This window comes from Coregonus lavaretus, assembly GCF_964263955.1.
Source record: "Coregonus lavaretus genome assembly, chromosome: 13".
Taxonomy (NCBI): Eukaryota; Metazoa; Chordata; class Actinopteri; order Salmoniformes; family Salmonidae; genus Coregonus; species Coregonus lavaretus.
Genome location: NC_140000.1, coordinates 47994072 through 48055019, shown reverse-complemented (window position 1 = coordinate 48055019; position 60948 = coordinate 47994072). Strand labels below are relative to the sequence as shown.

Genomic DNA, 60948 nt, shown 5'->3' with positions numbered 1-60948 from the left:
ATGTATTAAATTAAATCTAGTGAATGCAGTTATATTTAATGACATTGCAAGACTGGGGTCATGACTAACATTACCATTTCAGACTAATGCCACTCCCGTGTGGCTCAGTTGGTCGAGCATGGCGCTTGCAACGCCAGGGTTGTGGGTTTGATTTCCACGGGGGATCAGTACAAAAATGTATGTACTCACTACTGTAAGTTGCTCTGTATGAGAGTGTCTGGTAAACTATTAAAAGATGCAAGGTTCTCAGTTCAGTCTTGTTTGCTTTTCATTTCACATAGGTTGGAAGAGCTGTAAAAGCTTTTATTTTGCTGTAAGCTGTACCTCAGTGGCGTAGTGTCTGTTAATGAGAAGATGGTTTAGGAATTGAATTAGTATGCATTAACCCATTACGCCATGCCATCATATCTAACCATGCAAATGATCAGAGGCTTGAATATAATAATTGCAGGATTTGAAACCATGCCTCACATGTAGGAGACACCTGCATTAGCCCTTGTCCTGTTCTTCTGGCTTCCCCAATACTCCTGTTTATGTTCTCCTTTTCTCAGGGGAGCCAGTGCCCCCATCTACCCCTCCCCTATGGGGTGTCCCTGCCAGTACACCATCCTGGGCAACCCCAGCCCACATACCAGATCCTGAATCCAGCAACATCTCCTCCCATTCCACCGGAATGGACAACACATCGACCTGTGAAGGAGAGACAGACTGAGTGGGGCTTGAACCCACATTGCAAGGAATGTGATCTTCAAGTGCTGGGTGTGAAAACCCCAGCATATACCTCATGAGCCACTCCTGAGATCTGACAAGTGCTCATCCGTGATATTTAACCAGACAAGTCTAAAACACTTAAATACAAAGATCTTGGGAAAAGCTGGAATTCAAACCCATGTTGGAGTTGGCTGGTGGCTTGCAACTCCAGCACTAACCTGTTGAGCTATCGAGGAACTCAGGGGTTCAGAGTTTCAAATGAGTATTCATCCCTATGTTCTCTTCACCTGCATTCTCCACCAGCATGCTCCTAGGCAGTGTAAGTAAGAGGCCACTGAAGGCTCCAGTGTATCAGTAAGTGAAAAAGATCCCGTTCATGGCCAAGTTTCATTTTTTTGATTGATATCCCAACATGTTTTATTTTGGATCTTGCTGAGGACTTCAGCATATTCCGTTGGTTAGTTTACTGCTTGGGGTCGAGTGTTAGTTTGTGAAGATGGCCCCCTAATGTAGGAAGTAGGTTATAATGTTCATTCACAGCACCACAACTCAGGAGAGGGCCAGTATAGGTAATTAGACTGCTGCCCAGGCGAGAGGTTAGAGGTTACAGGAGCAGCCTAGAGAGAGTCACTGTCCATCAGGTCTCTGCTCCTGTTTCACCATCCTCTCAATGTCCTTGCCCACATCTGGGTCCTCAATGGTAGGAGTGATCTGTGGAGACAAGAGGCTTCCACAGTAGCCTTTTTTATATCTTAAAATCAGCTTAAATTGGATTACATTGTGAGAGAATTTGATATTTTATATGATCCTCAAACTTTTATCCAATTTAGCAGTATGAATTCAATTTATCCAACACCCGGCTCACCAGAAAACTAAATTGGCAGCTGTACAGGAATCTCAGTGAATAATTCCACCTTTGTTGTCCAGAAACAACCATTATTCATTTCTATGCAACCATCCCTCAAAGTGTGCCTGAATGGCTCACGTTTTTCAATGTGATTCAAAGGGCTTGTTGAATTCAACCTAAGTTTAGTTTAGGTGAATGGCTGGTGAAGGGAGTTACATTATGGCTTCCCGTTGACCAGGTTGGCACGGATACCTTCCCACAGCAGGTCTTGGGGAGACCTCTGACAATCAGCACCTTCCTGAAAGCAGCCACTGGCCCGATCTCTCTGACCAGGCTCACCATCTCCTTCACCACATCTTCCTGGCTCTTCTGTAAGACAGACAGACCACAGGTCTGCAACTGGACACGGACATTTATAAGATTCACTTTTCTTCCGATTCGAAAACGAAGAAAATATTGCCAAGAACAGATTAGTTGAAAAATGGGTGCTGGCGCTTTCCATTAGCCAAGCTGTAACGCTGTATGGAGCCATCACATACCACGTTACAATTCTGTAGCTACCTCTTCTACTCTCCTCAGCACCTGACCTGTGGCTGTGGTCACAAAGGGAAATCTGTTTATAGGAAACCATTAGAAAAGCAGGGGTCACCACCATTATTTTGCATGTACTCCTAAACATCGCCATTTGAAAGTGAAATGTTATGTAAAAGGCATGCAGGAAATGTTCCCTGGCTGCACCAACCTGGGCCCAGTTTCCCAAAAGCATCTTAAGGCCAAGGTTACAGCAGGAACCAGGTGCTGCAAATCAACAGTAATCACTATTATATGATCAAATTGAACTCGGTGTGGATTGATACTATTTGCTGGAATTTTTACAGAGAACCTATACAGCTTCTCCTTGGTTAAAGGTGTAAAACATTGATAAATATTCAAACCTTAGCTATTTTGAAAATAAGTAGATTCCTTACCTGGTTATTCAAGTTCATGCCATTCCACTTTCATGCAAGGCTATAATTTTACTATGGAGAACCTCACACACACTCTTCCTTCTGAGTTGTTTCATTGGGCCACTAATTTAGTGCAGACCACAGGCGGCCGGTGGCACCTTAATTGGGGAGGATGGCTGTAAAGGAATAAATGGAATGGTATCAAACACACGTGTCTTTGATACCATTCCATTCACTCCATTCCAGCCATTGTTATGAGTAATCCTCCCCTCAGCAGCCTCCTATGATGCAAACTATTCATAAGGTATCTCTATCAGAACGTGGAGATGGGGTTTTTCTATGGAGATTGGTCTTTCCTCTATAAAACCACCAGGTGGCAGAAATAAAACTACAAATCAGGTGTTGCATACCCTTTAGATATTGTTGAATTCTGGGATTAAAAAACGTTTTAATTCATTCTATTTGTACTGTAACTTCTATGTTAACTGTAGGAGTAGGATACTAGAATCAAAGAATAAGGCAGTGGAATAAGAAATCACGTATCCTATAACAACCCTTATGGCTTGATGATGAAAATATATTATAACATCCTAGTAGCCTAAGAATCTGTATGAACCGTATGATATATCTCTAGAGGTCTCTCTTGGGGGTGGATAGCGTGTTTGCCTTGGTTTCCCTATAACGGTGTCAGAAGTAGGATAGTCCCTAAAATATTTTCTACACAGACAAGAAAACAGGACAGTACATTGTTTTCTCATGTGATATGAAATGTCACTTACAGTATTAGGCATTTCCAAAGACCACAATATATTGACTCAAAGGTCAGTCTGAAATTTTGACAGAAAAAAACTGAAACAGGAAGTATTCGTGTAGCCAGCTGGTGGCAATTGTAGTTGAATGAGCAGAGCTCACTGTGGCAGCGTGTGGAGACGGATGCGCTGAGAGAGAGAGATCAATTCGCCGTGGAACTGTTTTCATTTAAAACGAGTTATGCCACGACGCGAGAAATAGTTTACACTGACTGAAAGCATAGGACTATAGTGGATTGAAGAAGTACACTCCTGGTCCTTTTTTTATCTTAAAAAAAAAAGTGTCAATCCAAGCGACCCGATAGCTTTCACACAAGGGCGTGTGTGCGTCTCGGGGAGCAGCGGCTCGCTTTTTAACCCTTGCATGTTGGTACTGTATATATTTGATATTTTTGCATCACTTGGGTTCGGAGGATTTGTTTGAGGATGGGGTGTACCCTGAGCACGGACGATAAGGCGGCGGTGGAGCGTAGTAAAATGATCGACAGGAATTTGCGGGACGACGGGGAGAAAGCCGCAAGAGAGGTCAAGTTACTGCTCCTCGGTAAGGAGAGTGGTTGTCCTTGCTTCGTCCCGCAACGTGACACAGTGTGGGACGAAGCAATGGTTATCCGTGAACTTCACTAACTGTAATATTAGCTGCGATTGCGACATTGTAGCAAAATGTCAAACGCACTATTTACAGTGATAAAAAATTGGTCTGCATACATATGATGGCAACAATTTGAATTGATAATTCTAGCACGATTTCATACAATTCCGCATAGCACACAAGCTGTCGTCATCACGTTTAAAACATTGTCAACTTTTGCATAGACTACCTTGAAATCACAAAGCACATTGGACTGCCTAATAAACAAAAGTTTAAGAATAATTTCCGATTTAGCCTATAGGCAGAACAAAGGTCGTTGTCCACGCTGGCTCATCAGTTCCAGCCTTCGGTGTGTACAAAGTAGCCACCTTTGTTACTCTTGTCCAGCAACACAAATGGTTTCTATAGGCCATATTCATTGGCTTAATCCTCCCAGCATTTGACACCTTGTCGCCTGTCTGCAGCATTGTATTTGAATGCTATGTCCAGCTGATTCAGATTAACTATTCAACAAGTGCATATGATTTTTCCAAATTGGTAATTGGGCCAGAAACTGTATTGCATTTAAATTACATTTAAGGGATAAAGAATTGCAATAACTATACTACTATGTTCAAAACATTTTCGTTTGAGACTTCATCACCTTTTTTGCTACTTCAGGCATGGATGTAGGCGATTTATGATTCCGCCATTGCTTAGATAAACATAGGTCTAAATTAAACTTGAGGCTCTTTCTTACCGCTACTCTTTGGTTCGTGCAATAGTGGATGGATTTATCTCTGCGCTTAGCCTACTGCTCAATGTGTTTTACCTAAAATCCATTAAAACCGTGGACATTCCATTGACAAAGAAACGAGGCCATTCCCTGGACAGAAACTAGTGATTGTTTTGAAATACTGCTCTACCATCCACTCCGTAGGGGGAGAGATCTCTAGAGTTGACATGCACATCATAGAACATTTCCATGTTGAATATGGGTCACCAGGACAGGACGTGTCTTCTCTATAAATGTGGGTATTCTTCACTGATGCCATGAGCAAAAACGGCTGACCTGAAATACCTGTAAAACTGTAGGCCTGGCAGTGGATGGCTGTGAAAGCTTTTGGTGAGGACATTGTCCATGTGTTTCATTTTGTTTTCATGCATTTTTTATTGTTGTGTGAAGAGGATGATGGACCTGCTATTTTCCTCTAGTTGTTGATATTTACGGTTATATGATATCAACATGTAGGCTACAAGTTGCATGACTGTAAGTAGTGGATCACTTTTTAATTGATCATATTGCAGAATATTTACATTTACGTCATTTAGCAGACGCTCTTATCCAGAGCGACTTACAAATTGGTGCATTGACCTTATGATAGCCAGTGGGACAACCACTTTACCAAATAATTAAAATCTTGATCACACATTATCTGGTTGAACAAGTAGGCCTCTTCCTTGTTGTTGAGAGCCTGGGCTGCATTTCTCTGTCTTGCTATGACTGATTAAACAGATTAGAAACAAGTCGGATCATGTACTGTGGTCTTGCTACAGGCTGCAACTTATGTCATCAACTATTCCTTTGAGTGAAATTATAAGGTTTGTGTTCGGTCAATACCTGACCTCTGACGTCCAATATTTTGAAACCTCTTCTGAAAATGGTCTCTCCCAATATCATATACTGAACAAAAATATAAACGCAACATGTAAAGTGAAATTTTCCAGCTTTTCTCTAAAATGTTGTGCACACATTTGTTTACATCCCTGTTAGTGAGCATTTCTCCTTTGCCAAGATAATCCATCCATCTGACAGGTGTGGGATATCAGGGTGGCAGGTAGCTTAGTGGGTAAGAGCGTTGTGCCAGTAACCGAAAGGTCGCTGGTTCTAATCCCCGGGCCGACTAGGTGAAAAATCTTTCGATGTGCCCTTAAGCAAGGCCTTAACCCTAAATGCTCCTGTAAGTCGCTCTGGATAAGAGCGTCTGCAAAATGTAAATGTAATGTAATGTAATGAGGAAGCTGAATAAACAGCAGGATCATTACACAGATGCACCTTGTTCTGGGGACAATAAAAGGCCTCTCTAAAATATGTAGTTTTGTCACACAACACAATGCCACAGATGTCTCAAGTTTTGAGGGAGCGTGCAAGTGGCATGCCGACTGCAGGAATGTTCACCAGAGTTGTTGCCAGATAATTTAATGTTCATTTCTCTACCATAAGCTGCTTCCAACGTCGTTTTAGAGAATTTGGCAGTACGTCTAACCGGCCTCACAATCGCAGACCACGTTCTTCACCTGCAGGATCGTCTGAGTCCAGCCACCCGGACAACTGATGAAACTGTGGGTTTGTACAACCAAAGAATTTCTGCACAAACTGTCGGAAAACATCTCAGGGAAGCTCATCTGCGTACTCGTCATCCTCACCACTTGACCTGACTGCAGTTTGGCGTCGTAACCAACTTCATGCTGGAGAAGTGTGCTCTTCATGGATGAATCCTGGTTTCAACTGTTCCGGGCAGATGACAGACAACGTGTATGGCGTTGTGTGGGCGAGCGGTTTGCTGATGTCAACTTGTGAACAGAGTGCCCCATGGTGGCGGTGGGGTTATAGTATGGGCAGGCATAAGCTTACGGACAACGAACACAGTTGCCTTTTATCAATGACAATTTGAATGCGCAGAGAAACTGATGAGGTCCTGAGGCCCATTGTTGTGCCATTCATCCACCGCCATCAACTCATGTTTCAGCATGATAATGGGCGGCAGGTAGCTTAGTGCTTAAGAGCGTTGTGCCAGTAACCGAAAGGTCGTTGGTTCTAATCCTTGAGCCGACTAGGTGAAAAATCTGTCAGTGCCCTTGAGCAAGGCACTTAACCCTAATTGCTCCTGTAAGTCGCTCTGGATAAGAGCGTCTGCTAAATGACTAAAATGTAAATAAAGCATGGCCCCATGTTGCAAGGATCTGTACACAATTCCTGGAAGCTGAAAATGTCCCAGTTCTTCCATGGCCTGCATACTCACCAGACGTGTCACCCATTGAGCATGTTTGGGATACTCTGGATTGAAGTGAACGAACGACCGCATGTTCCAGTTCCCGCCAATATCCAGCAACTTCGCACAGCCATTGAAGAGGAGTGGGACAACATTCCACAGGCCACAATCAACAGCCTGATCAATTCTATGCAAAGGAGATGTCACGCGCTTCATGAGGCAAATGGTGGTACTGACTGGTTATCTGATCCACGCCCCTACTTTTTTTTTTAAAGGTGTCTGTGACCAACAGATGCATATCTTTATTCCCAGTCATGTGAAATCCATAGATTAGGGCCTAATGAATTTATTTCAATTGACATGATTTCCTTATGAACTGTAACTCAGTAAAATCTTAGAAATTGCTGCATGTTGCGTTATCTATTTATGTTCAGTGTATTAATAAAAAAATGAAACAAAGGTCTCTCCCAATATCATATATATATATATATATATATATATATATATATATATATATATATATATATATATATATATATATATATATATATACATACACACACTACCAGTCAAAAGTTTGGACACACCTACTCATTCAAGGGTTTCCTTTATTTTTATTATTTTTTACATTGTAGTATAATAGTGAAGACGTCAAACTATTAAATAACACATATGGAATCATGTAGTAACCAAAAAAGTGTTAAACAAATTTGCCTTGATGACAGCTTTGCACACTCTTGGCATTCTCTCAACCAGTTTCATGAGGTAGTCACCTGGTATGCATTTCAATTAACAGGTGTGCCTTCTTAAACGTTAATTTGTGTAATTTCTTTCCTCCTTAATGTGTTTGTGCCAATCAGTTGTGTTGTGACAAGGTAGGGGGGTATACAGAAGATAGCCCTATTTGGTAAAAGACCAAGTCCATATTATGGCAAGAACAGCTCAAATAAGCAAAGAGAAACGATAGTCCATCATTACTTTAAGACATGAAGGTCAGTCAATACGGAAAATGTAAAGAACTTTGGACGTTTCTTCAAGTGCAGTCGCAAAAACCATCAAGCGCTATGATGAAACTGGCTCTCATGAGGACCAGCACAGGAATGGAAGACCCAGAGTTACCTCTGCTGCAGAGGATAAGTTAATTAGAGTTACCAGCCTCAGAAATTGCAGCCCAAATAAATGCTTCACAGAGTTCAAGTCACTGACACTTCTCAACATCAACTGTTCAGAGGGGACTGTGTGAATCAGGCCTTCATAGTCGAATTGCTGTAAAGAAACCACTACCAAGGGAGAAGGGGAAGAGACCTGCTTGGGCCAAGAAACACGAGCAATAACCATTAGACCGGTTGAAATCTGTCCTTTGGCCTGGAGTCCAAATTGGAGATTTTTGGTTCCAACCGCCATGTCTTTGTGAGACGCGGTGTGGGTGAACGGATGATCTCCGCATGTGTAGTTCCCATCGTAAAGCATGGAGGAGAAGGTGTTATGGTGTGGGGGTGCTTTTGATGGTGACACTGTCTGTGATTTATTTATTTGCATTCTGCAGCGATTACGCCATCCCATCTGGTTTGGGCTTAGTGGGACTATCATTTGTTTTTCAACAGGACCATTAAAAAAAAAACATTTTAGTCATTTAGCAGACGCTCTTATCCAGAGCGACTTACAGTTAGTGAGTGCATACATTTTCATACTGCCCCCCCGTGGGAATCGAACCCACAACCCTGGCATTGCAAGCGCCATGCTCTACCAACTGAGCTACACAATGACCCAACACACCTCCAGGCTGTGTAAGGGCAATTTTACCAAGAAGGAGAGTGATGACCTGGCCTCCACAATCCCCCGATCTCAACCCAATTGAGATGGTTTGGGATGAGTCGGACAGCAGAGTGAAGGAAAAGCAGCCAACAAGTGCTCAGCATATGTGGGAACTCCTTCAAGAGTGTTGGAAAAGCATTCCAGGTGAAGCTGGTTGATAGAATGCCAAGAGTGTGCAAAGCTGTCATCAAGGCAAAGGGTGGCTATTTGAATAATCTCAAAAAGAAAATAAATGTTGATTTGTTTAACTCTTTTTTTGGTTACTACATGATTCCATATGTGTTCATAGTTTTGATGTCTTCACTATTATTCTACAATGTAGAAAATAGTAAAAATTAAGAAAAACCCTTGAATGAGTAGGTGTGTCCAAACTTTTGACTGGTACTGTATATACCCATATATATACCAATAGGTGCTATGTTACATACTGCTGCTTCGGTTGTTGATCTTGCTGTCCGAGGCCGACGTGAGTAAGGTCTTAATCAGGTCACAGTCGCAAGGCCGCGGGTCCGGACGGTATTCCAGGGCACGTTCTCAGAGAATGTGCAGACCAGCTGGCAGACATATTCACAGTAATTTTCAACCTCCCCTTGGCCCAGTCTGTAATCCCTACATTCTAAGATGACTGAAGTACTTCATGGTTACAGAATGATGGTAAAGGCTGGTTATGTCACACATCAACTCCATCATTCCAGACACCCTAGACCCACACCAATTTGCATACTACTCCAACAGATCCATAGACGACCCAATGTGAGAATACTGTTCATTGACTACAGCTCAGCATTCAACACCATTGTCCCCTCCAAGCTCGTCACCAAGCTTAGGACCCTGGCTCTGAACACCTCCCTCTGCTACTGGATCCTGGACTTCCTGATGGGCCAACCCCAGGCTGCCATGCTGACCCTCAACACGTGGGGTGTGTGCTTAGTCCCCTCCTGTACTCCGTGTTCACCCACGACTGCGTGACCACGCACGACTCCAACACCATCATCAAGTTTACTGACGAAACGACGGTGGTAGGCCTGATCACCGGCGATGAGGAGACAGCCTACAGGTAGGAGGTCAGTGACCTGGCCGTGTGGTGCAAGGACAACAACCTCTCCCTCAACGTCAGGAAGGTTTGGCATGGGCCCTCAAACCCTCACTGCTTGGTATAGCAATAGCACCGCCCTCGATCACATGGCGCTATAGAGAGTGGTGCGGACAGCCCAGTACATCACAGGGGCCGAGCTCCCTGCCATCCAGGACCTCCATAAAAGGCGGTGTGGAAGGAAGGCCCTGGAAAATCATTAGAGACTCCAGCCACCCAAGCCATAGACTGTTCTCATCAAGTCTGACACCAACAGACTCCTGAACAGCTTCTATCCCCAAGCCATAAGACTGCTAAATAGCTAACAAAATGGATACGCGGACTATCTGAGTTGACCCCTGTCTATGCACACTCACAGGACTCTGCAAACTCACGCAAACTAACACTCCAACACACACACACATTTATATGGACTCTACACACACGCACACACACTCGCATACAATCAAAATGTACACTGCTGCTACTCTGTTTATCATATATCCTGATGCCTAGTCACCTTACTCCTATAGTAGTAGTAGTAGTCGTCGTCTGTGGACTTTATGTCGGTTGGCAACCAACTTTAAGGTGCATTACCACTACTAACTGGACTGGAGTGTGGGCCGCAGTTCATCTTTCAATCACCCACGTGGGTATATGCTCCTAAAAACCAATGACAAGATGGGAGAGGTGGGACTTGCAGCGCGTCATAATAGAACCAACTTCTATTTTAGTGCCTGGCTATGCAGAGGCTTGTTGACGCGCGCGCGCGAGCAGTTTAGATGAAATGATTGAGTAACATTTATTTTGCAACGCAAGCATTGTGGGCCGCATGTTAGAGCTTGCAAGAAAGGCATTTCACTGTACTTGTGCGCGTGACATTTAAACTTGTTTACGCATTGGCACCCTGACCTGCTTCCTGTGTCAGCCATTCAGGTTGGTAAGCAGGTAACACACCTAGCCTCGTCAGATGACAGAGAGCCATGCTAATTGGGGAGCTAGGGGCAGGAGGAAGGAATGTTCTAGATCAGGTCTAAACCCTAACAACACTCATTATAAATTAAGGTGGTGTACTCATGGAGAGGAGTAAGATGATTGGTTGCTGTTTGTTTACCTATTAGTCTTTTCAATGACTATACTTCTATCACAAAAGTCTCAATTCCTCTCAAATCTGCCTCCTAGCCGCCCCACTAAAACATACTTTGTTGAATTACAGCCTGGTCAAGAGGTCACAACCATATCAGTGACGCTGATGATGTATACATCAGTACAGACAGCACCTCAGAAATGGTGGTGAATATTGACTATTAATCACTTCAAGGACACCAACCGTCAAACATCCATGTTTTACATTGGGTGGAGTTGACGGGATGACCCTGTCCATGTCTGTGCTGTGAGCTTGATGGGTGGTGGCATACTGTAGCACGCACACACATAAACATAAAACAATTGTTGTTTCATTAATTTGCATGAGGAGTGCTTTGAATATTTCTGGGTGTATGCTGTCAAGTCTGTACAAGCAACATCTTGTCTTGTCTATAGTAGGTCTACTAGAGCCAACCACATTGGTGTCGAGGATTCTGTAGGTGGTCTATGTTAAGTATTATGGGTAGTACTTTATTTTATGGTACTAATGCTTCCACTTGTATTTCCCAGATGTTTGATAGGACATTGTGTAAGGGTCTTTCTTGTACTTAGTTCAAATAGTTTAACACAAATGGTAAATACCTGGTACCAAATTTATAGTAATAACTCTCAAATCAACAAACAAGCAATACCTAGGTTATCACTAGTTGCTATTTTACCATGTCATTTCTCACATCTGGTGATCTATGTAGGTCTACTGTAAACTAAAGTGCTACTGAATTATGAGGAATTCAATAGCTTCCACTTCTCCAGCACCGTCCCATTACACCTACTACTGTTACTGGTATCTTCCAGGAAAGTATCGGCCTGCATGGAGATTTTGAGGGAACACTATTATCCATTGATCTGGATGTGGGCAGATGAATCCAGCTGATTTAACTACATGACTTCCTGATGGGTAATGCTACTGTAACTTCCTGGGTTCCCTTGTGAGTCACTCACAGGCTCAACAGCTCCCAGTGGGAACGAGAGGAAAAGAGAGGGATGGTGCCAGCTCATGCTCTGTGGCGTCACTAATGTGGTTCATGGAGAGTGAGCCAGGCCCGGCCGTAAGCCCTTTCAGCCCTGTCCCCCTGTCCCTCTCAGCCCTGTCCCCCTGTCCCTCTCTCCCTGCTTACCAGGACAGCCCAGCCTGGCCAGAGGACTGTATGCCCTGGCCAGCCTAACTGAATCCCAGGCAGGACAGGCCCTGGCCAGCCTAACTGAACCCCAGGCAGGACAGGCCCTGGTTCTTCTGGTGACCCAGACGGATAACCCCTTGGCTCATTAGATCTGAAAGCCCTCCTCAACTCCATGACAGGCGGAGAGACTGGGCTCTGAGAGAGGGAGGAACTCCAAAAGCTATTCTCCCCACCCTGGTATTATATAAAAGCTCCAACTAAATCATCATTAAGATTAAAATGTAACAGAGCTGTAATTTGGAATGAAGACTTGATTGTAGCCAATCCTACCACAGCACTTTGTAAAGCGTTCCCTCATTGTCGACATGCATTCCATCCATGTCCTATTTTACTCTCTGTGGAAAACCACCTTGGGGGAAGTTCTGGGAGAGATGGGTTGGATGGTTGGTGGGCTTTAGAAGTACTGTTCTATAAACGTCCATTATGTTTGCAGGCCTCTACCATTTTTCTTAAAATACAGTCGTTTCCCAACCGCCCGAAACCAGAAAGCAGCTGCCTCACTGTGGTTTTGGTCTGGCTCTTTGATGGGTGTATCAAATTGTGGGTGGGTAATGTGACTCTGTCTAGCCCAGGCCATGAGGTCCACTTTTCTGGTTTTGCTTTCTCTATTGGCCCATGTGTGTCAAATCAGGGCCATTCTCTCAGAGCAGAGGTTAGACTTTATAAAGTTACTGGGGTGGGGCCACACCCCTATGACATAATAATAATAATAATAATATGCCATTTAGCAGACGCTTTTATCCAAAGCGACTTACAGTCATGCGTGCATACATTTTTGTGTATGGGTGGTCCCGGGGATCGAACCCACTACCTTGGCGTTACAAGCGCCGTGCTCTACCAGTTGAGCTACAGAGGACCACACATCACTAGAGTTGAAGGACAGAGTAAGGTCAGTTAGGCAAACACTCTCCAGTCTGGACTGACTTAAAGAAATATAGTAAGGGAACAGTACCTTGGCGATATCATCCAATAATATCTTACTATGACTTGCTAGCATACATTTTGTTGACCCTATGCAGGGTTTTGTGTTCCATATTGAGAAATCAAGTGTGTCAGTCAGACAGTAAAACATATCTAGATGGAGGGCTCAGTGAACACACAACGGTCTGTCTGTAAGGAGGGTATATTTCTTCTAGATTGAGAGGCAAGCAGCCAGTGTGTGGTAGGGAGTGGAGTGCTGTGTAATGTCGCTGCCTTGGCACTGAGGCCCTTAGCAGAAGGAGGGAGGTGACTTTACCTGCTGCCAATGCAGTGTCTGTGTATGGGTTTGTGTGTGCACTCACATGTGTTTTTGTGTGTGTGTGTTACAGTGCACGTGTGTCTGCTGTCTCGCAGTCCCTCTGGGGTTCATAGTGGCGCGTGTGACTGTTTGGCTCCAGAGCAATGAGACGTGTTAGTCCTCTCCTCTCTGGGGCCGTGGCCACAGCGGTGACATGTAATTAAAACAATTTGTCCTCCGGTGAAAGCCATTCCAATTAGGCTGAACAGTAGGAGGTACCTGCCTGGCTTGCACACTGTTAAAACACACACACACACTGTATCAGCATGCTCTAAGGCTCTGGAGAAAGGCTTGTCCACAGGAATTCGCTTCTACATGTTGGTTTCAGGTTCTCTTCTGCTTTAGGGAAAGTTCCAGGCCCCTAAGTTTCACTTGCCACAGCGAGAAGCCCTAACGTAGTGTGTGGCGTGCATGTGCTCATTGTCTTGCTGTAATGCAATGCTAGCTGGGTCTTGTGAGATGGGAAGATTGGGTGTTACAGAACTAGCTTCCTCCTGCCAACTCAGATGGGTGTAAGTGCAGACTTTAATCACACTAGTAACAACAACATTGTATTAAAATGTTATATAATATTTTGGAAATTGTATTTTATTGCATAGCAATGACGTTTGTAATTACACAACATAAATTGGGACTTTCTCATTCCACGTGTACATTAACAAAAACGACTGAACTTCTATAGAATTACAAAGTAATACTAATGACTAAAGTATAGACTGTGACATGGCTACAGTTTCCCTTTTTTTGACTGTGTTTATGGTGTCCGAGCTGAGCAACCTCTGTGGGAAGGGTCTTAGCAAGCCCACGAAACAAGTGAAAAGAACATGAGTTTGTTTACAGGGACAACTCCGACTGTCCCTGAGTGGAAACGTCCACCGGTGGGTTTTACTTCAAGGAGGAGGGGCCTGTCTTAGTCAATCACCATGACACATCCTCTACTTATGCATTATGGGGAAATTGCGTGCATTATGAGGAAATGTTGTGCGTTGTGGGGACATTGCGTGCGTTGTGGGGACATTGCGTGCGTTGTGGGGACATTGCGTGCATTATGGGGACATTTGCATATCAATAATACATGCCCTGGCTATGGAGATGAGCCATCACTACACAATTGCCACCAACCCTCCTCAGGTGACCATGTGGCGAGCGCTGAGATGTCTTTGGTAATGGGCCCGGTTGCCATGGAAGTGTGACGTGTGTGTGATGGAAGCACGGAGCCCCTAGCAGCAGCTAGGCCCAAGCAATGCTTGTTCTGTGTTCCCTGCCTCTCTCATAGGAGTATTGCCATGTCAATCACCTCTCCGCCTCACACTCATTGGCTGCTAGCGTAGTGTCCACCCTCCCGGCTCTTGTCCTCGTGTGAGAGTTTTACACAGCCTATCGGTCAGTAATGTGTAATTCAATATAGAGGGCTTGTACCACCTTGAAGTAACACAATATGTGCTCAGAGGCCCTTTATGGCAAACCCTGGTTAGAACTGGTGATCGTTGTCTTTCTGGTGGTATATCAGAGCTGACAAACTAACTCATTAATGTACAAAGACCCAATGACCAGATATTGACTGGTTGATAGCAGTGTTGTGTTGATAGTGTGTTAGTGGTTGCTGGGGACTACTGCAGCTGCATGCTTTATTGCTGTTAATGAAGATGATGAGGACTGTACTGCCTGTGATTTGGCCTTTGCTATAATACTGAGGGCCACAATGTATTCACCTCTGTCCCTTCACTCTACTCCCATCCCAACACACTCACACACATCACTCTGCACTCTCTGAATGTCTACGGTGCTTTGCTATGGTGCTCTTCATTCAGTGAGTCTTGCGATGCTGCCTGGGATGGGGTCGTTGGTTCCACTGCAGTAGATGGTTCCATAATGCTGTGTAAGTGCTGCCGTTGAAATGTGCCGATAAAGGGAGTCATGGGGAGGGTCTGTATCGACCGAATGGCTGCAGAGCGATGCTGTGGCTCAAAGACGTCAATACAGAAACACAGGAAGGGACATGATCAGTGTTCTCCACTATGGTCCATTTCAAAAGGGGTTGGATAATGGCCTGTAATGAGTAGATCTTTACAATTGCCTTTTCTTTCTCAGTATGTTTGTCAGTGTAATCCCATACCAGGAAATATACATTATGGTCAGTGTTGGCTTGAAATTCCAATGCAGATTCGGAACACATCGCTCTTATCGCATAATTGCAATTAGCTAAATATAGGCTTTGACTGGTTTGATAAATGTGTTTCTCTCTTTCAGGTGCTGGTGAGTCGGGGAAGAGCACAATAGTCAAGCAGATGAAGTGAGTGTCTGTTCCTTCCATTCTTCCAAATGCCACACAATCAAAGCAAAGCATTGTTTTTGCCCTTCTGTGGGGACAGTTCTCAGAAATTAGTCATTGTTATTGTCCTAGTGCCCCATTCAATTCAGATGGTGTAAACATTGTTACCTGGGTAGTGTTGTTGTTATCAATGTTCATTTTTCCCCCTGTCATTTTATGAGGGAAGGGTTGCCATGGGGTTGGGGGTTATTGGTCTGGTATTTTTCTGTCTATATATTATGTTCTAAAAAACAGAAAGTGTTGTTGTGTTGCTCCATGTTCCTCATGGTGACTGACTGTGTTGTGTTGCTCCATGTCCTCATGGTGACTGTCTGTGGTGTTGCTCCATGTTCCTCATGGTGACTGTCTGTGGTGTTGCTCCATGTCCTCATGGTGACTGTCTGTGTTGTGTTGCTCCATGTTCCTCATGGTGACTGACTGTGTTGTGTTGCTCCATGTCCTCATGGTGACTGTCTGTGGTGTTGCTCCATGTTCCTCATGGTGACTGTCTGTGGTGTTGCTCCATGTCCTCATGGTGACTGACTGTGTTGTGTTGCTCCATGTTCCTCATGGTGACTGACTGTTGTGTTGCTCCATGTTCCTCATGGTGACTGACTGTGTTGTGTTGCTCCATGTCCTCATGGTGACTGTCTGTGGTGTTGCTCCATGTTCCTCATGGTGACTGTCTGTGGTGTTGCTCCATGTCCTCATGGTGACTGACTGTGTTGTGTTGCTCCATGTTCCTCATGGTGACTGACTGTTGTGTTGCTCCATGTTCCTCATGGTGACTGACTGTGTTGTGTTGCTCCATGTTCCTCATGGTGACTGACTGTGTAGTTGTCCTTCTTCCTGTGTGTCAGGATCATCCACGAGGCAGGCTACTCGGAGGAGGAGTGTAAACAGTACAGGGCTGTGGTCTACAGCAACACCATCCAGTCCATCATCGCCATCATCAGAGCCATGGGACGACTCAAGATCGACTTTGGAGATGCAGCCAGAGCCGTGAGTGGGCTAGAGTTGATGACGATGATGGATTGCATTTATCAAAGCCATCTGACTAAAACTATTATCACCTAACTCACCCGATCATGTTCAATACTATTGATGAAATGGCAGTATTATTAATGGTAATGATGGTAGGGATGATTTTGACAGTATAACTGAAATTGATGATTTGATGGTAATGGTGATGATTTCAATGATAGTAGTGATGGTAGTGCTGGCAGTGATGATTGTGATCATAGTGTTGATAGGGATGGTTGTACTGACAGACTGCTCTCTCCCAGGATGATGCGAGACAGCTGTTTGTGCTGGCAGGGTCGGCAGAGGAAGGCTTCATGACGGCAGAACTGGCCGGGGTCATCAAACGCCTGTGGAAGGACGGAGGGGTACAGGCCTGCTTCAGCCGCTCACGAGAGTACCAGCTCAACGACTCGGCAGCATAGTGAGTCACACACACACACACACACACACACACACACACACACCACCTTGTCCTGCTCACACAGTCTGCTCAGCTTGGTCTGAAACACATACAACCAGCTCCTGCGGTTCCTCTTCCTCCCTAATTCTCTTCTGCCTGAAGTAAATAAATTATCATTCCTATATCCGAAATAACCAAAGGCCTTGAGTAGTCCATTTATTACAGAGGCACCCACCCACTCTCTGGCAGACATGTCTCTACTCCCTACAGTCCAGTCCACTGACTGTTACAATACTTGGTGTTTGAACCTTGAGTGAGACTGTCAATATTTGTTTTGTGTGGGAGTGTCACCCCTGTAGCAAGACTGTAACACACAGGCTGCAGTGTGTCTGCCGAGTCTTTGACCTTAACCATTTAGTGCATGTAGCTGTCTAACAGCAGATTGCCCAGGGTTGTTGTGTTTACCGAACCCTGGTAGAAAAAAAACACTGACAGTAGCGCTAGAAAGCATATCCAAATCCCGTTCAGTCAGTGGGCAGTGTTTGAGCTCTAAACCACCTCGGTTCAGTTGTTTTTCCTGAAGTGGTTGTTCTTTTTTCGTATGCATTGTGCAAGAGCCTTTCCATTAGCCAGTGAAGTCACCAGAGGGGCAACCCCTGTGGTGTGTCATGAGAAACCCCTCCACCTTGTTTTGCAACAGAACAGACGTCACTGATTGGCTCTCTGGCCTCTGGTGCCGCAACTGCTGTCCATTTCCAAATAAAAACCCAGAATCCTTTAGGCCAAGTTTACCTCACACACACACACAGACCAGCGTCACATGGTCACGTAGCTTCCCGACGGGCCTCAACAGCTAGGCTGCTGACCCCGATTTCTGCTGTTTGTTTGGGTTGAAACACCAGTGCTGCTGAGTCGTGTGTAATTTCTGGTGCCGTAATCTTTTGGAAGATAAATACAGGGGGGGGGGGGGGGGTGCGTCCCCCCCACTCCGGACCCATGTCCCGGGTGTCTCTGTCTGTCTGGGTCCTGAGACTCCAAACAAGTCCAGAACTGAGCCCTATGTGGACAATTTGTGGACAGACTGGCTTAGTGGGACCTTACTTAGCTGGAAGAGACTGGGCAGGCTGGGATAGAGAAATGGATATAGCCCAGGTGGAGCGGATGATGGCTTTTCACCACGCTCATTTATGGCCTGTCTCCTTTTTATTAACACAGTCTCATAACCTGGACTGTCTGGGCATTCTGAGGCAACAACATGAGCACTGATAGTTGGGAGAGAGTGGAAATAATGTCACTTGTTGTTCTCAGTTCAAGAAGTAGAAGCAGACATGGTTCATGGCCAAACAAGATCTGTTTATTATTTGAATAGCTATTGTCCTATTGTTCCATTGAAATATGTGTATTGGATGCATTGACTCCCATCTGAACTCTCTCTCTCCCCATTCTCCAGTTACTTAAACGATTTGGACAGGATATCCCAAGCTACCTATATCCCGACCCAGCAGGATGTCCTGAGGACCAGAGTCAAAACCACAGGCATTGTGGAGACACACTTCACCTTCAAGGACCTCCACTTTAAGTGAGCACTTCCTTCAAATCCCTTTTTAAGTGTAGTCAAATACCATACGTTAAATAGGATGACTCAATCTACTTCCCTACTGTGCGTATTGAATCTCTCAAACCCATAGAAATGTCCTTAGTCCAGTGGTTTCATTGTGACTGGATGACAGAGCTGACCATACGACATCAGCAGTGAATCATATCTGTTCTATTCTTCAATTGGCTGATGCCAGAGAGGAAAGGGAAACGGTTGGCTCACTGGTCAATACCCATATTTGCAGTGTTGGGGACTAAATTACACATTCTGGTAGCATATGACCCCAAAGTGATATGTTCTTGCAAATTGTAGTCTATTACATTTCAGATTTGTAGTTTGGATGTAGTGAACTACTTTTTCAAAGTAACTTTAAGTAAACTATATTTTCCTTAAGGGTAGCATTAGTGTAGCTTAACTTCTTCCAGTGTGAAGTAATTGGAAGCTTGTTAAACTATATTTTCAGAGTAGTTTCCCCAACACTGCACATTTGGCTGTTTTCTCACAGCTGTCCCCCATGCCACGTCCAATCGGGTATCAAGCCCTTTAAAAATGCTCGTTCTCATCAGTTTGTTCAGCCAAGCCACTCAGTGCAACTCAGCAGAGAGAACTATGTGGAGCCGTTCCAACGCAAACCATATCTGAGTACATTGGAGCCCCACAGCCCTCTGTGTGCCTATGGGTGGAAACTGGCTCACAAAGCAGGTGACCTTGGGTTGACTTAATGGGATATACAGCTCAAAGTCCACATTTGTAAGGATATAAAAAATAATATGTTCTTTTAAAATACAAAAACGTTGAAAGTAACAAAGTTCATACCCTCCCTTCTAAATATTTTATTCTGTGTTGAGCATTTCTACTGTATACCATCTCTCCACAACACAGAAAAGCCTCCACAAAAAGAAAAGTTCATGTATTCTCTCTCATTTCTACCTGGTGGCCTGTTTAACCAACTAACACTTAAACCCAAAGCCTCAGGCCACAATGTACATTTTCCCTAGTGGCCAATGTCCAATAAAGTTGTTTGTGTTGTGTGCTACGTGCCTGGAAACATGCTCCGTTTACATTGTCTGGTGCATTATCCGCCACTTATTCCTCAGGATGTTTGATGTTGGAGGTCAGAGGTCAGAGAGGAAGAAGTGGATCCACTGCTTCGAGGGCGTCACTGCCATCATCTTCTGTGTGGCGCTCAGCGACTATGACCTGGTGCTGGCTGAGGATGAGGAGATGGTGAGTTCCTGTCCAACCATGGACATTAAATAAGAGTACATGTATATTTGTATGAAACCAGTCCTGAACAAAAAAATGTGTTCTCAATAGAATATTTTCATTGAACATGCATTTTAGTCCTGGACTAAAATTACCTCTGGGTCTGTGAAACTGTTTCTGGGTATATCTCGATAGTCTAAAGAGGCTTTCTCTCCTCAACTCCTTTCCTTTATCTGCATTGATCTGAAAACATAGGATAAAGCAAAAATGGTGGACGTCCTAGCAGGTGTTTGCTTTCACCTGTGCCGTTTTTCCAGATCAGTGCAGATGAAGGCCTGTAGCTCGAAGCCCCAGAAAAACCATTTGTTCAATGTTGCAGTCTTCTCTCCCCAGAACCGGATGCATGAGAGCATGAAGCTGTTTGACTCCATCTGTAACAACAAGTGGTTCACAGACACCTCCATCATCCTCTTCCTCAACAAGAAGGACCTGTTTGAGGAGAAGATCAAGAAGAGTCCTCTAACTATATGTTACCCAGAATACGCAGGTACAGTAACAGCCAGCCAGCCATGGTAGACTGTCTATAGAATGATTGGGAAGAACTGTGTGATGTATGAATGGAGTTGTTTGTATATTTTCTGTGATTTCTTTGTCATTTGCACACCTGAACAAATATAATTGAATGTCTACATGAGTGGAAAGAGGATCTCAAATAAACCTATAGCTCTGGAAATATACTGTAGTTACTGAACATATGGAGATGGTATGTTTCACAGCATCGGTGTTGTGACAGGAAACGTTCAACAGACATTAGTCACTTTTACCTTTTAAAGAGACCAATGAGAACAAAACAAATAGCGGAAAGCCAAGAGGCAGGATACAGTGTTTCTCTGTCACCTATTCCTCCATAATACCACAGGGGGGATATCCCATTTCAACACAATTCCCATGAGGTCACTTCCTGTGGAATTCTGTTGTCTAAACTGGGGAGAATAACAAATTGATGTTTGTCTCATGGTTTGTTCACTGTTTTATTTTGTATGGATGGCAAATATGTTTGTTGTATATGTATGGTCTTAACTATGATGGCGTAGCAGTGCGGTCGCTTTTATTCATTGTCCCTGTGTAAATATCCCGTTTCTAGTTTTTTTGTCTATTTTGTATATATTTCTCAATTTTTACTTTTCATTCTTTAACTAAATATACTTTCCTGCAACCCGCCTCACCCAACGTGGAAAGGATTCTATTATTTCTTTATAACTTTCATCAAGAACCGTAAGCTGAAAATAGTGTAGCTGCAACTGAATGGCTACTTACTATTAGTCACCGTTAGCGTCTTCACCACTGTCCGTGGCCTACACTATCCACCAGCCAGCTCTAGCCTGGACAATTCGTCGGCCAGTCTGCACAGCGTGCTATCGACCCAGCAGGCTATCGACCCAGAGCTTATTGGACTTTCTTCCGGAATCACTGGACCCTAGCGCCGGATCATCGCAACCAGCTAGCTAGCTGCAACCTGTTGTTGGCTGATTACCATTGCCCTATAGCAAGCACCAGTTAGCCTTGAGCTAGCCTCAGGCCCATCTCCCGGCTATCTAACTCTCTGTCAACCGGACGGGACCTCCTAGTGTTGATACTGAGCCCCGCCGATCCAACACGACTGGTCTGCCGACGAAATAGTCTGATGTGGTTTCAACAGGCTTCCCGTTGCGACGACCACGAAGATCCATCTGCCAGCCCCGGCCCGCTAGCACACACAAACTACAACTGTGCTCCCTGCTAGCTGTGCTGAAGCACCAATTTGAACTGCTCTCGAACTCACATATTGCTGTTCACTGGACCTTATGATCACTCAGCTGCACAGCTGATGCCTGCTGGACTGTTCCTTTACACGGTACCCTGTCCTGTTTATTCTGTTTAGCCTTAGCCCAAACGTTATCGCTATTTCCAGTTGTTGTCTTAGCTCTCTCTAACACCTGTGACTGCTTTATGCCTCTCTCCCACGTCAATTATGCCTTGCCTATTGCTGTTTGGGTTAGTTCTTATTATACAATTTCACTGTAGAACCCCTAGTCCCTCTCAAACTGCCTCAAATAGTTCCTTTGTTCCACCCCCCATACACGCCGAGACCGGCTCAATCGGTGCCTCCAGTGATGCTATCTCTTTCATTGTTACCCAACGCTTAGGGTTACCTGAACTGTACTCATATCCTTCCATATCCTTTTCTGTACATATGCCCTGAATCTTTTCTACAACGCCCGGAGAACTGCCCCCTTTATTCTATGTACCCAACGCACTAGAAGACCAGTTCTTAAAGCCTTTAGTCGTATCCTTATTCTAGTCCTCCTCTGTTCCTCTGGTGATGTAGAGGCTAACCCAGGCCCTGCAGCCCCCAGTATCACTCCTACTCCCCAGGAGCTATCATTTGTTGACTTCTGTAACCGTAAAAGTCTTGGTTTTCTGAACGTAAATATCAGAAGCCTCCTTCCTAAGTTTGAGTTATTCACTGCGTTAGCACACTCCGCCAACCCTGATGTTCTAGCAGTGTCTGAATCCTGGCTTAGGAAGGCCACCAAAAATTCTGAAATTTCCATCCCCAACTATAACATTTTCCGTCTAGATAGAACTGCCAAAGGGGGTGGAATTGCAATCTACTGTAGAGATAGCCTGCAGAGCTCTATCATACTATCCAGGTCTGTGCCCAAACAGTTTGAGCTTCTACTTCTAAAAATCCACCTTTCCAGAAATAAGTCTCTCACTGTTGCCGCTTGCTACAGACCCCCCTCAGCCCCCAGCTGTGCCCTGGACACCATATATGAATTAATTGCCCCCAATCTATCCTCAGAGTTCGTACTGCTTGGTGACCTAAACTGGGATATGCTTAACACCCCGGCCATCCTACAATCTAAACTAGATGCCCTCAATCTCACACAAATTATCAACGAACCTACCAGGTACAACCCTAAATCCGTAAACATGGGTACCCTCATAGATATCATCCTGACTAACTTACCCTCTAAATACACCTCCGCTGTCTTCAACCAGGATCTCAGCGATCACTGCCTTATTGCCTGCGTCCGTAACGGGTCCGCGGTCAAACGACCACCCCTCATCACTGTCAAACGCTCCCAAAAACACTTCAGCGAGCAGGCCTTCCTAATTGACCTGGCCCAGGTATCCTGGATGGATATAGATCTCATTCCGTCAGTAGAGGATGCCTGGTTGTTCTTTAAAAGTAATTTCCTCTCAATCTTAAATAAACATGCCCCATTCAAAAAATACATAACTAAGAACAGATATAGCCCCTGGTTCTCCTCAGACTTGACTGCCCTTGACCAGCACAAAAACATCCTGTGGCGTACTGCATTAGCATCAAATAGCCCCCGCGATATGCAACTTTTCAGGGAAGTTAGGAACCAATATACACAAGCAGTTAGGAAAGCAAAGGCTAACTTTTTCAAACAGAAATTTGCTTCCTGTAGCACTAACTCCAAAAAGTTTTGGGACACTGTAAAGTCCATGGAAAATAAGAGCACTTCCTCCCAGCTGCCCACTGCACTGAGGCTAGGAAACACTATCACCACCGATAAATCTACAATAATCGAGAATTTCAACAAGCATTTTGCTACGGCTGGCCATGCTTTCCACCTGGCTACCACTACCCTGGCCACCAGCTCTGCACCCTCCGCTGCAACTTGCCCATGCCCCCCCCCCCGCTTCTCCTTCACACAAATCCAGACAGCTGATGTTCTGAAAGAGCTGCAAAATCTGGACCCCTACAAATCTTCTGGGCTAGACAATCTGGACCCTTTCTTTCTAAAACTAGCCACCGAAATTGTCGCAACCCCTATTACTAGCCTGTTCAACCTCTCTTTCGTAACGTCTGAGATCCCCAGAGATTGGAAATCTGCCGCGGTCATCCCCCTCTTCAAAGGGGGTGACACTCTAGATCCAAACTGTTACAGACCCATATCCATCCTGCCCTGCCTTTCAAAAGTTTTTGAAAGCCAAGTCAACAAACAGATCACTGACCATTTCGAATCCCACCGTACCTTCTCCGCTATGCAATCCGGTTTCCGAGCTGGTCATGGGTGCACTTCAGCCACGCTCAAGGTCCTAAACGATATTATAACCACGATCGATAATAGACAGTACTGTGCAGCCGTTTTCATTGACCTGGCCAAGGCTTTCGACTCTGTCAACCACCGCATTCTTATTGGCAGACTAAATAGCCTTGGTTTCTCAAATGACTGCCTCGCCTGGTTCACCAACTACTTCTCAGATAGAGTTCAATGTGTGAAATCGGAGGGCCTGTTGTCTGGACCTATGGCAGTCTCTATGGGGGTGCCACAGGGTTCAATTCTTGGGCCGACTCTTTTCTCTGTGTATATCAATGACGTCGCTCTTGCTGCTGGTGACTCTCAGATCCACCTCTACGCAGACGACACCATTTTGTATACATCTGGCCCTTCATTGGACACTGTGTTAACAAACCTCCAAACGTACAACACTCCTTCAGTAGCCTCCAACTGCTCTTAAACACTAGTAAAACTAAATGCATGCTCTTCAGCCGAACGCTGCTTGCACCCGCCCACCCGACTAGAATCACTACTCTCGACGGGTCTGACCTAGAGTATGTGGACAACTACAAATATCTAGGTGTCTGGTTAGACTGTAAACTCTCCTTCCAGACTCACATTAAGAATCTCCAATCCAAAGTTAAATCTAGAATCGGTTTCCTATTTCGCAACAAAGCCTCCTTCACTCATGCTGCCAAACATGCCCTCGTAAAACTGACTATCCTACCGATCCTTGACTTCGACGATGTCATTTACAAAATAGCCTCCAACACTCTACTCAGCAAATTGGATGTAGTCTATCACAGTGCCATCCGTTTTGTCTCCAAAGCCCCATATAATACCCACCACTGTGACCTGTACGCTCTTGTTGGCTGGTCCTCACTACATATTCGTCGCCAAACCCACTGGCTCCAGGCCATCTATAAATCACTGCTAGGCAAATCCCCGCCTTATCTTAGCTCATTGGTCACCATAGCAACACCCACCCGTAGTCTGCGCTCCAGCAGGTATATCTCACTGGTCATCCCCAAAGCCAACACCTCCTTTGGCCGCAATTCCTTCCAGTTCTCTGCTGCCAATGACTGGAACAAATTGCAAAAATCTCTGAAGCTGGAGACACTTATCTCCCTCACTAACTTTAAGCATCAGTTGTCAGAGCACCTTACCGATCACTGCACCTGTACACAGCCCATCTGAAATTAGCCCGCCCAACTACCTCATCCCTATATTGTTATTTATTTTGCTCATTTGTACCCCAGTATCTCTATTTGCACATCATCTCTTGCACATCTATCATTCCAGTGTTAATACTAATTGTAATTATTTTGCACTATAGCCTATTTATTGCCTTACCTCCATAACTTGCTACATTTGCACACACTGTATATATATGTATTTCTGTTGTATTTTTGACTTTGTTTTGTTTTACCCCATATGTAACTCTGTGGTGGTGTTTTTATCGCACTGCTTTGCTTTATCTTGGCCAGGTCGCAGTTGTAAATGTGAACTTGTTCTCAACTGGTTTACCTGGTTAAATAAAGGTGAAATAAAATAAAAAATAAAAATATGAGACAAATTCTAACTTGCACTTCAGTTGAATTCTCACTTAGTCTCCTATTGACATATATTCATGACTTTGTGAGAATGACTGAAGTAGATGTTGAGATTCCCCCCTTATGAGGAAAATCATGAGAGATGTGGTGTTTTTCTTGTCTTGCGGCCAGGCTCCAACACGTACGAGGAGGCGGCGGCCTACATCCAGTGTCAGTTTGAGGACCTGAACAAGAGGAAGGACACCAAGGAGATCTACACCCACTTCACCTGCGCCACCGACACCAAGAACGTGCAGTTTGTCTTCGACGCCGTCACCGACGTCATCATCAAGAACAACCTGAAGGACTGTGGACTCTTCTAGATTTGATCGATGGAAGTTTTCTGGTGAGCCCACCTTTTTTTTTTTTTTTTCTTCCTCTGTCGATCTTTCCCTCTCTCTCCCTTCTCATCGCTTCTCCTTGTGCAACACAGGCAGCCGTATTGTCCACATTGCCAGTGTGCTAGACTAGTATGCTAGCTTTCCCAGATGTTGAGAGTTATCCACAAAAGCTCTTGTTGTCGTTTGTCGCGTGTATCTCTACCTCCTGACTATTGGCATCCAACTTCAAACGTTTTAAAATCAGTTGACGTGTTTGAATTGTTCCAAGTTGCGCTGCTTCCAAGGCTGCCTTGGAGATGCAGTTTAATCCTTTCATAATCAAATTGTGTAATCTAATCAGCTGAAATCAAGGCCCTCTTTATTCGGGAGCCTAATTCGATTTTCTGCTCCGTTAAGATGTTTGGGAGATGATAATGTCATGGTCAAACAATATTTTCAGGATATTTTCATGGAACGGCCTTTGTACCGCCAAGCAGACAATAAGATCTAATGGTGTCTCTTTCTGTATGTCTCTCTCTCTCTCTCTCTCCCCCTCTCCCTCTCCCTCTCTCCCTCTCCCTCTCTCTCTCTCTAGGCAGCGAAAAGCCAGCATAATGTGCATTTTCGGGGAGAAGATCACAAGAATGGGGAGAATCAATTATGGACCATTGCTGTACTATGTGCCACTTTTAACGAATGTATTTATGTTTTTGTCTTGGAACATTTTGAATTAGTGTTTAAACATTTCTGTAGGATGTTTGTATCATTTGTAAAACAATTTTCACACATTCTTCTTTGGAAGAAGCTTGTTTTATTTTGTTTGTTCTTTTTTAAGCCCTCTCTGGAAAAGGAAACTTGCCTTTTGGTGGAAATATTCCTTTTCTCCCTCCCCAATTGTTTTGGGGAAAAGGATTTGATTTGAGCTCAGTTTGTTGGTACTTGTGCCTTTGCATGCCTTTTTCTCTGCGGTCTCTTGACAAATTTCTTTTTTTTTTTGCCTGCTGAAATCGTTCCAACATAAAAGGTGAAATGTTTCCTTTTTTTCTTATGTGCACATTCCCGGCCAATTTAGTGGCGGGATTCCCCATGGTCCAAAGGGGCGATGGTGACCAACACAGCTCCGCCCACAGGCTGTCCCATACTAATGTGTACCTGTACCTGGAAAGGGATGCGGTTTTTAACAGTACACCATATCCAATGTGTATCCAATGAGAACACTAGCTAGGTCAAGGAGCTTACACTATGCTGCAGAATGAAAGAATAGCTAAACTGGAGTCATATTTTACTGTATATTTTAAGATTTATTTAAGGAGGATTCGGGGACTTGGTCTCTGCGATCACTGCAGAATCACACTTGTAAAGCGAAGTCAAAATGGATGGGGAGCAAACACATGGTTATGGTCTGTAACCTTCAAGAAACTGCCACAGCTGTCTGTGTGTGTTCTCCAACAGATGGGGAGCCTTTGTAGACTCATTCCCATATTTTGCTAATAAAAACCCTTTACAAACCATTCAGTGAAGCTGTGGCTTCTTCACTCCTCTCCTGAGTTACAGTTGGTGAAAAGGGGGAGGGAGTTAACTTACAGCAGGTGAGTTTGAGCATTTCCTCTATTCATCCTCATGTATTCATCCTTATGTCATGTATTCATCCTTGTGTCATGTATTCATCCTTGTGTCATGTATTCATCCTTATGTCATGTAGTTATCCTTATGTCATGTAGTCATCCTTATGTCATCTTCATTTTTATGTCTTACCATCCTGTTTATTTATGCCATGGCGATGTCACACTGATGTCACATGCTGACTGGCTGCCATGCCCAGTTAGCTGGGGAAAACCCCAAAATGAATCCTTCGGTTTCGCTTTTGTTTTACTTCACACAGTGTGACACACTTCACTGTGAAACAGTATAACGTAGGGATTTACTTTGGATTCCCACCATGCTAATTCCCAGTGTCTGTGTTCCTTAACTTTTTTACTTTAACATAGCGTAACATTTTAGAAATTAAAGTGTTTCTTGAGTGTTTGGCACAAACACATACAAAACACATCACATCATTGTGTGTGTGTGATCAATGAAACTGGCAAACTGGAGACAATTCTCTTTGTCTCTAGATTATTCTCCTCCAGTGGCATTTCCCTGTCTGTTTGAATATACAGCTGTTTGGAGTGTGGTGCTACTGTTGTTGTTGTTGGGTGTTGAATGATTGACAGCCTGTTGTCATTGGGTTGTGGGTGACTTGAGGAGAGGCAGAGTGTCTGGTCAGTGGACATGGTGACATGTTTGGTCATAATGACATTAAAAATCACTACCCCATTATCTTGTTTCTCTAATCTCATTAGCCAGATTACCCTGCAGGGCTATTGTTGGTTTGGGTTTTCACGGGAAACAAAACGCTTTCATGTGGTTTACAGGTTATTTATAACCTTTCATGTAGTTTATAGGTTATTTTACAACCTTACAACCCAGAACAGCCTGTCATGAGAGATGAGGTTCTCTATGGTGAATCTCCACAGTAACCTCCCACTGGGCAAACACTGGTTGAATCAACGTTGTTTCCAACGTCATTTCAATGAAATTACATTGAACCAACGTGGAATAGACGTTGAATTGACGTGTGTGTGAGACACACCTATTCAGTTTCCATTTCGTGTGAGCTTGTTAAGATTAGCTGATACATATTTGTATTGGTCATAGATGTTATCCCAGAAACACTGTTTTCAATGTAAATGAGTTAGCACTTTCCATAGGCAGAGACTACTAGTGTCCACTTCTGTGACACGCTCTTGTGAGTTCCCCTATCCCAAGTCAGATCTGGGCCACCTCAGGGGAGCGGAGGAGGCATTGGACTGGCACAGATACCCCTTAACGGCTGTGGAGCGTTCACTACTTCCTCCATCTATCCATCCCTGGACAGATTGTCTTCCACCCGGGGATCTCCATTCTTTAAGGACTCTAAGGGCTGGGTCGGGCACCATACTTTGCATAATGTGTGCACATGATATGCATGGTGATTTGCATCTACAGATGCGTGCACATCCCTGTGCCAGCGTGTCTGTGTGTGAAAGCCACATTTGCATAGTTTAACTGTCATTACAATATGACAGGAGGGAGGAACATGTATTTCTGTGAAGCAGGGCTCAGGGATTTGGCTCCCATGGGCACCACGGTTGGGGGGAGGTATATTTTTAGCACCCCAAAAAGATGAGCAGTGACGAAAAACTCAGGGTCGGCTGGCTGCTGCAGTGTGAAACACTGTAAAACAATAGTGACACTGTTAATGAATGGGTAACGCTGAAGAACAGAGTGAGGTGGTGGTGTGACAGAGAACAATGGACACATTATTCCTGTGCTGCCTGTAACTGTACAGCATTCACTCTTTGTTTACTGTGTCTGGTATCTCTGTATGAAGCAGCTGGCCGCAGGAGAGAGAAGACAGGCTTGTCAGTGTGGTGTGGTCCCGGTGGTGGCTGTGTTGGACCGGCCACATAGTTAAACTAGCCACACTTTCTCTGTCTGGCTGCCACCTCCAAGTCACCATGGAGTGCTGTACACACACACACAATCTGCAATGTTTGCTTTCAGTCTACATTTTAGTCATTTAGCAGACGCTCTTATCCAGAACGACTTACAGGAGCAATTAGGGTTAAGTGCCTTGCTCAAGGGCACATCGACAGATTTTTCACCTAGTCGGCTCGGGGATTAGAACCAGCGACCTTTCGGTTACTGGCACAACGCTCTTAACCACTAAGCTACCTGCCACCCAGTCTACAGTGTTTGTATTACAACCCCGGGGAGCACCAACACACACTTCTGCATGCCCATATAGAGCACAGCTGATTGGAGACTATAGTCAATGCACAGCATCAATGTGGTTATTAGCAATTCAAAACCATTTGAGATACTATATGATACACCACTGATCAATTTCTCCTTCTCATGTCACAGCTTCAATGTCACTTTCCAAAGTCAAAGCCTGGAAACTGTCCACAGCTGATCAACCCTGGTCTTATCAGTTCTCCTGTTATTACCAGTCAGACCTGTTGATAATGTGTGTGGATGTTCTCTCTTTACGTAACATTGTGGTGTGTGTGTGAGAGACGCACGCAGTGTTTCCCAAATGATTATATTTTTTTGCAGTGGTGGCAAAATTAGCATGACAGTCTGTCAATTAGCCATGTCAGAAAAAAGATGGTCTATTGGGAAGTTGGTTTAGCCAGCTATCTATTTTTGTAGTAATCATGGCCCAGGGGCCCTGACCTCCAGGGGGCCCACATTGATTTTGTTAGTCACTCTCACTCAGATATCATTAACATGGCATTAGTCATGGCATGCATAATGTGTAGAATTGCAGGGAATTAGCTTTAAAACTGAACACATTTCTCCCCCCCACCCCACAAATAGGATTTTGAATGGGAATCAATTGTTTGGTCCCCACAAGGATCGTTAAACAAACGTGTGTGTGTGTGTGTGTGATATCAATCTACTACTGTATCTGTGTTACTATACAGCCTGTGGTTACGCTCCCTGCTTCTCTCTTTTTCGCCCCCCAGCCCTGCCCCCAACCCCACAACACGTCACCTGATCTTGTTCCCCGTGACTCACTTTCATCTTCGTCCTCACCCCGTGATGTCATCGGCACTGGGCTCCATGGCAACAGGCAGAGAGATATTCCTTTAGACAGGCATTACCTTCACCTCAGTGGAGAAGAGACGTTATAAATAGCTCCTGATGTTTCTATGTGTTGGACAATGATAGGCCGTACGACGCCATCGTTCGTCACCAAGCTATTTTCTGCCTATGGAACATTGGGTCTTTGTGACGAGGCGGTCATGTGAATCTGAGGGGCCAATTGAAGAATGACGCCGATACAAGATTTTGTAAAAAATATCGTCTTTTTGGGGGGTTAGTAGAGTGCATGCACTGAGCCAAGAAAAGCGCTTCACATAATCGTCCCAAAAAATGGGTCACAACTGCATTGAGCAATGTTGTTATCCACTCAACAACTCCTACTTTATTATTCCTATTTTTTCCCAGTTATTTTTATAGTTCTCATTCATTCTCTCCTGTCCTTGACTGCTCTGTGATCATGCTGCAGGGATAATGCTTAATTCAGTTTGATGCAGACACACCTCCAACAGATTCACTGATCACTTCTCCACTGCAGTGTGCCTAAATCTAGTAAAGTGTGTGTGCACTACACTATGCCGCCACCACCCACATCAAATCAATCAAGAACCCATCTTCTCCACAGGCCTCAGTGCAGAGAGAGCCCAGGGACCCAAATGTGTTTGGAACAGTTTCAAAGCTCCAGCGCAAACACCCTATCCACTCCTTTCTCCAGCCTGAACAATGGTCCAGGGAGAGTTAGCTCTCTCTGTGCTTTGGTGTGAAATGCCTGGGATTAAACAGCCTTTGCAGACTCTTAACATTCCTGTGTGTCCACTGCCAGGGACGACCAACAACCCAACGGCCCAGTCACTTGAGCTGCCTGGCTGGCTGAGGTAGGGTGGTGGTCATGGAGGGTGGAAGGGTTACCCACCTCCGGACAGGAGTTTGTGCCCAACAGGCTGCCACAAAGGCTTATGGGAGATGAAGTCCGGAGCCAGGCGGTGTAGGTAGGCCTATCACTATGGCTGTTCACAGGGCCACTGCTGAGGAGCGCTCAAGCTCCCGCTGTCTCAATCTGTCCGTGGGTGGGCCTCTGCTGCTTTCCTGTGAATGAGTCATTCATTATGCAAAAGATTATGGCTCATGTACTTGTTTTGTCCTACTTTGGGAAAATGGGGCAATGGTGATGTCATGTATTTGTTTGTGTACTATCCTCATTGAAACCAAACTGTCCACTTTGTAAGGAGGTTTGCGACCTGGCTGGTGTAACCATACCTCTCAGGCTGTAGGCTACTGGAAGCCCTTTGGAGTTGGAGTCAGGTTTCTCCTTCCAGACAGTGATGGGTTGTACTCAGACCAGAGTACCTACTTCAGCCAAGCTAAGTAGCCTAATAGCCCACTGTACATATGATATGGAATGCCTTCTCGGAACCATTGCTTCTGAAATTGCTTCTTCCAGTTACTGGTGGGCATGCACCAATCAAGAAACTGACTGTTAGAACTGCCAAATCCCCATGGATAGATGATGAATTGAAAAACTGTGACTGAGAGGGATGAGGCAGAGGGAATAGCAAATAAGTCTGACAACACAGCAGACTGGCAACCATACAGTAAATTGAGAAATCACGTAACTAAACAAAAATAAGAAGAAACTATACTATGGAACAAAGATTAATGATATAAAGAATGATAGTAAAAAGCTCTATAGTACCTTAAATGAAATTCTAGGCAAAAAAGCTAACTAAAGCTAGCTCCATCCTTCATTGAGGCAGATGGCTTGTTCATAACAAAATCCTTTGCCAACCACTTTTAATAACTTATTTGTTGACAAGATTAGCAAACTTAGGCATGACATGCAAACAAATGCTGAGCCTTCATATTCATTTATAACGGACCAAATAATGAAAGACCAGCACTGTAGTTTTAAGTTCCGCAAAGTTAGTGTGGAAGAGGTGAAAACATTATTGCTATCAATAAGGACAAACCACCTGGTGCCGACAACCTGGATGGTAAATTACTGAAGTTGGTAGCAGAATATTTGCGAAGCCTATTTTCCACATTTTCAATTGAAGTCTAGAAGACGGTGTGTGCCCTCAGGCCTGGAGGCGGGCAAAGCTCATTCCGCTTCCCAAGAATAGCAAAGCACCCTTTCAATGGTTCAAACAGCCAACCAATCAGCCTGTTACCGGTGCTTAGCAAACTTTTGAAAGAATGGTGTTTGACCAAATACAATGCTATTTTACAGAAAAGGAATTAACAGACTTTCAGCATGCTTATAGGGAAGGGCACTCAACATGCTTGGCACTGACACAAATGACTAATGATTTGCTGAAAGAAATTGATAAGAAGATTGTGGGAGCTGTTTTGTTATACTACAGAGTGGCTTTTGATATCTTTGATCATAACCTACTGCTGAAAAAGCGTAGGTGTTATGGCTTTACATCCTCTGAGTTTTCTTTAATGGAAGCCTCTCTAATCCAAATTCATTTGAGTGTGGTGTACTCATTGTTTTCTGTTTTTAGTAATAACCTTCCACTGACCTTGAATAAAGCCTGTGTGTCTATGTACGCTGACAACTCGAGTATACACGCCAGCTACGTCAGTAAAATAAATAACTGACACCCTTAACATAGAGCTCCATTAGTTTTAAAATGTGTAACTAGCAATAGTCTGGTGCTAAATATCTCAAACTAAAAGCATCATTTTTGGGACAAATCACTTGCTCAAACCTAAACCTCATCTAAATGTATTATTGAATAATATGGCTGTTGAGCAAGTTGAGGAGACTGAACTGCTGGGTGTAACCCTAGATAGCAAGCTGTCATGGTCAAAACATATAGACTCAATGGTTGCTAAAATAGGAAGAGGTCTGTCCATGATAAGGCGTTGCTCTGCTTTCTTGACATCTCAATCAACCAGACAGGCCTAGTTTTGTTGCACCTGGACTACTGCCCACTTGTGTGGTCATGTGCGGCAAAGAGGGATGTACAGTGCATTCGGAAAGTTCAGACCCCTTGACTTTTTCCACATTTTGTTACGTTACAGACTTATTCTAAAATTGATTAAATAGTTTTTGTTCCTCATCAATATACACACACATTACCCCATGACAAAGCAAAAACAGGTTTTTATAAATTTAAGCAAATGTATAAAAACAATAACTGATATCATATTTACATAAGTATTCAGACCCTTTACTCAGTACTTTGTTGAAGCACCTTTTGGCAGTGATTACAGCCTTGAGTCTTCTTGGGTATGACGCTACAAGCTTGGCACACTTGTATTTGGGGAGTTTCTCCCATTCTTCTCTGCAGATCCTCTCAAGCTCTGTCAGGTTGGATGGGGAGCGACGCTCCACAGCTATTTTCAGGTCTCTCCAGAGATGTTAGATCGGGTTCAAGTCTGGGCTCTGGCTGGGCCACTCAATGACATTCAGAGACTCCTGCGTTGTCTTGGCTGTGTGCTTAGGGTCATTGTCCTGTTGGAAGGTGAACCCAGTCTGAGGTCCTGAACACTCTGTAGTAGGTTTTCATCAAGGATCGCTCTGTGCTTTGCTCTGTTCATCTTTCCCTCGATCCTGACTAGTCTCCCAGTCCCTGCTGCTGAAAAACATCTCCACAGCATGATGCTGCCACCACCATGCTTCACCGTAGGGATGGTGCCAGGTTTCCTCCAGACGTGACGCTTGGCATTCAGGCCAAAGAGTTCAATCTCGGTTTCATCAGACCAGAGAGTCTTGTTTCTCATGGTCTGAGAGTCCTTTAGGTGCCTTTTGGCAAACTCCAAGCAGGCTGTCGTGCCTTTTACTGAGAAGTGGCTTCCGTCTGGCCTCTCTACCATAAAGGACTGATTGGTGGAATGCTGCAGCGATGGTTGTCCTTCTGGAAGGTTCTTCCATCTCCACAGAAGAACTCTAGAGCTCTGTCAGAGTGACCATCGGGTTCTTGGTCACCTCCCTGACCAAGGCCCTTCTCCCCCATTTGCTCAGTTTGACCGGGCGGCCAGCTCTAGGAAGAGTCTTGGTGGTTCCAAACTTCTTCCATTTAAGAATGATGGAGGGCACTGTGTTCTTGGAGACCTTCAATGCTGCAGAATTTCTTTGGTACCCATCCCCAGATCTGTGCCTCGACACAATCCTGTCTCAGAGCTCTACGACAATTCCTTCGACCTCATGGCTTGGATTTTGCTCTGACATGCACTGTCAACTGTGGGACCTTATATAGACAGGTGTGTGCCTTTCCAAATCATGTCCAATCAATTGAATTTACCACAGGTGGACTCCAATCAAGTTGTAGAAACATCTCAAGGATGCACCTGAGCTCAATATCGAGTCTCATAGCAAAGGGTCTACCCACATGTACATATTACCTCAACTACCTCAACTAGCCGGTGCCCCCGCACATTGACTATGCAACGGTACCCCCCTGTATATATAGCCTCCCTACTGTCACTTTATTTTACTGTATATATAGCCTCCCTACTGTCACTTTATTTTACTTCTGCTCTTTTTTTCTCAACACTTTTTTGTTGTTGTTTTATTCTTACTTTTTTGTTTAAAATAAATGCACTGTTGGTTAAGGGCTGTAAGTAAGCATTTCACTGTAATGTCTGCACCTGTTGTATTCGGCGCATGTGACCAATAAAATTTGATTTGATTTGATTTGAAATAAGGTATTTCAGTTTTTTTCTGTTTAATACATTTGCAAACATTTCTAAAAAACTGTTTTCGTTTTGTCATTATGGGGTATTGTGTGTAGAATAAGGCTGTAATGCAACAAAATGTGGAAAATGTCAACGGGTCTGAATACTTTCCGAATGCACTGTAGGTACATTGCAGTTTGTCCAAAACAGAGCAGCACGTATTGCACTTAGATGTACACGGAGGGTGAATGTCAATAACATGCATGTCAATCTCTCCTGGCTCAAAGTTGAGGAGAAATTGACTGCATCACTATTGGCCTTTGTGAGAGGTGTTGGTGGTACCAAACTGTCTGTTCAAGCAGTTGGCACACAGTTCAGGCACTCATTGGTACCACACAAGACATGCAACCAGAGGTCTCTTTATAGTCCCCAGGTCCAGAACAGAGGCTGAGAAATTCACAGTATTAAATAGAGCCATGACTACATGGAACTCTCTGTCACCCCATTTTTATTATGTAGTGATACTGTATGTGATACATGGTTGTGATACGACTGTGACATGTGGTTGTCTCGCCTGGCTATCTTGAGATGAATGCACTAGCTGTGTGTCGCTCTGGATGGGAGCGTCTTCTAAATGACTAAACTGTAATGTAAATGTAGTACTATGTATATTATGTATTTTAAATTGTGTTTTGTTTCCTTTAAATGGGCTTAAAGACCTTTCTCTTTAGGAAGGCTTTCTGTTGATAGCTGTTCTCCTTGGTGTCCTTGTCCCTTGTAGTGTCAGCTGTCTTATTTGTGTTGGTTACCCCGTCCATTTTGTTTCTGTTTGGTTAAAATGTTAAATGTTATGGAATTTGAGATAATGCTTTTTAATGAAAAGCGCTTTACAAATGTAGTAAATGATTCAAAACATCCAATACAGTAAAGGATGATAATGGCATTGCTAATGCAGCCAGATATGTTCCAACCCGTAGTTCCTTAATTCATATTCATCCTCTCCATGTTGGTCTATACATCATGAATAGATAAAGGACCTAATGGATGCATGGAGCCAGAGAGGATCCCATCTATATTTCAGAAGATAATTGGCCATTTAGAGCCACTGGAACCTGATGCCTAATTACAAAAAAGGAAAATCCCAAGGCAAAACAAAAATCAATAGGCTACCGTTACGTAACACATAGCCAGTAATTATCAACCTCTCGGTTTAGCTCCCACATCTATTTTAATGTCTGTAGCAATTTACTTTAATTATTCATGGCATTGCATGATTGTTTACGGGCCTCTTTGGTGGTTATTCCGGAAAGTGTTGTCTGTCAACCTGGTTACTACACAACATACACTTAGTGTTACTTTCTTAGCTACAGTATACATATCTCCTTAGCATATTACGTCATTTATGCATCAGCATACAATACATTTTTGGACTCACCTTGTTGTGCTGTGCTCACTTGAACAGGACGGTGGTGTGGCGGTCCTTCGTCATCAAACGTTGTCACCAAAGTCTGGCATTCCCTGGATTTATGGTGCTTCCAAGACAACTGGGAACTCAGAAGAAAGAAGGTTGAATCATGATGACGTCAGTGATCTTCAGGTCGTAGCTCTAGAAAGAGACCCGAGTTCCCGATTTACAATTCCGAGTTGGATGACCGTTCAAAACGTATTTTCCCAGTCTGAGCTCGTTTTTTCCTGAGTTCCCAGTTGTCTTGAACTCACTGAAGTCAGATTTCCCAGTTCTGAGTTAACAGTTGTTTTGAGCGCGGCAGAAATCATGCTGGATTGACAGCATGGCCAACGTTGAATGTTTATCATTTTAAGCTTGGAAAAGAGACCCTTAAACCGAGAATTGAGACCACACACGCACTCCACTGAATAGCAGGCTAGTGATTGCTTTGCAATGCTTGCAGATAGCCACTGATTCCTTCCAAACCACTCATTATTGAATTTGCCATTTCCAACTTGTTGTGTAATGTTTATGTCCAATGGCCGATGAGCACTGATATGTTTTATCTATAATTTATCTTCATTATTTCTCTTCATATGATAAGGATTAAAAAGGATTTGCCAGTAGATTGTCGACTTGATTCATGATGATGACTGCTAGCTAAGATTTTGAAAGTATGATGTTGACATGATCAGTCCAATCAAAGATACTGTAGATATAACATGATTTGACGTCATTTTATCTGTGGCCAATGACCTTGAGCCTTCTTGGATGGGCACTTCTAATGTAACTCTATGGCAGCACCCAAGGGGCTTGAATTATCGAGCTCTACCCTTAGATTTCGCAGTGATGTAGTGTCCCCATGAGTGACAGAACACTGAGCCAATCACGGCGCAACTAGATAACATTACCAAACCCTACGCGCTAAGCTGAAATATGGAATTGTTTTAAGATGGTCATACTATGGATCATTTAGCTATTTGATTTAGAATTTTAGGACCCCCTTCAGGCATCAAAACAATCGAAGGTTTTGAAGTGTCTGTCCTAAATCTCTGGAAATATATATCTATATATAATTTTTTACATATACAGTACCAGTCAAAAGTTGGGACACACCTACTCATTCCAGGGTTTTTCTTTATTTTTACTAGTTTCTACATTGTAGAATAATAGTGAAGACATCAAAGCTATGAAATAACACATATAGAATCATGTAGTGACCAGAACAAATCAAATAACAAATCAAATCAAAATATATTTTATATTTGAGATTCTTCAAAGTAGCCACCCTTTGCCTTGATGACAGCTTTGCCCACTCTTGGCATTCTCTCAACCAGTTTCATGAGGTAGTCACCTGGAATGCATTTCAATTAACAGGTGTGCCTTGTTAAAAGTTAATTTGTGGAATTTCTTTCCTTCTTAATGCGTTTGAGCCAATCAGTTGTGTTGTGACAAGGTAGGGTTGGTATACAGAAGATAGCACTATTTCGTAAAAGACCAAGTCCATATTATGGTAAGGTATTACTTTAAGACATGAAGGTCAGTCAATCCTGACAATTTCAAGAACTTTGAATGTTTTTTCAAGTGCAGTCGCAAAAACTATCAAGCTCTCATGAGGACCGCCACAAGAAAGGAAGACCCAGAGTTACCTCTGCTGCAGAGGATAAGTTAATTAGAGTTACCAGCCTCAGAAATTGCAGCCCAAATAAATGCTTCACAGAGTTCAAGTAACAGACACATCTCAACATCAACTGTTCAGAGGAGACTGCATGAATCAGGACTTTATGGTTGAATTGCTGCAAAGAAACCACTACTAAAGGACACCAATAATTAGAAGAGACTTGCATGGGTCAAGAAACACGAGCAATGGACATTAGACCGGTGGAAATCTGTCCTTTGGTCTGATGAGTCCAAATTTGAGATTTTTGGTTGCAACCGCCATGTCTTTGTGAGACGCAGAGTAGGTGAACGGATGATCTCCGCATGTGTGGTTCCCACCGTGAAGCATGGAGGAGGAAGTGTGATGGTGTGGAGGTGATTTGCTGTTGACACTGTAAGTGATTTATTTAGAATTCAAGGCACACTTAACCAGCATGGTTACCACAGCATTCTGCAGCGATACGCAATCCCATCTTGTTTGCGCTTAGTGGGACTATAATTTGTTTTTCAACAGGACAATGACCCAAAACACACCTCCAGGCTGTGTAAGGGCTATTTTACCAAGAAGGAGAGTGATGGAGTGCTGCATCAGATGACCTGGCCTCCACAATCACCTGACCTCAACCCAATTGAGATGGTTTGGGATGAGTTGACCGCAGAGTGAAGGAAAAGCAGCAAACAAGTGCTCAGAATATACAGTGGGGAAAAAAAGTATTTAGTCAGCCACCAATTGTGCAAGTTCTCCCACTTAAAAAGATGAGAGAGGCCTGTAATTTTCATCATAGGTACACGTCAACTATGACAGACAAATTGAGAAAAAATAATCCAGAAAATCACATTGTAGGATTTTTAATGAATTTATTTGCAAATTATGGTGGAAAATAAGTATTTGGTCACCTACAAACAAGCAAGATTTCTGGCTCTCACAGACCTGTAACTTCTTCTTTAAGAGGCTCCTCTGTCCTCCACTCGTTACCTGTATTAATGGCACCTGTTTGAACTTGTTATCAGTATAAAAGACACCTGTCCACAACCTCAAACAGTCACACTCCAAACTCCACTATGGCCAAGACCAAAGAGCTGTCAAAGGACACCAGAAACAAAATTGTAGACCTGCACCAGGCTGGGAAGACTGAATCTGCAATAGGTAAGCAGCTTGGTTTGAAGAAATCAACTGTGGGAGCAATTATTAGGAAATGGAAGACATACAAGACCACTGATAATCTCCCTCGATCTGGGGCTCCACGCAAGATCTCACCCCGTGGGGTCAAAATGATCACAAGAACGGTGAGCAAAAATCCCAGAACCACACGGGGGGACCTAGTGAATGACCTGCAGAGAGCTGGGACCAAAGTAACAAAGCCTACCATCAGTAACACACTGCGCCGCCAGGGACTCAAATCCTGCAGTGCCAGACGTGTCCCCCTGCTTAAGCCAGTACATGTCCAGGCCCGTCTGAAGTTTGCTAGAGTGCATTTGGATGATCCAGAAGAGGATTGGGAGAATGTCATATGGTCAGATGAAACCAAAATAGAACTTTTTGGTAAAAACTCAACTCGTCGTGTTTGGAGGACAAAGAATGCTGAGTTGCATCCAAAGAACACCATACCTACTGTGAAGCATGGGGGTGGAAACATCATGCTTTGGGGCTGTTTTTCTGCAAAGGGACCAGGACGACTGATCCGTGTAAAGGAAATAATGAATGGGGCCATGTATCGTGAGATTTTGAGTGAAAACCTCCTTCCATCAGCAAGGGCATTGAAGATGAAACGTGGCTGGGTCTTTCAGCATGACAATGATCCCAAACACACCGCCCGGGCAATGAAGGAGTGGCTTTGTAAGAAGCATTTCAAGGTCCTGGAGTGGCCTAGCCAGTCTCCAGATCTCAACCCCATAGAAAATCTTTGGAGGGAGTTGAAAATCCGTGTTGCCCAGCGACAGCCCCAAAACATCACTGCTCTAGAGGAGATCTGCATGGAGGAATGGGCCAAAATACCAGCAACAGTGTGTGAAAATCTTGTGAAGACTTACAGAAAACGTTTGACCTGTGTCATTGCCAACAAAGGGTTTACAACAAAGTATTGAGAAACTTTTGTTATTGACCAAATACTTATTTTCCACCATAATTTGCAAATAAATTCATTACAAATCCTACAATGTGATTTTCTGGATTTTTCTTTCTCATTTTGTCTGTCATAGTTGACGTGTACCTATGATGAAAATTACAGGCCTCTCTCATCTTTTTAAGTGGGAGAACTTGCACAATTGGTGGCTGACTAAATACTTTTTTCCCCACTGTATCGGAACTCCTTCAAAACTATTTGAAAAGCATTCCAGGTGAAGCTGGTGGAGAGAATGCCAAGAGTGTGCAAAGCTGTCATCAAGGCAAAGGGTGGCTACTTTGAAGAATATAACATCTAAAATATATTTTGATTTGTTTAACACTTTTTTGGTTACTACATGAATTCATGTGTGTTATTTCATAGTTTTGATGTCTTCACTATTATTCTACAATGTAGAAAATAGTAAAAATAAAGAAAAATCTTTGAATGAGTAGGTGTGTCCAAACTTTTGACTGGTACTGTATTTAACCCCTTTTTTTGGGTAAGCACAAAACTACCTTCATACTTCCATTAGTTTTTTAAAACCGGTACCGGTTACTTTCAGGCGAGTCCCTTGACACTTGTGGAGGTCGTAGAGCACCTTGTGAGAATCTCCCCTGTCCATAGAGTGGTCAAAATACTTTGTAGGTGAAACAGTTCAGATGCTGCAGACATTTACGTGAGAAGACCAATTTTTGGGATTGTCTGAAAAACACCGCTCTAGCTCTGCAACCTTTCAACACAGATGCGGAAGTGCGACACTGGCGGATGAGGTGGATTGAGACGCATCCAATGCAAATATATTTTTTTTGTTATGTAACTTAGATTGACGCGACAGTGCGTCAAATTGACTCTAGGGTGTTGCAACCTTCTGTCTTATGTAACCATGCCAAATGTAACATATCAAACTAATTGGAGTGATCCGGTTTTACATTTACTATGTTACGTCTAGGCTATGAGACCAGTCTGTGTCTGTAGAACTGAGCAGAGGTAGACTGTGGTCTGAGAGAGTGAAAGAGAGAGAGGACTGGGGTGTTACTGTAAATCCTTCACTGAGTGCTCAGGGTGTCTAGCGCTTAGGCTGCTGCTACTCCACACCACATAATGGTGGGTTTGGGTCCTTTCCAAGGTAAAACTACAGTAATCATACTGTTCTGAGTCTGGTAATGAGGTGCAATGATTGCTAAGTATTTAGCCTGAAATCAGGGTTTGAGATGGATTGAAATAGATTGGCACTTTCACACTGGTTGTTGTACAGTACTGTTTGACAGTTTTAGACGGGCTTGAACAGTGGCTGTTGATTCAACAGCAGACCACCTGACGCATGGGCTATAGCACCCCCTGGAGTCGAGATGTAGCCTCCTCTCACTGTATGTAAAGAAAGGCACGGCTATGCTATCGTCATCAGCATGTCAGCATTGATTTCTCTCAGGAAAGATTTTGTATGTAAATGCTTCTGTAAACATAACAAAACTGGAGCATTATCACTGGAGCATTCAACCAATCCCAAGAATGAAGTGCCAATAATTCAGTCATCCCCCTCAAAATATGGATTCCTTGCTCTCTCTGCCCACAAGTGCATTTTTATAATCTATTCATTCAGTGGACAAGAAGGATATGTGAAGAAAAACAGAATCTCTTTCGTAAACAATGGGTCTGTGAAGTGGTGTTGAATGACATGTTATAAATAGCTCCCATGTCTTTTCAATAGTTCTATAATGTGCTCTGACTAATGAGCATGGTGATTGAGACTGCACGGCCGTCTCCTCCAATCCCAATTTGCATCAGAACTGTAAACTCTCAGTAAATCACTCTCACCCTTCTGTAACCACCTTGGAAGAATTGTTTTCTGTTTGTAGAGATGTTTCCTGCTATTCATAGGACCTATTCATGTGTTAACAGTAAGCCATCGTTCTGGCGTCATCATTTCTTGATGAGTAGGCTGTTTTTCAGTGTGGGTTGAAGAGAAGGGCTTGTGTGAGATTAGATTGATAATGACTTCAAAGGAAGGTGATGGTTCAGCTCCAAGTTTAGATTCACCGTCAAAATAGGATTTCATTATAAACTTTTGTCATCCTGAACACAAAAATAACCTTCAAACAACATAACAGCCTTTTAGGGGGAACTGAGAAAGAGATGCTAATGCATGGTAAGGATCTACTAATGGTCCACCCTCTGGGTTTTATAACCATTAATTAATCGCTATGGCTGCAGTGTGGTGAGTGGAAGGGACTCAATGCAATTCATGGAAATGACTAAAACGCTTGTTTTAAAAATAGCTTTAGGAAGGAAATTGAAACTAAGCCAATGTCAGAGTCAGACAAGCCACCCCCCCCCCCCCCCCCCCCAAGCTATGGTGGCCTGTTGAAAATATATTTGTAGTTAGGGTCAGAAGAACTATGATCTAGGCCTTCACAGCAATGTCTTGTCCCTGTCTTATTGAAGCAAGTGTAAATATATATTTTTTTTTAAGTCAGATATAGGACTCATAATATGATAATATTATCTCATCAGAATCTGACCATGTCAACAGCCAACAAAGCAAGAAAAACACATTCAGCCCGTTCTGCTAAACAGACCATTAGGCTACTGAAATGTGTGTACCATTCTGGCCCTAACTGGGCATGAATGCGAGGGCTAGAGGTGTGTAAGTCAGGGTTATTTCAGGGAGTTATTTAGGCCAGACAGGGCGGGGCTATTTGTTTGGATGGTGCTCACATCGCCCTAGGCAGTTAACCCATGTCTTGGCCAGCCAGAGCGGAGAAGTAATCTACAGACGGCTATTTAAAGCCTCCTATCTGAGCCCGCTCTGGCTCTATGGCACAGCAGTTCTCTCCATGTCATAAGGACCCTGTTGCCAGTGGAAACAGCACATCAACCAATGATGTGCATGGGAGCCAACAAACAGACTGTCCTCCACTGGACACCACAGCCTCTCTGTGAGAACAGGGGTGTATTCACTAGGAACCAAACGGAAGTAAACGGGACGAAACAGGGTGGGACCTACCTTCATTCACCAATAGAAACATGTTTTTGTTTCGAAATGCTTTACTACGGTTTGCTACAGTGTGCACTAATGAATGCCCCCATTTGCCACAGTATCATTCCAATTCCTCACCATATGTGTTCCAGCTAAAGGTGTGAAGTGGAATGCTTCACAGGGTTGTTTATTCTGGTGGAAAGTGGTTGAGAAAATGAACAGATGTCCTTTCACTTGATAAGGAACACAATTTCAGTGGTTGTCATGTAAACCAGTTTATACTTCATGTTTACACTTCACGCTTCATGTCAGACACTTGGAAAAATCCTTAGAAAAATCCAAACATCTGTTTATCTCTGCGAGGCAAAATGTTATGCCAACTATAGATTCAGATTTTATGGATTTGTGTGGTAGCCTACAATCCCAACCAACATAAGTTTTGCTTGCTCCAGTGTGCATCAGCAGCACCAGTTACGCAAATTGAATCAACCGCTCAATATTTTCAAATCAATTATTTATCAGTGGTTCTCATCTTACCTGTAGTTTCAACAAGTGACTATTGTTTGTGTACTGTTGATCCCATTGAGTGTGCGCATGTGTCTTTCTGTGCGCGTGTGTGTTCTGTGTAAATAGCCATTGATCAGTACGTGGAGTGTTGTATTTGTCTCACACAGCCCTCCTTATCGATCTGATTACAGCTCCACAATACCCACTTGTTTTTCCACCAAGGGGATCATGTCTTACTGTTTATCAATCAACATATATTCCTCTATTATATTCTGTTCACAGAATTACACGCACAGTATAGCGGATCTACACAGTGTACAAAACATTTCCATGACATAGCCTGACCAGGTGAATCCAGGTGAAAGCTATGATCCCTTATTGATGTCACCTGTTAAATCCACTTAAATCAGTGTAGATGAAGGGGAGGAGACAGGTTAAAGAAGGCTGTTTAAGCCTTGACACATTGATGGTGTATGTCTGCCATTCAGAAAGTGAATGAGCAAGACAAAAGATTGAAGTGCCTTTGAACGGTAGTAGGTGCCAGGAGCACTGGTTGTGTGAAGAACTGCAACGCTGCTAGGGTTTTTCACGCTCAACAGTTTCCTGTGTGTATCAAGAATGGTCCACCAAGCCTCCCCAGTGGTGCAGTGGTCTAAGGCACTGCATTTCAGTGCTGTGGCATCACTACAGCCTGGGGTTCGATCCCATAGGGTGGCGCACAATTGGCCCAGCATCGTCCGGGTTAGGGAAGGGTTTGGCCGGGTAGGGCTTTACTTGGCTCATCGCGCTCTAGCAACTCCTTGTGGCGGGCCGGGTGCCTGCAGGCTGACTTCGGTCGTCAGTTGAATGGTGTTTCCTCCGACACATTGGTGCAGCTGGCTTCTGGGTTAAGCGAGCGGGTGTTAAGAAGCGCGGTTTGGCAGGTCATGCTTCGGAGGACGCATGACTCGACCTTTGCTTCTCCCGAGACCGTTGGGGAGTTGCAGCGATGAGACAAGATCGTAATCACGAAATTGGGGAGAAAAAGGTGGTAAAAATGTAATGTAAAAAAAGAATGGTCCACCACCCAAAGGACATCCAGCCAACTTGACACAACTGTGGGAAGTATTGGAGTCAACATGGGCCATTATCCCTGTGGAAGGCTTTCGACACCTTTGTAGAGTCCATGCCCCGACAAGTTGAGGCTGTTCTGAGGGAAAAGGGGAGTACAACTAAATATTAGGAATGCGTTCTTAATGTTTTGTACACTCAGTGTATTTCATGGACTGTCTGCTTATAATTTAGCCACTAGATGGCAGCATGGGCTCTTCACTCCCTCAGCCAAGTCTATTTAAATTTCCATTGTCGTTTTAGAAATCGAAGGCATAATCCCTTGAAATGTGCTCTGATTTGCCTTGCTTCTAACATTTCCTGTGTGTCAGCCTGAGAGAGACTTCATGTGGAAGGTGATGCTTGGGCATCAGTCAACACCAAGTGTGCGTTTGGCCTTTTACTGAGACGGCATGTAATAGATGCCCTCCTTCACATAATCAAATATACATGATGAGATTACCTGTTGAATGAGATTACCTGTTGAGGAATAGATAAATGTTCTTGGCTCATAAATACATGTAAACAAACCGTACAGGAACGCTCAGTGTCATACCGTGTTTGCGTTTTTACAAGTGTTTGTGTTTATTTGCGTGTGCACGTGGATGTGTCACAGTGTTACATAGATGTGTGTAACATAAATTCCCCTATTATATTCTGTTTTTAGGATTACACACACAGTATAGCACATATATTTCATGGCCTACCTGCTTATTTCAGCCACCAGATGGCAGCATGGGCTCTTCACTCCCTCAGCCAAATCTAATTGATCTGATTTGCTTTGCTACTAACATTTCCTGTGTGTCAGCCTGAGAGAGACTGAATGTGGAAGGTGATGCTTGGGCGTTGGCCTCTTACTGAGAGGGCTTGTAATAGATATCCTCCTTCACATCATCAAATATACATGATGAGATGACCTGTTGAGCTATAGATAAATGTTCATGGCTCATAAATACAGGTAAACAAACCAACAGGAAGCATTGATTGAATATGATCTAGATTTCCCAATTGATAGCCTACCTCTGCTTTATATTTTGAATCGAACTATCTGAGCCCGCTCTGGCTCTCTGGCATAGCAGCCCTCTGTCCATGTGATAAGGACCCTTGTTGCCCGTGGAAATGACACATCAACCAAGGACGTGCATGGGAGACTCACCAACAGCCAATAAATGGACTGTCCTCCACTGCAGGGTAGATGTGTTCCAGCTAAACGTCTGAAGTGAAATTCTTCACAAGGTTGTTTATTCTGGTGGAAAGTGGTTGAGAAAATGAACAGATGTCCTTTAAATAAGGAACAATGTTTCAGTGGTTGTCATGTACACCAGTTTACACATCATGCTTACAAGAACCCTTGACAGGTTATGATGTCAGACCCTTAGAAAAATCTGTTTATCTCTGCAAGGCAAAAATGTTACAAGTGACTAGTGTTTGTGTACTGTTGATCCCATTGAGTGTGTGGGTGTCTTTCTGCGCGTGTGTGTGTTCTGTGTAAACAGACATTGATCAGTACGTGGAGTGTTGTATTTGTCTCACACAGCCCTCCTTATCGATCTGATTACAGCTCCACAATACCCACTTGTTTTTTCCACCAAGGCGATCATGTCTTACTGTTTATCAATCCACAACAGCATCCCATTTCTGAGAAATCATCCTTGTCTGTCAGACACTCATTGAAAATCCTGTCACAGGTGCAACACAGGGCTGAGAATGAGATGGAGGATGTGTTGTTTTAGTGTACTTCTAAAAAATGAATAATTTGTGTCTCAAATGGCATCCTATTTCCTTTATACTGCACTACTTTTGACCAAGGCCCATAGGGATATAGGGTGCTATTTGGGACAGCCTGTAAATTGTTTCAGTGTGCTGGCCACATTTGAAAATATATTGCATTCTGCTGTAATCTTTTCTCTGCCCGCATTTTAGTAATTAGAAAAATATTAAATGGAAAAAAGCCGTGGCTGGCTCTAGGCGGTGATAATATCTTATTATGGCTGTGAAATGTATCTTTAATCACATGCTGATAGGCCAGTCACATGGCTGGGGCTGTTCAGGGGACACAAATCAATAGGAGATGTTATAGTATGTTTTGATAATGGCGGTGTGGAGATGCTGCTGAATCGATGTAACACTCATCCACTGCCTCGAGGCGTACAGGAACGCTCAGTGTCATACCGTGTTTGCGCTTTTACAAGTGTGTGTGTTTATTTGCGTGTGCACGTGGATGTGTCACAGTGTTACATAGATGTGTGTAACATAAATTCCCCTATTATTTTTACTGTTTTTAGGATTACACACACAGTATAGCACATATATTTCATGGCCTACCTGCTTATTTCAGCCACCAGATGGCAGCATGGGCTCTTCACTCCCTCAGCCAAATCTAATTGAAACATAATCCCTTGAAAATTGCTCTGATTTGCTTTGCTACTAACATTTCCTGTGTGTCAGCCTGAGAGAGACTGAATGTGGAAGGTGATGCTTGGGCGTTGGCCTCTTACTGAGAGGGCTTGTAATAGATATCCTCCTTCACATCATCAAATATACATGATGAGATGACCTGTTGAGCTATAGATAAATGTTCATGGCTCATAAATACAGGCAAACAAACAAACAGCAGGCATTGGTTGAATATGATCCAGATGTCTCAACTGATAGCCTACCTTTGCTTAATATTTTGAATGTAACAGTACAGCCTTCCTTTATGAATCGGTGCTCCACCCACCCATTCAGAGAGGTTTCACCACAGACCAAGGTCCCTCAGAGGTGGAGAGAATGGATTTTTGTTTAAGTTTTCTGTTCTCAAAGGTCGTCTCAGAGAAGGAAAAGATGAAACGCTCCGCCTGCAGAGAGAGAGAGAGAGAGAGAGAGAGAGAGCGAGAGAGAGAGAGAGAGAGAAATGCATCTGTTGATTTAGCCAGGAGTCTGGCTGCTAGTGGCCAATGTGTTTCATGGATCAGTGGAGCGCGAGGGGAACATGCGTTCTGTTCAGTAGTGGGCACACACACACACAGAGAGAGGGTAAGTGCAGTAGAGCCCACACCAGGCCTGACACACACTTACAGGGACAAGGGCAGGCATGTTGATATCGATGCGTTTGTGTGTATGCACTTTATGTGCCTGTATGTGGTTGCCTATAATACACTCTTACTTCTTTGTATTGCTTCATTTTATAATAATTTCCCTCGGGCTGTAATTGTTAAGTATGAGCAGCTTGTGTAAACAGTATGGATTACTCCCTGAAAGCAATTTGCATAGTATGCAGCAGTGAAACAGCCTTTGTACCTCCAAGCAGACAATAAGATCTAATGGTCTCTCTCTCTCTCTCTCTCTCTCTCTCTCTCTCTCTCTCTCTCTCTCTCTCTCTCTCTCTCTCTGCTCTCTTCCTCTCTCTGCCCTTCTCTTTTTGCCTCTTTCGCTCCCTCTCTTCCACACACTCAATTATTCTCTCTGTCCCACCTCCCTCTTTCCCCCTCCATCTCTCCCTAGATAGATTGGTCACTTTAGATGTGCAGACTAGAATTAACCCAGTGCTCCATCCATCTCTCTACCAATCAGGTCTAGATTGACCTGGCCAGCATACCCCATATACACCTCAGCTGTACCCCTCGCAGCTCCCTGACAGAGACAGCAGTCTGTGGGTCTGGGAGAGAGAGTCCTTAGAGCCTGCCAGTGCAGAACTCAGTGGAGTGAGAATCCGTTAGTTGGCAACGGGACAGACAAGGCAGATACAGATCTGTAAATGAGAGTTCTGGAGGAGAGGCAGAGATTTAAGAGGGAGGAAGGTGAAAAGAAAAAGAAAATGGATGCCAGTGAAATCTCTGGCACCGTTTTGTCCTGTTGGTGTGGATTATAATGGAGCTGCCGGGTGACTGCTGTTCTGGGGTCAGTGTACGGCTGTACTGTTAATGATCCTCTATGTCACTCCTAATCTCAATGGATTAGTGCACTGAGACTCAGACTGGCAGCCCTCTGTCTCTCTCTCTCTCTCCCACTGGAGGAAAGTCAAGGATCGAGGCAGTCAGGCAACAGGAGGGGAATATGGACTTGGATAACACATCACTATGCAAAGCCAGTAGCAAGCGGGCGCACACACACACACACACCTTTGAGACAACTCTGCCTCTCTGCACCTCATGTTGTTATGGATGCATGTCATGGACCCTGTCTATCTACCTCTGTGAGTGAAGCTACACAGGGGAGAGAGGCAGACAGACAGACATCCCTGAGAGGGAGAAACCTTGACAGGGCTTTCTCTAAAGTCAGACTTTGACTGAAGGCACTGTCTTCTCCCCACTACTGAGCCTCAGGGCTTTTTGGCCCAGAGATCCCCACTCCTGCAATTGAATAAATCCATGTCACCGCTAAGGGCCTTGTACAGTCCAGACAGGGCCCTGGCTGTCATAGTCCATGCTTAGCAAGAGACCCTGTGTTCTTTAGGACATAGTGGAGCTGTTGAGGACAGGTTGAATATCCAAGGACAGGGCAGCAATGTAACGTGTTTTTCATTCTGTAACGATTTACCATTTACATGTGTGTTTTCCAGACTGTTTGATCTCCCTATACTATAGAACTTGATAAACCTTATAGGTAAAGGTGTTATAAACATTTCAGATCATTATGCCTGTTTTTGCATCAAGAAGATAACACACACACACACACACACGCACACACACACACCCTCTTATCTGCCTGTCTCTCTCATTCTGTGAAGATCTAATACAGGATTAAGTATTCCAAACATGACAAATGGGAAGCAACCGATTATTTATTTTCCTGGTTAATGAAAAGGGAAAATTGAGCCTGGAGCCTTCAACAGTAGGTCTGTGAGGATTAATCTCAATTCAGTCATCAGTAGGTATATAATGGTAAAGATTCACTGCTAGATGAGGGGAAGAGGAGGGGGAGAGGGTGAACCAACCCAATCACACAGACGCATCAAACTGACACAGCATAGCAAACAAGCAGCCTTGGTAAATAACAAGCGTAGCCGCAAAACATAATTCACACTTTGAAGCTATACATTTCTGGGCTTTCTTGGCTGGATGGAGAGAGAATTCCACCCCTGTGAAGCGCTATCCTTGTGAAAAATAGATAGTGGATTAATATGGCTCATATCAGCTCGTCCTATTGATAAATGACAGGATTGAACAGAGAAATGTCACCTCAGCACCTCTCCATGCAGAGGGGAGGAGTGGGGTGAATATGTCTTGAGAGGCAACTGCAGTGTGTGTGTGGCTCTCTCAGTAATGAAGGCCTCTGTGACTGTTATGAATGTTTGTGCTGGACGATGTATGCGGCGGCGGTTTAATTAATTAGCCCAGCGTGTGTTATCTGCACACACAGGGACCAGGGCCCTGACTCAAGGGGAGAGAGATCTGTCATCCCTCCCTCTCTCCCTCCCTCCATCCCTCCTTCCCTCCTCCTGTGTGGTCCTGAGAGATGGGGATTGTGGCTGGGCAGGGACTGCATTATCATTCACACACACACACACACACACACACACACACACACAGTCGCCTTTGGTCCCACATTCTGCAGAGTGTACTTTACCTCGTCTCACCTTGTATGTACTTTACCTTCCATTTCCTTCTGAAACTCCTGAAAGACACCAGTCACCAGTCCATGCTGTCCTCCCTCTCCCTCTCCTCTCTCTCAGACCCAAAATTGAGGCAATCTCTATTTTGAAGTAATAAATGTTCTTCTTCACGATTGGCTGATCCCTCATGATGACCCGGTTGGACATGACTCCAACCGGGTCATCATGAGGGATCAGTCAATGCGTTTGAAATCCCACCGTGTTGACTACATTAAAATGGTGGAAGCCCTCCAATGGCGCTGCCCATGCTAGTGCAGCCTTTTGGCCACTAGAGGCCTCTATCATTCTCTATGTTACAGACACACACATTGTTTCATACCTTATCTTTTATGCATGGCACTAGGCTAGTTTCGACCATCACTCTCACCCCTTGTAGTTTATGAGAGTGAAATGGCTCTGAGGGTGGAGGAGGGAAAAGTTGTGTCGATGGCACACTTAAGAGAGCTCTTAGAAGTGGACTGAAGTGGAAACAGGCACTCAAGCAGACGGCCTATAGACCAACCTCTTCTCTCCTCTCCTCGCTCTGTGTTTCCCATTTGTGTTTTAGAGTCACAGCTCCCAGTGACCTTTGCAGGCTGTGTGGTTAATATCATGACATTTCCACCGATTGAGCTGAAATTGTTAGTCTGACCTTCTGCCGGTGCTAGATCATCATCAGCAGCCGCCTCGCGAGGGGGGCCCATTTGAAAGAACCACTTCCGATAGAAAGAGACTGATAGCAGTAGCTCTTTTTGAACAATTTGGAGCTATCACTTTCACTGAGGTTAGGGATATTGATATGAAGCGCATCCATAGCAGCTGAGATGAGCGAGACAGAGAGTTCAACACAGATAGAAACATCAATATTATTCTGAAAGCACGGACAACAACCCACAACACATTCTGCTCCGCTCTTACCTTACCCCTCTTCATTTATTTTTTAATGTTTTAATTTTACCTTTATTTAACTAGGCAAGTCAGTTAAGAACTAATTCTTATTTACAATGACGGCCTACACCGGCCAAACCCGGACGACGCTGGGCCAATTGTGCACCGCCCTATGGGACTCCCAATCACGGCCGGTTGTGATACAGCCTGGAATCGAACCAGGGGGTCTGTAGTGATGCCTCAAGTGCCTTAGACCGCTGCGCCACTCGGGAGCCCTTATGGAGAAACAGAGGAGGAGGAGAGACGTGATAAATGGTGGAGAGAGAGAGAGGAGAGAGAGAGAGAGAGAGAGAGAGAGAGAGAGAGAGAGAGAGAGAGAGAGAGAGAGAGAGAGAGAGAGAGAGAGAGAGAGAGAGAGAGAGAGAGAGAGAGAGAGAGAAGAGAGAGAGAGAGAGAGAGAGAGAGAGAGAGAGAGAGAGAGAGAGAGAGAGAGAGAGAGAGAGAGAGAGAGAGTTAATCAGGGACAGAAACATCAACAGTATTTTGAGAGCATACATCAGGACTGACAACAACCCAAAACATTCATGCTGGTCAGTTCTTATCTTAGCCTCGCTCTGATAAACACCTATGAGTAGGAGGAAGAAACAGAAGAAGAGAGACATGAGAAATGGTGGGGACAAACACAGCAAGCTAGAGATAGAGAGAGGTGCGAGAAAGAGAGAAAAAATGTGAGAAGTGAGGCGTGAACTCAGGTGGGAGAGAGGTGGTACTTAGAGAGGGGGCCATGAAACTCCACTCAAGTAAGAGGCAGCCAGTTGAGTGCTCACTGCTCAATACCCCATACCATGCTTTCTCTCTCCTCTCCCTCTCTCTGTCTCCATCACGCTCTCTCTTTATCCTTCTGAAATGCCAGCCCTGTCTGAGTGCTGTTCGTCTGGAGCTGGAGCTAACACATACTCACTCGCTCGACTGGAGACACCTGCAAACTGCTGCTGTTCTCCATGTTAAAACACTCTCCAAACATGTCTGGCTTTGTGACAGACAACACACCACAACATAATGTTTACGTGACAAAGAAGTTAAAATAACAGAGAATTCAGGGGTTGTGACAGATTCATGATTGTAAGGTTACACTGATGGTGCTGAAAAGAGCCTGTTGCTGAGACATTGCCCTCCACAGGATGGGAAGACTCACTGCAGCTTGGGTCACCTTCATCATACACACCATCATCTTTTCAACTAGGCCCCTTGGCAATATAACTAACGTGTGGATTACAAGATGACTGGGAATTTGCATGGTCAGTGTAATGCATTGGAATACTGATCTTGATATTGGATGTCCTTTGTTTTGTACTACCCTGCTGCAGCAGCCAGACTCTATCATCTGTACTTACAACAAGTGCCGTACACATTTACAGCTAGCTACCATTTAGAGTAACTTCACAGCCTCATCTTCCCTTTGATCCCAGACTAATGTGTACTTAACCCTCACATCCAGACATATATGGTTAAAAAAAAACAGAGGATTCTTTATTGAAAATGAATACCACTTAGCTCAACACTTAATCCCAGCTGCTTTTATACAACACAGAGAGAGAGGACTTCAGAACCCATTTAGACAACAACACTTTGAGAGCTCTTTTTTTTGGCAGAATTCCTAGTTATGAATTTCTCATTGGTATTCCTGCTCTGCAGTTGTTGTTGTTGACTGAAGAGAAAACCATTTTCCCACAGAGTGCCTGCCTCTCCTGTGTTCTTGCAAACAAACAGTGGGGGGCTCTCACACTATTACCTCAAGCCACTGCTATGTTACATATACTTAAATTCACTTTATAGCTCAAATGAGGGAGGTCTCTTGGAAGCCATTGCTGTTCAGAGCTGGGTTCAAATAGTATTTGAAGTCATTTAAAAAACATAAACTCTCGTTGATTGAGCTTGCTTGGTGAAAAGTGTAAACCACCGCCCATCTGGTGCTCCAGGCAGGCTAAAGCAAACGCTCAAAGTATTTGAAGCATTTCAAATAGTATTTGAACCCAGGTCTGCTGCTGTTTGCCTCGAATTACCTGTCCATCTCCTCATTACTCTGTGTGTGTTGATTAGTGTTTACCTCTTTCTTAACGTTATCACAGTGTGTTATTAATTAAAGATTGTAGGGTTTGTCGGAAGCTATTTCAATTATCCAGTGTGTTTGTTTTTCAACGTGTCTCCAGCAGTTTAATAGTTTGTTTCTTCAAGTGCAGTCGCAAAAACCATCAAGCGCTATGATGAAACTGGCTCTCATGAGGACCCGCCACAGGAATGGAAGACCCAGAGTTACCTCTGCTGCAGAGGATCAGTTTATTAGAGTTACCAGCCTCAGAAATTGCTGCCCAAATAAATGCTTCACAGAGTTCAAGTAACAGACACATCTCAACATCAACTGTTCAAAGGAGACTGTGTGAATCAGGCCTTCATGGTCAAATTGCTGTAAAGAAACCACTACTAAAGGACACCAATAAGAAGAAGAGACTTGCTTGGGCCTAGAAACACGAGCAATGGACATTAGACCGGTGGAAATGTGTCCTTTGGTCTGGAGTCCAAATTTGAGATTTTTGGTTCCAACCGCTGTGTCTTTGTAAGACACGTTGTGGGTGAACGGATGATCTCCGCATGTGTATTTCCCACCGTAAAGCATGGAAGAGGAGGTGTTATGGTGTGGGGGTGCTTTGCTGGTGACACTGTCTGTGATTTATTTAGAATTCAAGGCACACTTAACCAGCATGGCTACCACAGCATTCTGCAGCGATACGCCATCCCATCTGGTTTGGGCTTAGTGGGACTATCATTTGTTTTTCAACAGGACAATGACCCAACACACCTCCAGGCTGTGTAAGGGCTATTTTACCAAGAAGGAGAGTGATGGAGTGCTGCATCAGATGACCTGGCCTCCACAATCACCCGACCTCAACCAAATTGAGATGGTTTGGGATGAGTTGGACCGCAGAGTGAAGGAAAAGCAGCCAACAAGTGCTCAGCATATGTGGGAACTCCTTCAAGACTGTTGGAAAAGCATTCCAGGTGAAGCTGGTTGAGAGAATGCCAAGAGTGTGCAAAGCTGTCATAAAGGCAAAGGGTGGCTATTTGAAAAATCTCAAATATAAAATATATTAACATGATTCCATATGTGTTATTTCATAGTTTTTATGTCTTAACTATTATTCTACAATGTAGAAAATAGTAAAAAATAAAGAAAAACCCTTGAATTAGTAGGTGTTCTAAAACTTTTGACTGGTACTGTGTATCTTTATATGTATACACTACATGACCACTACATGACCAAAATCATGGGCATTAATATGGAGTTGGTCCCCCCTTTGCTGCTATAACAGCCTCCACTCTTCTGGGAAGGCTTTCCACTAGATGTTGGAACATTGCTGCGGAGAGTTGCTTCCATTTAGCCATAAGAGCATTAGTGAGGTCAGGCACTTGTGTTGGGCGATTAGGCCTGGCTCTCAGTCGGCATTCCAATTAATCCCAAATGTGTTCGATCAGGTTGAGGTCAGGGCTCTGTGCAGGTCAAGTTCTTCCTCATCGATCTCGACAAACCATTTCTGTATGGACCTCACTTTGTGCACGGGGGCATTGTCATGCTGAAACAGAAAAAGGCCTTACCCAAACTTTTGCCACAAAGTTGGAAGCACAGAATCGTCTAGAATGTCACTGTATGCTGTAGCGTTAAGATTTCCCTTCACTGGAACTAAGGAGCCTGAACCATTATTCCTCCTCCACCAAACTTTACAGTTGGCACTACGCATTCGGGCAGGTAACGTTCTCCTGGCATCCGCCAAAGCCAGATTCGTCCGTCGGACTGCCAGATGGTGAATTGTGATTCATCACTCCAGAGAACACGTTTCCACTGCTCCAGAGTCCAATGGTGCTGGAGCTTTACAGTACTCCAGCTGACGCTTGGCATTGCGCATTGTGATCTTAGGCTTGTGTGCGGCTGATCGTTCATGGAAACCCATTTCATGAAGCTCCCGACGAACAGTTATTGTGCTGACGTTGCTTCCAGAGGCAGTTTGGAACTCGGTAGTGAGTGTTGCAACCGAGGACAGACGATTTTCCAGCACTCGCCGGTCCCGTTCTGTGAGCTTGTGTGGCCTACCACTTCGCGGCTGAGCTATTGTTGCTCCTAGATGTTTCCACTTCACAATAACAGCACATATAGTTGACCGGGGCAGCTCTAGTAGGGCAGACATTTGATGAACTGACTTGTTGGAAAGTTATTCGGTTGTGCAAACCCACAGTTTAATCAGCTATCCAGGTGGCTGGTCTCAGAACATCCCGCAGAAGAAGAAGCCGGATGTGGAGGTCCTGGGCTGGCGTGGTTACACGTGGTCTGCGGTTGTGAGGTCGTTGGACGTTCTGCCAAATTCTCTAAAACAACGTTGGAGGTGGCTTGTGGTAGAGAAATTAACATTACATTCTCTGGCAACAGCTCTGGTGAACATTCCTGCAGTCGGCATGCCAAATGCACGCTCCCTTAAAACTTGAGACATCTGTGGCATTGTGTTGTGTGACAAAACTGCACAATATAGAGTGGCCTTTTATTGTCCCCAGCACAAGGTGTACCTGTGTAATGGTCATGCTGTTTAATCAGCCTCTTGATATGCCACACCTGCCGAGTGGATGGACTATATTGGCAAAGGAGAAATGCTCACTAACAGGGATGTAAACAAATTTGTGTACAACATTTTAGAGAAATACGTTTTTTGTGCGTATGAAAAATGTTGGGGTTCTTTTATTTCAGCTCATGAAACATGGGACCAAAACTTTACATGTTGTGTTTATATTTTTGTTCAGTGTATAGTGAGATCCAAAAGTATTGGGACAGTGACACATTTGTTGTTGTTTTGGCTCTGTACTCCAGCACTTTGGATTTAAAATAATACAATGAGGATAGTCCTGAATGAATCGTGAATAATGATGAGTGAAAAAGTTAGACGCACAAATATTACACCCCCCCCCCCCCCCAAAAAAAATGCTAACCTCCCCTGTTATTGTAACGATGAGAGGTTAGCATGTCTTGAGGGTATGATATTTGTGCGTATGTAACTTTCTCACTCATCATTATTCACGATTCATTCAGGACTATCCGTAATCATGGTAGCATCCACATTAATGTAGAAGTGTTTAGAAACATATTCTATTCTTATTTACAATAAAAGTGACTCCAAAATGACACAATACATTATATATATATATATATAAAATAGTGTGTATAGACAGCATGGACAGTATATGAATAGAAAAGGTGCAGCAGTAGTTATATAGGATGAGCCATGACTAGAATACAGTATGTACATCACTGGAGGCTGCTGAGGGGAGGACGGCTCATAATAATGGCTGGAACGGAGCCAAACCATGTGTTTGATGTATTTGATACCATTCCACCAATACCGCTCCAGCCATTACCACGAGCCCGTCCTCCCCAATTAGGGTGCCACCAACCTCCTGTGATGTACGTATATAGTGGGTAAAACAGTATGTAAACATTATACAGATTACAAACATTGCACATTATACAGATTACAAACATAACACAGGTAGTTTAAAATGAATGTGGCACAAGATGAAATGGTCTCATAATAATGTTGTAGTTATAAAAATAAATGCATGTGCTGGAGGGCTAAACTCTGATGTTTGAATAATGAGAGACTTTTGACAATAGCTTGGAGTGTGAGTGTGTCTGAGAGAGAGATGAGAGTGATAGCAGAGAGAAAGGCTAGTGGTGGGAGACAGAGATAACTATAATCCTGATGAGAACCTTTTGCTCTTAACCTCATGTCATTCTCTGGCCTACAGTGCATTTGGAAAGTATTCAGACCCCTTAATTTTTTATTTACGTTACAGCCTTATTCTAAAATTGATTAAATTGTTTTTTTCCCTCATCAATCTACACACAATACCCCATAATGACAAAGCAAAAACAGGTTTTTATAAACTTTTGCAAATTAAAAAAAAAAAATTGAAATATCACATTTACATAAGTATTCAGACCCTTTACTCAGTACTTTGTTGAAGTACGTGATGCTTGGCATTCAGGCCAAAGAGTTCAATCTTGGTTTCATCAGACCAGAGAATCTTGTTTCTCATGGTCTGAGAATCTTTAGGTGCCTTTTGGCAAACTCAAAGCGGGCTGTCGTGCCATTTACTGAGGAGTGGCTTCCGTCTGGCCACTCTACCATAAAGGCCTGATTGGTGGAGTGCTGCTGAGATGGTTGTCCTTCTGGAAGGTTCTCCCATCTCCACAGAGGAACTCTGGAGCTCTGTCAGAGTGACCATCGGGTTCTTGGTCACCTCTCTGACCAAGGCCCTTCTCCCCCAATTGATCAGTTTGGCCGGGAGGCCAGCTCTAGGAAGAGTCTTGGTGGTTCCAAACTTCTTCCATTTAAGAATGATGGAGGCCACTGTGTTCTTGGGGACCTTCAATGCTGCAGAAATGTTTTGGTACCCTTCCCCAGATCTGTGCCTCAACACAATCCTGTCTCAGAGCTCTACGGACAATTCCTTCGACCTCATGGTTTGTTTTTTGCTCTGACATGCACTGTCAACTGTGGGACCTTATATAGACAGATGTGTGCCTTTCCAAATCATGTCCAATCAATTGAATTTACCACAGGTGGACTCCAATCAAGTTGTAGAAACATCTCAAGGACAATTAATGGAAACAGGATGCAGCTGAGCTCAATTACAAGTCTCACAGCAAAAGGTCTGAATACTTATGTAAATAAGGTATTTCTGTTTTTTATTTTTAATACATTTGCAAAGATTCTGAACAACCTGTTTTTGCTTTGTCATTATTGGGTATTGTGTGTAGATTGATGAGGATTTTCTTTTATTTCATCCATTTTAGAATAAGGCTGTCATGTAACAAAAGGTGGAAAAAGTCAAGGGGTCTGAATACTTTCCGAATGCACTGTACATCACTCTTAACTGAGCATCCTGCAAATAGTGAGACTATGCAAGATTGTGTGAATGTGTCTGTGTGCGTGTGTCCATGTGTGTCTGTGTCTGTGTGTCCATATGTGTGTGTGTCTGTGTGTGTGTGTCCGTGTGTGTGTGTGTAAAATAGTGGCTCCAGCTCCTAACAGTAGTAGCTAATCCAAAATGTACCTAAACAGGTATTTAATCAATTAACATGTCACTCCAAAATCAGTACCCACTTATCAATAGTTTAAATATTGAATGGCCAATACATTTCAATATCTCAGGACATAATATCACATCAACATTCAACGAATAAAGATGAACCCTCAACAGAAGATTCTAATTACTGAGCGGACGCACCTGCTGGATAACTATGCACACGTGACCGGTGAGCACACTCTCAGAGTCCACAAACAAACAATACGCGGTTGGTGGTGAGTACAGGTCGTGGATATAATGGGACCATACTTGCAAACATTTAAAAAACGTTTTAAGTTTAAGCTTTCTCTCGGTCTCAAAGTGCGCATCAGCCAATTAAAATCGCTGACGTAGTTGCACGTTATCAAACGCTACATGTTAGCTGTTCCCATTACATAACCTAGCACATATATCCCTATGCTAACCTGACCAGGTGGCAGTGATTATTTCCTGTAACAAATTCTGCATCAGCCTATTAAAGATGTTAGACTTTATATGCATCAATCACTGGCATTTCTTAAAATAGGTCAACTTGGCCACCAGAGGGATATTTTACACCTCCAAATCCAAGGTACATTTTTATTCCAATTGGTCTGTCTCAAGTGTAGTGCCAATATTGCATTATGCATCCTTGACTAGGCTACTAGCATTAGACAAAAGTAAAATGGCACGTTTTCTCATGTATGACAAAATCCCACGTTTTGCTCATCCATTTCACACACATCCATGTGCTTTTCCGGAAAATATTAATGGAGGTCTATACAACTTTTAAGTTTATCGTATATCGTAAGAAGTCGAAGAGCCTGATGGACTTAGCAAATAGCTGTCATGTGTCGTTATCGGCATTGCTTCCAGGTGGCACACACTGCTAAAGCTGTTGACTCTAAAATTATAGTGCAAATTAACCGTGCGTATGAGCCCCCCTTGCGTTAAGCATTTTTGTTAAGGAAAACACTTATCCGCAATGCTCGATTCAAAAAATGCCTATGTCACAAAGTTCTATGTAATATATTTAAGTGATAATGCCCTCGAAGCTGGTGTTTGGACGATATATTGCAAACCATGCCAATATATCCTCCAAACACCAGCTTCGAGGGCATTATCACTTTTATACAATGTGTTACCAACATATTCAAATAATGATTACATATTTTCATTAAAAACGTTATTTTGATTAATTTATTAATAATTTTTAATCCTTCCACAAGATATAGTCCCGACACAAATCTAGGGTTGCGACCCAAGCCAGCTGGTCGTTTGTTAAATTGGTTTGGTTGCCAGAGACGCGACCCAGTCATTCAGTCTTTTTGTTCTGTATCTATGGACGCAACCCAGTTGTTCCATTGCCATACTGGCAGGCAACGTTCTTATCCCTTGCTTGCTAGCTATCCAACTACGGCTAACTTACAGTCACGTCAAACAGTGCAGCCTGGCTTCCCTTGGCATCCATGAATACACGCCACTGATAGCCATAGGGCGTATCATTGACCCTGTCCCATCCCATCCACAAAGCCATGACAATGGGTGGCACAGATAGCAGATGCCATTTACCCACCGACACCCATTTAACAGAATAAAAAAATCCACTTTCCCTGACAGCGTTCTCTCCATGTAGGTCACTTCAAATAGGTCTGTAATGAGCCTAGCTCAGTTCTATCATTCCCTGCCACATTTCACCCCCTTCATTTACAAAATGTCAGCATGAGCTGAACGGAGAGGAAGAGACGGAGATAAGTACGCGTCCTTGAGTGTGTGTTTGTGTGCGTGGGTACGCATGTGTGTATTACCGGGCTAGCGCTGCACAACATTACAGTGCAATATGTTAAATGATCTCCCTTTGTCTATCTCTGTCGCTGCGTCTCTGAATTGTCATGATTGCATTCTACCTGTTATTCAATAAAAGAGCACCGAGAGACAACCAACAGCACTTGTATAATGATATATCCACCCATCTAATGAAGTCCATAGGGGGAGAGCTGCTCATGTCTATTCTCCAAATTCAGCCTCTCACACGGCACCATAGAGGAGAACATACCCACTGGTTGAACCCACTGGTTCTACATCATTTCAATCCAAAAGATCTATGTGATGATGTTGAATCAATGTGGAAAACTGATTGAATTTGCAAAAAGTCATCAACATACAGTGAGGGTATGAAAAAAGTATTTGATCCCCTGCTGATTTTGTACGTTTGCCCACTGACAAAGAAATGATCAGTCTATAATTTTAATGGTAGCTTTATTTGAACAGTGAGAGACAGAATAACAACAAAAAAAGCCAGAAAAACGCATGTCAAAAATGTTATAAATTGATTTGCATTTTAATGAGGGAAATAAGTATTTGACCCCCTCTCAATCAGAAAGATTTCTGGCTCCCAGGTGTC

At 43.7% G+C, this 60948-nt stretch overlaps 1 protein-coding gene across 2 annotated transcripts; it reads left to right on the top strand.

The window, feature by feature from the left end:
• The first annotated feature begins 3394 nt into the window (after positions 1 to 3394).
• Positions 3395 to 28218, top strand: LOC311140584 (guanine nucleotide-binding protein G(i) subunit alpha-1). Of its 2 annotated transcripts, none has more exons than XM_084175705.1 (9): positions 3395 to 3858; positions 15622 to 15664; positions 16543 to 16684; positions 16969 to 17126; positions 18556 to 18684; positions 19800 to 19929; positions 20302 to 20455; positions 25712 to 25925; positions 26495 to 28218. In XM_084175705.1, exons 1-8 carry the CDS (start codon positions 3741 to 3743, stop codon positions 25900 to 25902), a joined length of 1065 nt encoding a protein of 354 aa, XP_084031831.1. In that variant the 5' UTR covers positions 3395 to 3740; the 3' UTR covers positions 25903 to 25925; positions 26495 to 28218. The 2 variants fall into 2 exon arrangements, with proteins under 2 accessions (XP_084031831.1, XP_084031832.1); XM_084175706.1 differs by lacking the exon at positions 3395 to 3858 and adding an exon at positions 4978 to 5011.
• The last annotated feature ends 32730 nt before the right edge of the window (positions 28219 to 60948 follow it).

What these genes read in the sequence shown, in the direction of transcription:
- LOC311140584 (XM_084175705.1), top strand. Translation starts at nt 3,741, where the DNA reads ATGGGGTGTACCCTGAGCACGGACGATAAGGCGGCGGTGGAGCGTAGT. An exon ending in GGTCAAGTTACTGCTCCTCG is followed by an intron (nt 3,859 to 15,621) that starts GTAAGGAGAGTG and finishes TCTCTCTTTCAG; the next exon opens with GTGCTGGTGAGTCGGGGAAG. An exon ending in CTCAACGACTCGGCAGCATA is followed by an intron (nt 17,127 to 18,555) that starts GTGAGTCACACA and finishes CCCATTCTCCAG; the next exon opens with TTACTTAAACGATTTGGACA.